Source organism: Cataglyphis hispanica, chromosome 10, assembly GCF_021464435.1.
Source record: "Cataglyphis hispanica isolate Lineage 1 chromosome 10, ULB_Chis1_1.0, whole genome shotgun sequence".
Classification (NCBI taxonomy): domain Eukaryota; kingdom Metazoa; phylum Arthropoda; class Insecta; order Hymenoptera; family Formicidae; genus Cataglyphis; species Cataglyphis hispanica.
In genome coordinates, this window is record NC_065963.1 from 1,120 (window position 1) to 73,208 (window position 72,089).

Below are 72,089 nucleotides of genomic sequence, written 5' to 3' on the forward strand. Positions count from 1 at the left end.
TAACGATGCATCCCCCCATCGTTCCACGTCGCCCGTCGGAAGTCTGCCGCCCGGCGAACACCAGCCGGGCAAGGGCAGAGGCGCTTAGCGCCCTATTTTTAAAGCTAGTGTTTATGACAAACACTGTTTGTCATAAACAACCGAGCGCCGAATGGCACCGAACGTTTCCGGCGAACGCCGAACGCTCAACGCCGGAGGTCCCGCGTCGTTTCCCCCACCCGAGGGGGATGTGAACGGCGCGGGTGTCGCGACCGCTCCAGAAGGGTATAAGAAGCCCGACCGACCACCAGACCGTACCAGACCGGCACCTGAATCTGCTCGAGCAGTACGCTCCGAGATAATACCAGAAACCGATCCAAGCCGTCGAAAGAGTGATCCGTAAGTTGACGAGTTCGCAGCCTCCGTCGAGTAATCTCGACTATCTGTTCTCGAGACGAATCCCGTCTTAAAACACATCCGTAAAGGACAGAGAGTGGACGAGTTCGCCGCTTTCCTCGAGGATTCTCGAGCATTTATGATCCGTACATCTGACCGTCCGAACTCCGCGCACAGACGCATCCCACGATCTCCATCTGGGAACACGCGCCGCGTCACCGACACCGACGCATAAGAACGACTGCAGGCCTGACACCCTGCAGTCCGCGCCGAACACCCGGCCGCATACAATACGCGCCTCACCTCGCGTATCTCGCACGATATCGCTCAACGAGATATCGAAGCATTGACACGCGGTGTCAACACGCGCCCGCCTTACCGCGCGCACCTCGCGCCAGCGGGCACACACCGACAACACGCGCCCGTCTCACCGCACGCGCCCCGCGCCACGAGCCGGGCCCTTTAACCAGACGCGCAAAAACACTGTCTAGACCGGCGTCATAACAGTGCGCTATTATTGTATCGACTAGTATAAAAATTGTAACAGCTGACCATTGCCTTCGAGTAGCAAATAAACGACGTACATACCAACTCACATACAACTGTGTTTCAACCCCTTCACGAATCCTGTGTCACGTCCTGTCAAAAATTCTAATTTTATTTTCTTTTTTTTTTCTCTTATAAATAATCAAAGTCCAGCAAGCGCAATTTGAATAGCGCGCCAAAGATACGCCATGACACCTGATTTCCTCGAGCGCCGAAGCGTGGCGCTTCGTTAGCTCTTCCCACTACTGTGCGTCCCACCACTACACATCCCTATTCTCGACAGCGGCCGAGCCGCCGAAACGAAGGAGCTCAGTGCGCGCTCCAACTTAGTCAGTCTCTCCCGCGCCTCCGATCGAACAACAAGTCTCTCCCGCGCCTCCGATCGAGCAACAAGTCTCTCCCGCGCCTCCGATCGAGCAACAAGTCTCTCCCGCGTTTCCGATCGAGCAACAAGTCTCTCCCGCGCCTCCGATCGAGCAACAAGTCTCTCCCGCGTCTCCGATCGAGCAACCGAGCTCTCTCGCGAACTCAATCGACATCCGACTCTAAGTTCAAATTCAAATTCAACTCTATTTCTAAATCCAACTTCTAATTCTAGCTTTAATATTCTAGTTTAATCTTATATAATCTTAAATCATATCTAATTATAATACATATTCTAAATCGATTTAATACTACAGTATAAAATATAATTGTGTTATAAGTGAATCATTTTTCATTTTTTATTATTTATCCTATCTCTGGATCCAACGTATTCTCATGTTAATTCCCGTGCTTCTGTCAGTAAGTGATACACATTCTAAATTCATTTCTCTACTCTCAATCGTCTGGTTAATCGTTTTTATTAATATACATCTCTATCTGGCTCTATTCAATCACACACACACGCACACACTTACGCTGATATACGATACCAGCAGTGCGGACCGCCGCACGCTGCTATTGCAAATCAGAATAAAAACACAAGATACTGCTGTGCGGACCGCCGCACGCCGTGTCCTCTGGTATTACACACCATTTTGATTAAAGCCAGTAATTATTTTAACAACTTAACAATTGCCTAAAACCAGACGAGGTGGAGTAAAGAATCGCGCGCGCAAACTTCTCCGCGAATTAACGCTACAACCCGCGGATTTTAATAATTCATAGTATTTCGGAGTAGAATCTTATTGTGATCCAGAATACGAAAAGTTGTTTGTAAATCACCATACCGCGACTCTCGCGATCGCGCAACGCGTCACCAAGTGCATAACTATTATCGAGTGGCCAGCCAAGTTAATCCCGATAACTATAGAGCGTCCAGCAGTCCCACTCCGCGAAATTAACGACAAGGACCCAAGGAAGGCCAGACATCCGTAAGCCAGGGCAGAAATCCCCTTTCTTCCATGCAACGTCATTAAAACATCGAGAAAAAGCCGAGCATCACAAGGTAGGAAATTATACTTATGCGCCCGCTATTATCGCCGAATTTATGCTCCGCTTTATATTCGGTCTAGGGAAGGAACATAGCATTCGACCCAGAAATACTTCCACAGTTACTGTATTTATTCCGTTGATTCGACGTATGAAGTTCCTCTAGGTAGCCTCCTTAATATATATATATATATATATATATATATATATATGTATCGGATTCATATTTTTGCTTAGATATGATATAGATAAAATACGTAGATATAACATACTAAATATGAAACATTTTTGAATATAAAATCGAATTCAAAATACTCCGAGATATCTCAGAAATCCTGGTTTCCTCGAAGAGTTTCACTTTTACGACTTACCTTTTTTTTGTGAGGCCCGATTTCACTTCGTGACCCATCCTTTGTTCCTCGAAGAGTTTTACTTTTACGACTTACCCCTTTTTTTTGTGAGGCCCGATTTCACTTCGTGACCCATCCTTTGTTCCTCGAAGAGTTTCACTTTTATGACTCACCCTTTTTTTGCCTGCATCTCGATTTCCCTTTTGACTCATCCTATCTACCGCAAGTAGCTTAGCTTTTTCTGACGCTTCCTCTGTTCGTGTTTAATATTTATTTAAATGCACCGTCTTCGTTGAGACACCGTCTCCCCCCTTTAACTGCGTATCCGTCGCGAATAACCTTGATCGCAGGTATCCCCGGGAAGAACCACGCGGTTCATTTGACCCGAAATTCGCGATCGTACCCCGCGAAAATTTTCGAGCCCTGCATTCCCTTTCTCGCAGCCGAAATTCGCCGGGACGTAACAAGATGTATAAAAAGCAAAAATAAGATAATCAGAGTAATGCTGTGTGTAATTTTTTTAAAAATATGTTTAAAATTATAAATTAAATTATTAAATTATATAAATTTTAAATTTTAAAGTTATGATCAAGATGATATCAAAATGCTTCATAATTAAAAAATTAAAATTCTTTGGTAAGCATTAATAAAATGTTCTATATGAAATTGCAAAATCTTACACTTTTGTTGCAGATTTTTTAATTAAGTATATACTCACTATTAAATAGAAGCACAGAAATATTTCTCTGGCAATCAATGTTTGAAGAGTCAAAATCAATCTCATCGTTTCTATTTTTATCGTGACTTTATCGATTCTTCAGTATTTACTGAAAATATGAATAGAGATTAACATATAATGTCAATACTAATCTGTATTTACATAATTACTTCCAACAAAACTTACCGCAAGATGAAGATGCATCAACATTTCTCATACAATTATGATTTTTATTTAAGATATCAGTCTCATCAATGTTTGTATTCATATTATCACAATCCATTGTTACATTAATATTTCCTACATAAATAGATTTATATATAACATTTGTAGAAATTTAAGAAATGCTTGTAGCCAAACATATACTCACTATTAAATACAGGCACAAGAATGTTATTCTGACAATCAATATCTGGAGAGTAAAATCAGTCTCATCGTTTCTATTTTCATCGTGACAATTTATCGTTTCTTTAGTATTTACTAAAAATGTAAACAGATATTAGCATATAAGGTTTATAATAATTTATAGAATATTTCAAAGTATAGTCTTACCTTGAGATGAAGACATATTAATATTTTTCTTATAACTAGGGACTTGATTGGCGATACTAGATTTATTATTTATACTTATATAATCTAAAGTTATCGGTTAGGTAATATCTGCAAATATAATATAATCCAATACAGTATAATATAAATAACATGATATCATATTTTTAGCAAAATTACAAAGAGAAATAAAAATATATGCATGAGAAGAGAACATACCACAAAATGCAGGCATAGCAATTTTTTGAGCATTATGGTTTGTAATTTGTCCATTAATATTATAACATTCATTTTGCTTAGAAACTCTGTTACACAATACATGTGGTATATTTCTATTAATATTTGTAACTATTATCTGCAACAGCTTCTTATCATCTGTTATAATGAAAAAGTTTTTTTTGTATAGTGTTTAGGTTATTTTTTTTTTTTTTGAACAGAAGATAAAGATTATATGATTTTTGAGTGAGATTTAAAAATATAATTTTTAATCAGAGAAGCACATTTTATATATAGTATACATATAATTTTAATAGCATAAATGAGGCCCGTCTAAATATAAAATTCTAGTGGAAAGAGGGCTAAGCCAGACGCAAAAATTACGCATAATAATTTTATTATTAAAACCTTCTTTATATTTAATTTATTCAAATTCATCATTTAGGAATTCATCATTTAGCAATGAAAAACTATCGAAAAAACACACTTTTATTAAAATATGCGACGTGCTCGTTGTTTTGAACATTATCCGGTTTTATACATAAAGCAACTTTTTAAAGTAACGTTTTAACTTACTTTTTTTTGCCACAGTGGTTGCGGGATATCTATATCCATCACTATACTTTGCTTTTGTTATATTTTTAGTAGTATAAATACAACTACTTAGGCATACATAATACACATCATCATAAAATTTAATTATTGCATTACATATTAAATCAATCAGGATTAAAGTAATGAAAATGATTAATGAAACTTTAAAGAACCACTTAATAGAACAAAGTTTAAAGAGAATTTCAAAATTATATAAAACATGCACAGAAGACCGAAGCGAACTATTCAGATTAATCCCTCTCACTGAGCATCCACACATGTACTGTCCACTATATATGAGTGCGTTTAGAAAACAACTGCTGAGCACTGTCTTGTTAACACTCGACATTGATTTGTTGGTTGTAGAAGTAAGAACCAATCACATTCGATTGATATCCAACGGTTGTGTTTTCTGAACGTATCCTATGTCGATGAATATAACGATCACTTGAGATATTTTTCTGCGCATGTTTAATAATACTACGTACTTTGTTAGCTGGTACTATATGTACAATTACCTCGTAAATCTTTAAAGCAGCAAAAATACGTAGTACTTGCATAAAAAAATGCTTGCATATAAAAATTGCTCATATATAAAAAATCAGTTCTTTATTAATTTTAAATGAATTTTTCTTTTAATATAATTTATATACTACGTCAATATCGTCAATATAAGAAAGCGTTATGTATTTATTGAATAGGTTTATTGACAAATAGATTTTTGAAAAATTGTATTAGTATAAAATTAGAATTAATTAAATGTTAATTTTATTATATATTCTTCCTTTGTCTCTAATATTCATTTTATATATTTTAGAATAAGTTATAATTAACATATTGTAAAATATATTAGAGACAAAGGAAAAATATATAATAAAATTAGCATTTAATCAATCTTAATTTTATACTAATACAATTTTTCAAAAATCTATTTGTCAATAAACCTATTCAATAAATACATAACGCTTTTTTATATTGGCGATATTGACGTAGTATATAAATTATATTAAAAAAAAATTCATTTAAAATTATCAATAGGATATGAAGTAAAAATATTAAAAAACTAAGAAAAATTAATAATATATTAAATTCTTTCTTGTGTTTTATTGGTATTTTTTTCTATTATAATAATATACTTTAAAAAAACAAATTTGTATTTTATTTTTATCCTTAATTAAGAATAATTCTGGTTATTTTACTATACTATATATTTAGAGATTGAAAGATATTTAGAGATCTGTTGAATTATTCAAATTTTGCAAATGTTTTAATAAATATAAAAATAGAGACATTTTTATATATTTGATCATTTTAATTCATTTAAAAAAATCTTTAATATCTATTTAACTTCTATATCTATTTAAAAGATGGTAAGATACGAGGAAACATTTTTAACTTGTGTTCTATTGATAATTTTAAATCAATATAATGACATTTTCGGATGGACGGATTAATCCAACTCGGATCATGAATTCATCATGTTATCAATTCTTTTATTGACATAGACAATGCAATGATGTCATTATACTTGCATTGCCTCTGCTAGTAAAAGACCATGAATTCATGATCCAATCCAGACAGCACATAATACTAAAAGATAACAAAAAGATGTCTTTTTTAAGTTATCTTTTCGATAAAGCAAAAAGATGTTTTTAAGACATCTTTTCGTCTTGCCAATAAGAAAAACATAAAAAAAATGACGAAAAGATATCTTTTTTATGTTGTCTTTTTTAGCAAGACGAATGTATATCTATAAGACATCTTTTTCGGTAAAGCGAAAAAACGTAGATATATCTTTCAGGCTAATCAAAAATATTATTTTATATTTATATATTTAATGTATTAAAATGCAATTATCAAAAGAGTAAAGATTGTTTTATCGATCGTTCTTGCAAGATAATACACATACCATCATTCTCTAGCTGAGCTGCGCTGCGAGAGATCAGTCTCTTTGTGTTCAGCGATCTAAGGAAAGCGCGTGAAAATTATAAGCATTTGGCATAATCCAAGATAATCCTCTTTTTCTTAGTATTTAATTAAGTAAATCTTAAACAATAAATTAGGAAAAGTTTATAGTATAATTTATAATATATATTTTTTGCTTATATTAATTTATTTTTCATAAAAATAATATATTTTAAAATTTGAGGTTATGTTGGAGCACAATATCTTTTATTAATTTTTAGATAAATGAATTAATATTAACTTCACAAAATATTAACTTTATTAAGTTATTTTGCTATAACAAAAAAGAAAATATTTTTGAATTGTATTTCTGTTCGTAAAATGCAAAAACATGCGTTGTAGGATTAATCTTGTATGTTTATTTAATATCAATTACATAAAGATAATTTTCTTAGTAAATTAGTTTAATAAAATACTTTTGTTTTTAATAAAATTTATCAAATATTTTAATTTGTAAATTAGGAGTACATTAAAACATGTTTGCTTCACTACGAGCTTGTATTATACATATATACAAATATATATATTAAATTATTATATATATTATCTTTCTGTTACAGATTACTTTGTGTACATAGTGTACAATATCGTTGTGTATATATTATAGTGTATATAATATTGTTTTGTGGAATAATTATTAATATGGATAAGACTTAAAAGTGACTTAATTCGGGACATGAGTCAACTTTAAGTCATCTTTTTGTCGACTAAACGCTTTCATTAAAAGATATCTTTGACGAAAATATGTCAAGTTTTAGTAATCCTTTTAGACGACTTTGTGCTGTATGGGAAGTTAGATAATCCGTCCATCCAAAAACACCATAAGAGTTAAAATTTATCTTCTAGTATATATTTAGTATATAGTATTACGTTAATATATTTCTAACATATTTCTAACGTATATTTCTAACATATATAAAAAGGAAATTGCATTACATTTGTTGAATTCAATTATTGACAAATATTGATTTTTGATTAGGTCAGTATATAGGTATAAAAAAATGTAATATTGATTAAATGACAGCTCTGTTATACACTTTTTCTTTATTTTTAATATATTTTATGTTTTACAATAAGTTATAATAAGTTATAAGAACACTGATTTTGTATATATTTCTCATAAATCTTTTAAATAACAAAGTACGTAGTAACACATGCGCAGAAAAATATTTCAAGTGACCGTTACATTTGCCGACACAGGCTGCGGTCGAGAAAATCCTAAAAATGCTTCAAATCATTTGATTGACCAATCAGGACAAAAAGATCAAAGATTTCTTTATTCTGATTAGTTAATGTAATGCTTCGAAGCATTTCTAGCGTCTCCTCGACCGCAGCAATAAGGATATGTTCAGAAAACACAACCATTGGGCAGCAATCGAACGTGATTGGTTTTTACTTTTAGAACCAACAAATCAATGTCGAGTGTTGACATGATGCTCAGCGGTTGTAATTTTTGAACCCAAACATAATGGATAACACATGTGTATGTAGATGCTCAGTGAAAGGGATTAATAATCTAGTTCAGTCTTCTATGCATGTTTTACATAATTTTCAAATTTTATCTAAACTTTCGTTCTATTATGTGTTTCTTTAAAGTTTTATTTAAGTTTCATTATCATTATTTCAATCCTAATTAATTTAATGTCTATGCGTATGTGTATAATAAAATTTTATGTGTATTGTGTATGCCTAACCAGTTGTATTTATACTGAAAATAATATAATAAAAGCAATGTACAATGATGGACGTAAATATAACGCAACCATTGTGGCAAAAAACAGTAAGTTAAAATACTTTATGTATAAAACCGGGTAAATGTTTAAAACACCAGGCATGTCGCATATTTTAATAAAAGTATGTTTATTCAATAGTTTTTATTTCTAAATGATGCATCTGAAAAAGTCATAAAGGAATAACCCGAAAGAATTATATATAAATCTGAAAAAGGATAATAAGAGCCACGGAAATTAGACACAACAATCTTGTTAGAATCTTCTATTTAATTTGAACACCTTTTATTTAATTTCAACAAATTAAATATAAAGAAGATTTAATAACAAAATTATTGTGTGTAATTTCTGCATCTGGCTCTTATTAGCTCTTTTTCCATTAGAATTTTATATTTATAGAAGGACCTTGTTTATTAAAATTAAAATTATATGCATACTATATAAAAAATGTGCTTCTCTAATTAAAAATTATATTTTTAAATTTCACTTGAAAGTCATATACTCTCTTTCTTCAGTAAAAAAAAAAACCTACACACTATACAAAAAAATTTTTCATTATTACAGATGATAGTGCAGATAAGAGACAAATATTAATAGAAATATATCACATGTATTATGTAACAGAGTTTCTAAGTAAAATAAATGTTATAATATTAATGGGCAAATTACGAACCATAATGCTCAAAAAATTTCTATCATGCCTGCATTTTGTGGTATGTTTTTTTCTCATCCATATATTTCTATTTCTAAATTGTAATTTTGCTATAAATATTATATCGTGTTATTTATATTGTACTGTATTGGATTATATTATATTTGCTACAGATATTTCCAAACCGATAACTTTAGATTATATAAATGTAAATAATAAAACTAGTGTCGCTAATCAAGATACTATAAGAAAAATGTTAAAATGCCTTTATCGCCTTATAGTAAGACTATAATCTGAAGTATTCTATAAATATAGGTTATTATAGACATATTAATATCTGTTTACATTTTTAGTAGATATTAAAGAAATGATAAAAGATTGTTACGATGAAAATATTACAAATGATGAGACTGATTTGGCCTCTCTAGCAAACATTGAATGTCAGAGGAATAAATTTGTGTCTACATTTAATAGTGAGTATATATTATAAGCACTTCTTAAATACGAATTTCTATACATATTATATGGAAATATATATGGAAATGTATTCTATTTGTTTAGAAAATATTAATGTAAAGATAGACTGTAATAATATAAGTGTAAATAATGATGATACTGATATTTTTAATAGAGACTATAGTTGTACAGAAAATATTGCCACGTCCTTATCTTGTGATAAGTTTTGTTAAAAGTAATCCTATAAATAAAAGTAATCCTACAAATACATATTATTATAGACATTATATCTTAATCTCTGTTTATATTTTCAGTAAATATTAAAAAATGATAAATTGTCACAATGAAAATAGAAATGATAAGACTGATTTTGACTCAAAGATTAATTGTCAGAATAAGTTTTTATGCCTGCATTTAATAGTGAGTACATACTTAATTAAAAAATCTGCAACAATAGTGTAAGATTTTGCAATTTCATATAGAACATTTTATTAATGCTTACCAAAGAATTTTAATTTTTTAATTATGAAGCATTTTGATATCATCTTGATCATAATTTTAAAATTTTAAATTTATATAATTTAATATTTTAATTTATAATTTTAAACATATTTTTAAAAAATTACACACAGCATTACTCTGAGTCATTATCTTATTTTTGCTTTTTATACATCTGCGGTAATATTATATTGAGATACATGCATATATATATATATATATATATATATATATATATATATATATATATTGTATGTGTTATTTCTTCAACATCATAGAAATTTTGTTTCTAGGTCACATAAATTTATTCTATTTTTTATTTCAGTTTCATAGTTCCGTGCTAGGAGAATTTTGTGAAGACATTCAACTTGAGATTAATATTGGACACGTCTGCTGGTTATCGGATTCACTTGATGTATCCAGTAGCCAGAAAACATTGAATATTGCTATGCACAGCGATGAGAAATGGATAAAATACTTGATAGAGAAGATTCAATTCAAGGTAGAATTGATAAAGACATATGTTTCAGATGATGTTAAACTGCATCTTATTAGACATCCCTGATGCTTGAATAGTGCTCAAATTAAAGCACCATGGTATCGACAAAAGAATAAGATGTTATTTCTATTGTTTCCCACAATAGAACATATGGTAGTAATAATAGCGGTGTTCACAGCAATATTTTTATCGTTTCTGCAAATGTTAATGATAAAACTCTTTAATGTTTTGTTTGTCTAGACAGATTTGCTTTTCAAGCAAATGTTTAAACTTTTAGCGCTATTATAAATGATGAAGAACAATTATTAAACTAATTAATACAACGTGATATAAGAGGTATTGTTATGTAATGAATTCAAGCACATTTGTCAAGACAATGCTGAATTTAAAAATCTTAAGCAGATAAATTAATTTTGATAGAAAATGAATGTGAAATGTTAGCGAACTTTCAAATGGGGATTGAGGGATAGTATTTCCCTCATCATTGCTGTTATATAATGATTGATAGTCTCCATATCTCTGCGATGTCCTCCGTGTTAGTTATGATTCTTCCCTGATGATCTGTGTTCGTGGTTTGAATTCTCTAACTAAATACTTCACTTTGGTATACAGTTCTCGAGATTCCTATTGGTTCGCATGTTGTTGTAGTTCTGAACATATCTCACTTATGTGCTTGTTCTTGTTTCGTTTTCTACAAAGTCTGATCTACTTGTTCAGGCAGGCAATCTGTGCTTGCTTTATACTCAGACCGTTTGTTATCTTCCTAACTTCTCTCCTCTGTTCGACAAATTGTAACGTTTCCTCCGTCATCTAATGCTTCTGTCTTTTTGCTCCTATTTTTGCTTGCTTTGCGGTGTCTATTGCGCTTACAATCCAGTTCTTCGCATTATTCCATGTCTGTTCAAGATCGCCCGTTGGTCGTGGCATTTCATTGTTCGAGAGTGCTAGTCTATATTTCTCTGGGTCACTTAGTGGTTTTTGTGATGTTTTTGTTGTTGATGTGGAAGTATGCAGTTTTAATCTGAATTCTGCCCTTAGCAGTTTATGGTCGAATCCACAGTCATTGGATTTTACCTTTACATCTGTGATAAAAGTTTCTCATCTTTCCCTTATTAGTATAAAACTATCTGGTTCTATCTTCCGTTTGGGAAGATCCATGTTGATAATCTTTAGCATGGTTTTTGAATATAGTGTTCATGATAGCAAAATCATTACTTATACTACATCAGGCCCTCTCCTTTATCATTTTATGGACCCATTCCGTAAGTTCCGATGATTCCCTTTAGGTATTCTTCTTTTGCTCTTTTTCCCATTTTCGCATTCCAGTCTCCTATTATGATCGTAAGTTCTTTCTTTGGTATATTTGATAGGAGGTTTTCTATCTATCTTCTACTTTCTCATCGGTGCCTTCAGTAGTTGGCATATTTGTATAATATGAAATTTAAATGGTTTGGCATCGAAGGTTATTGTTATTACGCGGTCCCTTACTAGCATGTACTCGTGTACGTATTGTGTTAGTTTTTTGTATACTGCTACTGTTTACCCTTCTTTGTCCGGTGTTGTCGCCTCCATGAACGCTCGTATTCCGTGGCGTCAAAATGTCCCTTATCTTTCCAGTGGATCTCCGCCACTCCACAAATGTCCACCCCCTATCTAAGCAATTCACGCTCTAGTATATATAGTTTTCCCGTCTGCAATAAACTTTTAACATTCCACGTTGCTACACTTTTTTCTCAGCAGTATGTTTTTGAGTCTTCCAGACGTCCATTTCGCAGATGATGCCTGACTCACAACCATCTGCCCGGTCGCCTACTTCTCACCATCCGATCCGGACTCAGAATGGCGCCGATTGCTAACCGGATCGCATGGCATATTCAATCTCTCTGTTCGTGTTGTCATAATTGTTGGAAATTGAGTCAGGCGCGTTATGCCAAACCAAGTATGTGTGGAACGCATGCGCCGTATTGTGGAGCATGCGCAGTGAGTGATAAAGTTGAATAAAGTTCAGTTCGTTGCAAAGCATACACCAGAGAATATGTTAAATTTCTTTCTTATGTGCAAGATTAAAATAAAATTATATTTGTTAAACTTTAAAAGATTCTTTTACTCTCCTCTCACTCTCCACATAATTACAATTAACTTAAAGCATAACTCTAACAGGTTATGGGTCCAGTCACCCAACGGTGAGAAAGAGTCAAAAGTATCTGAAAAGTGAAGTTCGCATATAAAAGTACCGGCTACCACGTGCAAAGTGATCCGGTGAAAAGTATCCTGTTAGTGTACGAAGAAGAGACCAATAAAAGTGAAAAAATCAAAGACTCGAATACCGGTTAAAAATGTGCGATGAAGTGTACGTAAAGAATCTAACTAACAAGGAGAGATAGCTGATTCTTCACCGATTTTGAACTTCTTTTTCGTGATGAATCTACATTAAATATATTTAAGCCCTGTAAGAGCTTTTCGTCCAATGCGCTCTGTAATATTTTTTTATACTTAAAATTTGAAGAAATTTTAATGTAGGTCATAAAGCATAAAGAAAGACATATTATCAAGCAGTACCGTATGGCGCAGAGCATAAACGCAAGAGCCAGTAATAACGAGAACCGGGTTCAAAACCTGAGTTCTCAACATCTTTTTTTTCATTAAAAAAAATTTTTTTTAATTATTTTATATGTAAATGTAATATTATTTATTACATAGTATTCTTTATTAAAAAAAATTAATATTTGATATATATTGGATATGCATATCTTTTTATATATTTAGAACCTTAAAACCCCTATTCTTCCCCTTTAGGCCTTCGTAACCATTCTTCGCTTTCTCTTTTTATTTTATGGGCAGGTAAAAAACTCGAATTCGGATGTTTATGAAACGTGTTCTAATATTACTATATTACTATATTATTACATTATATTATTATTATGTTATATTACTATATTATTTAAGAAAATTTAATTTATTAGAAAATATATACATATTTAAAAATAAAAGTATAAATTGTGACGTTGCCGTCTCGCGCGCGTCCACCGGATCTCTCTCCGATCGCTGAGCGCGGAAAACGCACCCGCGCCAGTCTCAAAACATTAGAGCCGTACCGAAATCTCCAGAGGGGCGTTATTTGTCGGACTTATTTCGTCTTTTTAATTTTATTATTATTTTATTATTTCGATACAACACGGGAGCCTTACCGGAGGAGCGTGAAAACGGCCACACCAAAAACAACGATAACAACAACTCGGGAGACGACCTTCGAGAGGACGAAAGGAAAAAGGAAAGGAATTATCAACTACCGAATTTAGAAGCGAGGTGAGAAGCGCGAGAGAACAAGGAGAATCCTTGCGCCTTGACGCAGGACTGCGGAGACGTGCTCCGAAGGACCCCGAAGGAGCTCCATCGCCGCGAGGCTCGGCGGGAAAAAAGGAGGACAGCGGGGAACACCGTTACATTCCTCGCTTCCGAGATCCCAGCGAAATCCGCCAAGACCCTTTCAGAAGGGCCCCGTGGAAAAATATTGATCGCGATCTCGGGGGTGCGCCCCCGATACGATCATGAACGTGCCGCCAGACAGCTGCCTCGCGTGTTATCGCGTGATTGGCCATGATAACACACACTCCGGTTGCGCACCCCTGGCTGGCCCGGCGTTACCGATTCTAGATCGCGGTGTTCTCGGATCAGACTGGCGCGAGCGTGAGCGAGAGCAATATGTGCATGGAGAATAGGGCGAGAAATCTTGGGCGAGCGAAACGAGTGTGCAAGAGAGGAGAGACTCAGGCCGAGAAAGGAGAGAGCTTGCGGATTCCCGTGGACCAGGCCGAGAGAGGAGAACTCGTCAGACCCCGAAACTTCCAGGGAGAGAGAGCTTCGATTTCCGGTGAGGTTATCCCGTTACGTATTAGCCACGCATGTTCGCGATATCGGGATCGCATCGTTTTGTCGTCGTGGCCGTAATTTAGTGATGTGTTTGCGTACGAGCTCCGCTCGGAAGTTTAGCGATTATCGCGTCGTTGTGGCGTAATTGTATTAGCGACACGGCCCCGTCGGCAAGCGATCCGAGCCCCGAAACGTTTCGAGGGTTGGATTCAATAATTATTGCGCGTTTTATATCGTTCATATCGTCTCTCTGGAGATCGCGGACCGGGACTACTGCGTAATATATTAGTCGCGTAATTTCTCGCCCGTCTAGCGTCTAAGTCGTGTATGTGTGAGGTCGCCGAGTGTGAGTGTGTCTCGCGATTATGTATCCCGTTGTTAACCGTCGAGTGTGAGTGCGTTTTGTGCGAATATTTCTGTCGATTATTTTCTTTGTCGAGTCATATGCGTTAGAATGAATGAGTGATAGAGTGCTTTCGCGGAGGGTACGAAATATCATACTGAGCGCTGCGAGCTAGATTTGCGCGGTGCATGATAGGGGCATGCACTGGATGCATGTGATAATCGTACAGCATGTTAGAATAGCGAGCGAAATATTATCGATCCACGAGGAGTCCGATAATCGACCCGGTATAATTGCGCTCGGGCACAGGCCCGATCGACCCTGATTTAACGGCGTCTTACTTTCGGTGGCGCTACGCCGTTTCTAACACCCCGTCTCGCTTCCGCGAATTTATTGACACCGGGCATACCACCGTTAATCTTTGTTTATTTTACGGACGCATCTTTTCTAAATTAATAAAACTATTAATTCCTTGTTACGCTTGACGAATTTAATTTCTTTTACGCGTATTTGTCGATTTGTCTGTGTCGCCTTTTGCCTTCATATATCGTTCGTCCAACCTCCGCCCTGCCCCTCTACCGTTAGATGAGCTAGTCCGCCCGCGAGGAAATCGACTTCTTTCTTCGCGTCTTTTTCGCGCCTATCTCGCGTATTTGACGAATTGATACATGCAAGACCGTATCTGATGCCCAATCTAAATTCTCGCGAGTTTTAAGGTTTCGTCACGGCACGCGCGGAACACCTTTCACCCCGTTCCCTTTCGGCGTGTAACCATTTCTCGATTCACTGTGTTTTTGTCGACGATCCCTTTTCCCGTATCTCCCGACCGGCGAATCGTGTTGCCGTTCGCCGACGCAACGGAACATCCGCGCGACGGAGAGATCGCGACGGCGAACGCGCGCAAAGTTCGCGGAGGGAAAAGTCGTCGCAAAATATTTCTCTGTAAAAGTATTGCATTTGTTTCACAATTATGTCACATTTCATAATTTTATGCAGGCAAATATATAAAAAGATATGCATATCCAATATATATCAAATATTAATTTTTTTAATAAAGAATACTACGTAATAAATAATATTACATTTACATATAAAATAATTTTAAAAATAAAAAAAAGATGAGAAAGCAGGTTTTGAACCCGTTTCTCGTTATTACTGGCTCTTGTGCTTATGCTCTGTTCCATACGGTACTGCTCGATAATGTCGATCTTTATGCTTTATGATCTACATTAAAATTTCTTCAAATTTTAAGTATAAAAAATTATTACTTACAGGGCGCATTGGACGAAAAGTTCTTACAGGACTTAAGTATATTTAATGTAGATTCATCACAAAGAAGGAGATCGCAATCGGTGAAGAATCAGTTGCGACCTCTCCTTGTAAGTGTGATGGAACAAACTTCCAGCTATGGAAGTTCCAAATAAATGCTGTTCTAATGGCACACGTCATCCATGATATCGTATATTTTCGGGTACCCGTGTGCGTCCAGAGGCGGCTGATGAGGCAGCGATGAAATCATGGGTGAAGGATAATGCAAAAGCAATGTTCACGTTATCTTCAACCATAGAAAACTCTCACCTTGAATATCTAATAATATGTGCTACGGAGAAGGAAATGTTGAGATAAATGTGAGGGATAAACTTGTCATCATACACGAGAGGAAATCGAAATCGAACAAGCTAATAGTGCTGCAAAAATTCCATAAAAACAAGATGGATCCCAACGATCAAGTAATTCAGTATATCGCCGAAGTACAGAACATGGCGCGACAGTTCGCGGATGTCGGAGAAAATATGTCAAATATCGCCATTATAGCGAAGATATTGGGTGGTCTTCCCAGCAAGTTTAGAGCCCTCACAACGGCATGAGACAGTGTCAGTCCTGAGTATCAAACAATACAGAACCTACAAGAAAGGCTCATAAAAGAGGAAAAACGTCTATCAAGAGACGATGGAAGAGCAACAGCACTTGCCGTTACAACACTAAACGACAACGAGGCCTTCACTTGGACACAATTGGACACGGTGCAAATGAACATGTCTCAAATGGACACGAAATTTTGTACACGGTTCAATTAGACACAGTAATTTTTGATACAGTAGCTTTTGGACACGTAAGAAAATACGCAACGTTTACTTGGACATCGCTCACTTGGACACCGTTCATTTGGACACCGTTCATTTGGACACCGTTCATTTGGACATCGTTCGTTTGAACACCATTGTGTTAGTGATCACGTGTTCAGGAAACGCGACCAAGAACAACGTCGATAAAGGAGAGATGAGCAGTCAAGCTACATCTAGCGGTGAAATTCAAAGTGTACTCAACATGGAGCAGAAAGCACTTGGCTTATCAACAGCGGAGCTTCGCGTCATATTACCTTTAGAAAAGGTGGCTTACCGACTACCACCCGAGCAGTGGCGAGATGGTAACACTCAGGGACAATAATGTGTATGAAGTTTGTGGCTACGGGAGCGTGAAAATAAAAAGATTCGTGAACAATCAGTGGAAATTGGGTACATAAGAAAATGTATTGTTTGTACCGAAGTTAAATACAAATTTATTTTCCAGAGAATGTATGAAGAAAGGACTTGAAGCGAAATTTAGTAAAGACGGTATCATTATAATGTCTGACGGGAAACAAATTGCCCAAGGTATCAGATGAGAAAACAATATATACCGTATGATCTTTAAGGTCGAAATAAACAATGAAGTGAATGTGATATACAAGTGATATAAAAGTTTGGCATGAAAGATTCGGACATTTAAATCAACAAGCGGTAAACAAAATTATAAACAAGGGACTCATCCCTGGAATGAAATGCTCGGGAAAATATATCCAGACAGCACATAATACTAAAAGATAACAAAAAGATGTCTTTTTTAAGTTATCTTTTCGATAAAGCAAAAAGATGTTTTTAAGACATCTTTTCGTCTTGCCAATAAGAAAAACATAAAAAAGATGACGAAAAGATATCTTTTTTATGTTGTTTTTTTCAGCAAGACGAATGTATATCTATAAGACATCTTTTTCGGTAAAGCGAAAAAACGTAAAGATATATCTTTCAGGCTAATCAAAAATATTATTTTATATTTATATATTTAATGTATTAAAATGCAATTATCAAAAGAGTAAATATTGTTTTATCGATCGTTCTTGCAAAATAATACACATACCATCGTTCTCTAGCTGAGCTGCGCTGCGAGAAATCAGTCTCTTTGTGTTCAGCGATCTAAGGAAAGCGCGTGAAAATTATAAGCATTTGGCATAATCCAAGATCCTCTTTTTCTTAGTATTTAATTAAGTAAATCTTAAACAATAAATTAGCAAAAGTTTATAATATAATTTATAATATATATTTTTTGCCTATATTAATTTATTTTTCATAAAATTAATATATTCTAAAATTTGAGGTTATGTTGGAGCACAATATCTTTTATTAATTTTTAGATAAATGAATTAATATTAACTTCACAAAATATTAACTTTATTAAGTTATTTTGCTATAACAAAAAAGAAAATATTTTTGAATTGTATTTCTGTTCGTAAAATGTAAAAACATGCGTTATAGGATTAATCTTGTATCTTTATCTAATATCAATTACATAAAGATAATTTTCTTAGTGAATTAGTTTAATAAAATATTTTTGTTTTTAATAAAATTTATCAAATATTTTAATTTGTAAATTAGGAGTACATTAAAACATGTTTGCTTCACTACGAGCTTGTATTATACATAAATATATATATTAAATTTTTATATATATTATCTTTCTGTTACAGATTACTTTGTGTACATAGTGTACAATATCGTTGTGTATATATTATAGTGTATATAATATTGTTTTGTGGAATAATTGGAAAAATATATTCCTGTCATTCACACTTGGCGGTGCACATCAATCTCATAAAAGAACAACGCAGTTGCGCATATCATTGCAAGGTAATTTTTTGACTGCTTTGATAACAATTGATTTGATGATAATAGAATATAATAGATAATTATAATAATAGAATATAATATTAAGTTAGAATATAAGTATATCAGTATTATAAATATTTCATGCGTTGTTTTTTTAATGGATATGTTTACAATTGACTCGCGTTTGTGATCTCGATATTAATATATAAGATTAATATAGATAGTTATGATAATAGAATATAATAGATAGTTATAAGAATCTCATGCGTTGTTTTTTTAATAGATATTTTTGCAATTGAGAGGGTTATGATACTCCAATGATCTCGCTTTTGTGATCTCAATATTAATATGTAAGATTAATATAGAAAATTAATATATAATATTAATTTATAGAAAAATATAAGATATTTAAAAAAAATTTATATATTTTGATTATAAAATTTGTTGCATTAAATAAATTATATTGAATACATTTTATAAATATATTTGCTTTTATATTTTAACCTAACCTATAATTAAGAAAATAAGTATAGATGTTTAAAAAGAAATCTTAATAACGACTAAAAGATATCTAAAAAAAATCTTTAAAATGACTAAAAGATATCCAAGAATAGTTTTAGGATTACTAAAAGATATCTAAAAAAATCTTTAAAGTGACTAAAAAGATGTCTGAGAGAAGTCTTATAGATTACTAAAAGATGTCTACTATTAGTCATCTTTTTGGTCATCATATGGATAAGACTTAAAAGTGACTTAATTCGGGACATGAGTCAACTTTAAGTCATCTTTTCGTCGACTAAACGCTTTCATTAAAAGATATCTTTGACGAAAATATGTCAAGTTTTAGTAATCCTTTTAGACGACTTTGTGCTGTATGGGCAGTTACATAAAGATAATTTTCTTAGTGAATTAGTTTAATAAAATACTTTTGTTTTAATAAAATTTATCAAATATTTTAATTTGTAAATTAGGAGCACATTAAAACATGTTTGTTTCACTACGAGCTTGTATTATACATAAATATATATATTAAATTGTTATATATATTATTTTTCTGTTACAGATTTCTTTGTGTACATAGTGTATAATATCGTTGTGTATATATTATGGTGTATATAATATTGTTTTGTGGAATTATATATTCCTGTCATTCACACTTGACGGTGCACATCAATCTCATAAAAGAACAACGCAGTTGCGCATATCATTGCAAGATAATTTTTTTATATTTTTTTTATATTTTAAAACAACAATAATGCACGAAAACAATAAAATATTGAAACAATTTAAAATTTATAAAATAGTATACATGAGTAAATCTAAGTAAAATAAAAATTAAGATATATAATATTTGGAAAGTATTACCTTTAAATTAACCAAATATATTAATTTAAATCAAATCTTATTTTAAAGTTTTTGTTTGCGCACTATTAATTTATTTACAGAAACTTTTTGATTGTGCACACGATTATAATGTACTTTGCTTTTACTAATTCTTTTCTTGATTCTTTTTTAGAATTATATAATTTCTTTTTTTTTCTCTATATTATATTATATTAGTTTATGAAAAAAATATTGTAAGTAAATTGTACATATCCATGAATATTATATAAAGTTTGAATTGACTATGTTTTGCAAGTGTTGCAATTTCAATTTTGCGTGCATTGTAATATTTTTGCATATTTGGTTGTTTATCGCGAAACTACTTTTTTAAATTTCACATTGAATAAAACTGAAACATTAATATGAAAATTATACAAAATTCAGCATTGCAAATGCAAGTGCATGCATTGTATAATGACGAACTTTTTATATAATTTCTTAAAATCCCGATATTTTTATATTTTGTAATCTTTTAACAAATTTTAATTTTGTATGTTGCATTGAATATTTTTATTTTTATGTAAATATTCAATAATATTTCACGTTAATTAAATATTTTAATTTGTTGATAATACTTTATATACTTATTGTTGATAATACTTGCACTTTAAACTATTGCACTTTAAATTTTAGTCTGCTTTGCTCATATCGTTGGTTTCTTGTCATGTATTTATTTATATGTTTGAAATATTAACTATTATGTTTATTATAAGATACATACAAATTATTGTTCCTAAGAAATTTATTTGTTATATAATAGGATCAGCAGCACCAGAAAATGCGAGAAATAAAAAGATTTCATGAATTATCACGTAAACAAAAAAATCGCAGATTAAAACAGATACACATTTCTGAAAATTTCGTTTCACTAATTGTTGATAGCTTGAATAAGAAAGCAAGCATCTTTAGTTGATCGAAAAATCTATAATGACGTATCTCAATTTGTTCTTGACAATAACATTTCTAATAATTTATCTGAAAATATCGTTATCAATGCAGCAATTAATCAGACAAATGTAGCTCATATTTCTACATTTTCTATTTCTTCTGAAAGAGAACATTTGTTGTTTAATAATAAGCAAATTTCATTCCGGAAAAAATTAATTCTCTAGGTTGATGAACATAAAATTGAACAAAAAAGTTTAACTCATTTACTTAGAATATTAAAAAGTGAAGGTCACAATGATCTTCCTAATGATGGTAGATCATTAATGAATATTTCACGTTACTATACTATACTTTATAAGAAATCAGGTGGACTTTATTACCATTATGGTTTGCAAAACGAAATAATTGATCAATTAAAACTATTAAATATGTTAATTTCGAATAATGTTGATTATATTAATGTTAATATCGATGGTCATCCTATTTCTAAAAGTTCCAAGAGTCAATTATGGCCTATTTTAGCTCAAATTGTTTCTGAAGATTCTGTATCTTTTATTGTGGGTGCATACCATGGATATAATAAGCCAATTCATCTAATTTTTTACAATATTTTGTCGATGAGTTTAAGCAATTAAGTACTATCGGTTTTACATATGAAAATAATATGTATTATGTTAAAATTAGAGCCATCATATGTGACAGTCCTGCACGATCATTTGTAACTTGTACAAAAGATCATAATGGCTATTTTGGATGCAGTAAATGTATTACAGAAGGAGATTATGAAAATCGTCGAATGCTTTTTCTTGATCAAAATTATCCTTTGCGAACAGATGAATCATTCAAGCTCCGAAAAAATCCAGAACATCATACTGGAATATCTATTTTTGAAAAAATTCTGTTACCAATGGTTACTACTTTTCCACTTGATTATATGCATTTGGTATGCCTTGGTCAAATGAAAAAATTGCTGAGTTTATGGTTAAGAGGATCTATTCGAATTAAGTGTCGCTTATCCGGTGAACAAATAAAAAATTTAAATCTAGATATGCTTGTTTTAAAGAAGTACGTTTGTTCTGAATTTGTTAGGGTACCAACAACTGTTGAAGAATTGGATAGGTAGAAAGCCACTGAATTTCGAGTTTTTCTATTATATCTTGGTCCTGTTTTGCTGTATAAATATTTCCCATATAATTATTTACAGCATTTTACTGCATTTCATTATGCAATACGTATATTATGTAATCCCAAAGATTATTTACAAAATAATCAATATGCAAAAGAACTTTTACTTTATTTTGTTGAATATTACGAAATTTTATATGGTAAAGATAATATGATCTATACAATACATAATTTAATACATTTAAGTGATGATGCAAAACAATTTGGACCGTTGGATAGTTTCAGTACTTTTCCTTTCGAGAATCATTTGCATAGTTTAAAAAAATTATTAAGAAAGTATGAAAAATCTTTGTCGCAAATACATCGTAGAATAATTGAAAAGAATACAACAAATAAATATAAGCAAAATAAAAATATAGTGAAATATCCAATATTAATTAAGCAAAACAGAACAGGAACACACATATTCCATTTGAATGTTCTCAATTTTATGAGTCATTGAAATCCGTGATTTTAAATTATTCTGTTCTTCACAAGCAAATTGTTTTTGCTATTTAAAAAATAAAAAAGTTTTGATGATAAATCATATAGGATTACAAAATAGGAATCCTATCATAATTGGCAAAGAATTTAAAAATTATTCTTCTCTTGAATTTTATTCATGCAATTCGCAAGATATGAATGTTTTTGTAGTCGATAACAATTTAACTGAATTAATATGTTTTTCTGTGAACGAAATTGTAAGAAAAGCTGTACTACTTTCATATAAAAAAGACCAATTTTGTGTCTTTCCTCTTCTGCATTCAAATTTAATGCCAGGTATATAAATTGATAAGGGAACAAAATTAATTTTTCATCTTTTAAACTTCTAAACAAAATTTTATATTGCTTTTTTATATAGATGTTTTACGTTGCGATTGGTGATAATTGGTGTTCAGTTGTACCACAATCATGGATTAATACTGAAAAGAAATTATGTGCATGGCCATCGCATGGCACTAATGTGTCGAAAGCAATCAAAAAAGCGTCAGATCCACAACTCTCATGGGAAAACGTTTTATACAAATATCTCTTAGGACCATGTATGAATAACAATATATAGATAAAATAATTTTTTAATAATTATTTTTTTATTTAAATTTTTAATTATTTTTGTAGATTCATTTGAAGAGGCTAAAAATAAAGAAAAAGATGCGGAATTTTTGTCATCAGATGATGCAAAAATTAATGATGCTCTCCAAAATAAAAAAAACATTCTTTCTTTAAAAAGAGAAAAAAAACCGAAATTATATCATAGTTTTAATTAAACAAGTGACTCAGATTTGATTTCTGGTATGTTTTTCATATTAAAACTATTATATGTTTTTAATATTTTTTTAAATTTTAACTATTTTTAATTATTCTGACCATATTTTTTATAGAAAAAGAGTTTAAGAGTGTCCCGATAACTTCGGAAAAAAATAAAACATTAAAACAAAGTAAACAATTTTTAAATACACAATTAAAGCTATTCTATATATATTTTGTACATTATTTTAAATTTAATATTTTACATATTTGTTATATTTGCAGATAAAATTGTTAAAAAGATTCCAAATCCTCCCTCTCATTATAAAATCTATAAAATTTGGATACAAATATTATGAAAAAAGGTTTCTATCATTTTTTAATATGATATACAGGGTGTCCTGCAAAGATTGTGTCAACGCTCGTGAGTGAGTAGACACAGTAAACTGAACAGAAAAGTCCTTTACCATTTTTTGATCTAAGTTTTCTTTTTGTTGTTATACGATGTTAAAGTTAGCTAATCAGCGCCTGTCTACAACGAAAAACAAAGGAGGGAGTTGGAGTAACGAGACGGCTTTCTGTTGTATAGACAGGAGCTGATTAACTAACTTTAACATCGTATAACAACGAAAAGAAAGCTCAGATCAAAAAATGGTAAAGGACTTTTCTGTTCAGTTTACTGTGCTCTATCCGCTCACGAGCTTTGGCACAATCTTTGCAGGACACCCTGTATAAATAAAACTACTATATGTACATACACAATATATTATATGTACAGAGTGTCTGATAATGATTGGTTTTATCTGTATTGTGCAGATAGAGCGGGTTAAAGTTTTCAAATAGAAAAGTGTTCTACAGTTTTGCGATCTTTGCAATAATTAACACGTTCCCTGCCAAGCCGTTTTTGCCCAACTTGTCGTACAGGCCATTTGAAGTTTTGTCTAAAGATTGGTATATTATCCCATAATATTTCATTATATCATAAGTCGATAAGTATTTAGCTTGTTTTGTGTGGTTGCCACATCGTGTACTATTTATGGTACACGTGGCGCTGGAGTCAGTTCGACTCTAAAGATCGAAACTTTTTGAAGAGTAAAAAGAACTTGCTGCATTCGAATTTGTTTAAAACAAAGTAAAAAACGAGAGAAATAAAGTATTTAACAAAAGAGGGAGTAAGTAAATATACGGAGACAGCATTTTGTGATTTTGTTTGTTTCTGTTCGAAAATAAGTTTTTATTCGTAACTTTCGTTAGTTTATTCTTGCATCTTATAGCTAATTTTTGTATTGATAAAGTGATCCAACTTTTAATTTTTATCCCCAATGATAGGCAATATGGAAGCACAAGACGTATATAGTTCCAGCTCTAGTTCTAGTGATACAGAACTCCCATTTACTATAAAGAGCTCGCGTAGATTTATATTATCATCCTCCGATGAGTCAAGCGACACCTCAATTGAGGTTACCGCGCGTCGTAGACCAAAATGCCGACGAATTGTGTATAGCTCGGACAGTGAGTGTGTAGCACAAAATATTCCGAATAATTTAGAAGACCAGTGGATAGATCCAACTGGAAACCAACCTTCACTGATCCCATTCATGGGTACACCGAGAACACGATTATTGGATAATTTGTGGAAAGAAGAGGAGTTTTATTTATTATTCATCACTGAAGAAATGTTCGAAGATATAGCAGAGCAAACAAATATCTACGCAACACAAACATTATCTCAGAAGCATTCATCTCGTCTGAACCAATGGATTCCCACGAACAGATTTGAAATAAAAAAAACTATTCGGCCTTCTTATTTGGATGGGGTTAGTAAAATTACCCGAAATAAGTTTATATTGGTCAAAGGATCCAGTATTCGTCCAAAGCGTTCCTAAATTGGTGATGTCAAGAAACCGTTTTGAACTTCTATTACGAATGCTCCATTTCGTGAACAACGAAAATGCAAATATTGAAGACCGCTTGTATAAAATTAAACCAATTATTCAGAAACTGAAAGAAAATTATGCGAAATATTATAATCCGCCAGAAATGGTATGTATTGATGAGTCAATAATACCATTTCGTGGTCGTGTCGTTTTTAAGCAATATATAAAACAAAAACGGCACAGATATGGCGTAAAGGTGTTCAAGCTTTGCTTCAAACCGGGATATACCTATAATTTTGAAATTTATTGCGGTCACCAACATGGGAAGGAGAAAACTACACCGAAGACATTTGCTGTGTCACTTTGTGAAAACATTTTTGATAAGGGGCATACCTTATGTGTTGATAATTGGTATACCAGCATTGACTTGGCCCAAGAGTTTCTTGCTAGAAATACCCACGTAATAGGGACAATTAGATCAAATCGACGTAGAATATCCAAAGAAGTGGTTCAAAAGAAATTGCGACGAGGAGAAATATTTGCCAAAGAAAATAGAGATGGAATCACGTTAATGAAATGGAAGGACAAACGGGATGTCTTGATGTTATCTACGAAACACTCTATAGAGACGGTTACTGTTAGGAAAAACGGATCTGATAGGGTTAAACCGAAACTCGTATTTGATTATAATGATGCTAAGAGTTCCGTCGATATTTCGGACCAAATGACTGCGTACTGTAATCCATTACGTAAGACCTTAAAATGGTATAAAAAAGTAGCGCTTGAGTTTTTCCTAAATACATCTGTTGTAAACGCTTGGATTTTATATAATACTCGGCATCACGAATCTGTATCAATACTAGAGTTTAGAAAAAAATTAGTAAATTATTTGTGTTATTGTGAAGATGATAACAACAATTTGACTCCTAAACTTACAACAAGGTATAGAAAAAGACACGAAATACAAAAGAAAGCGGGCAGAGCGAAGACTGTTAGAAAGCGCTGAACTTCCTGTTACAAAGAAAATGTTAAAAAATTCGGCACTGAAATTGCGCGACAGAAAACCAAAAGAGTAGTGACGTTTTGCAGTGATTGCCCGAACGAACCGTTTTTATGCAGCCCTTGCTTTAAAAAATTCAAACATTCTATGTAATTAATAGTTATTGTATATAACATGTATATAACGATTAAACAAATTTATCTGCTCTGTTCTATGCTGCATTTTTTACAGTGCTTCATCCTTTTGGTGGAAATATATTTTATAGAACCAAATTTGTCATAAAATGTACGTTTTTAGCGCTTTAAATAAATATGTCTGCGTGTACCATTTATGGTACACGTGGCCTGATGGTCAAGTTTAGCGTGTACCATAAATGGTACACGTGGCATGGAACGTGTTAATGAGAAAATAATTAAAAAAGATCAGTCAATTCGTACGAGTAATACCGTGCGATGAGAAAAGACGGCCTGATATGGGCGGCATTGATATATTAAAGAAAATTCATTTTTATGCACCTCTTGTATGTAATTGTTATCATTTGTAAAGCGCTCTTCCCAAAACCGTCACACGCCTAGCGATTCTTTTGGGCTTCTTTTCTCGCTGCGTGGGAACTTACAGGTTGATAGATTTTTTAACTTACTCGCAAGTTGATAGATTTTTTAAATTAATTTCTCAAAAATTATTACAAAAATTGCAAAATGAAAAAAACTTTTCTGTTCGATTTAATTTGTTCTACCTATATATTACGGATAGGACGATTATTATCAGATACCCTGTATATATTTACATAAGATTATACGTATTGGATTTTCATTGTTATTTATACCTCGAGAAATATAATTTAACAATGATAAAAGGTTTTTTTTAATTTTATTTAATTTTTTTTTAGATATACAATTTAAACAGGATTCTTCAGCCTCGGATTTTAATGAATCACAACCATTCGATTATGATTTTTTTTCACAGAGCAAAGAATGTTTTCAAGGTAAAAGTTTTTTTGCTGTTCATAATATTTATATCACTTGAATTTATATCACTAGAAATACAATTTATTATTAAATTTATATATTATTTTAATAGATGACGTTCAGATAGATGATAGTCAGAAAGATATTCCAAAACCTGAATATTTAAAGAAATATCCCAAAAAGATGAATGCAACTTTAATAGAAGAAACACGATCTGTTCCTAAGATAAAATGCAGTATGTAACAAAGTTATTATAATTTTATATTTTATATATTTGTTCTTAAAATTTTTACTTTTCAGTTGACTATAATCCCGTATATCATTTTAAGATAAGAAAAGATTTTGATAAAGATAATTAGAAAAAATATTTTTTATAGATTATTTTTATATTCCTTTATCATAAGTTTATATCTCTAATTTGTAACAATTATTGTTCTCTTTATAGGAAAGAGTGATTCAGCGCTAGACATACAATTTATGGAAACAGACAATAAAAAGAATTCAAATAATGGTCAGTATTTTGTAGCTTTTTTAAATTTCATTGTTTAACCCTTATCGGTCGCTAGCTTTTCATACGTGATTCTCACTAGGTTGTAGCTGGTTTCGGTAAATATGCGAAATCTCTTTTAATCAAAAAAAATTTTTATTAGATATTACTTATTTTTTGAAGGTGTATTACAAATATATGAGTTTAAAATAATTATTTATAAGTTTTTAACGTATGATATTTTTTGAAACAATCTCCAACATGAAGGAATGGTTTTCTCTTGCACGTTTCACAGAAGTATACTGTTGTTCTTCTTCCTCCAGGCAACTTACGATTCGAACATACTAAACAATCGTTATAATTTCCGTTATGAGTTCGTTAGTAATAAATTTTTCATTATTAAAATTATCGAAATTTTCACTGCTATCATCACTATCGAAATTTCTACAATTTTCTTTATTCATTTTTGGGCTCAATATATTGAAAATTGAGTACAAAAGGCAGTGATATGTCAGTTAAGATGTCAATTGCTCCGTTACTGATGCTTAACTCACAAGTCAATCGTGCCCGCATTTCATAAAACGCGAATTTTGACTGGTTCGCTCGTTGTCACCTCCCACGTGACGTGCGACCGCAGCGACAAAGTACTGTTGTCACGTGAGAGGTGACTTACGACCGTTAAGGGTTAATATTATATTTTATTATCGATTTTTAGAAGAAAATACTCAAGAAGGATATTTAAAGTTACTAACTCAAGTCTTAAATACAGTCTTGATAATTAATAAAAAATTGGATTCAATGTTAGCCATGAATCGAAAATTGGATGCAATTCTGGCTTTTCGTGATGAGCAAAATCCATTAATAACAAACAACTTTTTAGATTTGTTACCGAATTTTCCATTGAATTCTGTGGAAGATTTCAAAAAATTATGTACAGATTTAAATGAGACTGAAGAATTACGAAAACAATTTATAAGTTTAAAATTATTATTTTATTTATTATTTTTGTTAACATTTAAAGTATTATTTTATATTTAATATTATAGCAAAAAGTATTCAAAGCATTGGTGGAAAAACACCAGAACATCATCTTATTAACTGTTTGATTATATGACTCACCAATGAACTTGCTATGCACTTAACATGGGAAGGTCAACGTAAGACAGAAGGAATTAAAAATACGGCTTTTGTGACTATTATCACTGGTACATTAATAAAATTTGTTTAATATAAAAAATAATTTTTTAAATATATTTGTTTTATAATAAAAATTCTTTTTAGGCACCATTTCAAATATGTACACTTTATCAAATTTTTATAATTTAAATAATAAATTTTCGGAATGGTTCGGAATGGAACGAAGAGCGGGAGATAGATATCGATATCAGTTGAAGAAACTAGAACGTCATACGTAGATTTAGACATTATGGATTTTAAAAATGGAGACAGTTGAAGGTAAGGGACAAGATCTTATAAAGATAAAAGAAATGTTACTTATAAACACATCTTTTACGTTATTAACACATCTTCGAAATTCATAAACTCATCTAAATTGTGATTTTGATAAATTTTAATTTCTGTTTATACAGGTTGCAAGTTATAGCGGAGAAAATAAGTTTCTTAACCCTTTCGCTACGAACGTCGCCTATAGACGACATCCGCGCGACGACCTGTGTGTACGAGCGCCGCCTATAGACGACATCCGCGCGACGACCTGTGTGTACGAGCGCCGCCTATAGACGACATCCGCGCGACGACCTGTGTGTACGAGCGTCGCCTATAGACGACATCCGCGCGACGACCTGTGTGTACGAGCGCCGCCTATAGACGACATCCGCGTGATACCACTTGACCATGAGACCCGCGATGTTTTTATTTTAAAGTGTAATTTTTAATTTTTAAATATATTTTTATTGATAATAATTGCAAAATCTCCAAATATGTTGTTGTATAACACTTAAAGAATCGTACGATCCGGAGAATGACGAGGCTGCACCGAAAGATGTAAGTCCGAACACCAGTTTACCTAAGCGCAACATGCACACTTTTCGGCTCAGTGTTCCGTTCAGTGCCGCTACTCCGGCGGCATGGTGGCCCGTTCAACGGTGTCACTCCGACGGAGCACACTGCCGTAGTGAAAGGGTTTCTCGAAAGCGAATTTTTCTGACATGTGCAATTTTTCAAATAGAGATCCAAGTGGTCAGTCTGGCGCTAAAAGTTATTCGCAGAAGGCGTGCTTGTTACGTTGCTTCAGACATTTTAGCGGAAGGATTCTAATAAATATCCTACTGAGATATAATGGAAGGAGAGAAGATCGCAATCTAAGTTTATATTCTGCGATGCAGGACACTCTACGACAAAGGATAGTCATCAATAATGTTCATCGCGGGCACTGAGATTTTTTATATTTGTTTAGTTCGCATTTGACGTGATCGCCGAAATTGAATCTTAGAATGCTATATTCCTTCCATATTGTGCTTTTTACATTTGTGCCTTTTGTTTAACTACTGTTTAATCACACATTGTTCAATTATGTGACGAATATATGTTTAATCTAACATAAGAAGGAAGGAATATAATATTCTAAATAACAAATGTTACTTTTGACTGCTTTGATAATAACTGATTTGATGATAATAGAATATAATAGATAATTATAATAATAGAATATAATAGATAGTTAGAATATAAGTATATCAGTATTATAAATATTTCATGCGTTGTTTTTAATAGATATGTTTGCGATTGACTCACTTTTGTGATCTCAATATTAATATATAAGATTAATATAGATAGTTATGATAATAGAATATAATAGATAGTTATAAGAATCTCATGCGTTGTTTTTTTAATAGATATTTTTGCAATTGAGAGGGTTATGATACTCCAACGATCTCGCTTTTGTAATCTCAATATTAATATGTAAGATTAATATAGAAAATTAATATATAATATTAATTTATAGAAAGATATAAGATATTTAAAAAAAATTATATTTTGATTATAAAATTTGTTGCATTAAATAAATTATATTGAATACATTTTATAAATATATTTGCTTTTATATTTTAACCTAATCTATAATTAAGAAAATAAGTATAGATGTTTAAAAAGAAATCTTAATAACGACTAACAGATATCTAAAAAAAATTTTTTAAATGACTATAAAAGATATCCAAGAAAAATTTTAAGGATTACTAAAAGTATCTAAAAAAATCTTTAAAGTGATTAAAAAGATGTCTGAGAAAAGTCTTAAAGATTACTAAAAGATGTCTACTATCATCTTTTTGATCATCATATGGATAACACTTAAAAGTGACTTAATTCGGGACATGAGTCAACTTTAAGTCATCTTTTCGTCGACTAAACGCTTTCACTAAAAGATACCTTTGACGAAAATAGTCAAGTTTTAGTAATCCTTTTAGACAACTTTGTGCTGTATGGGTAGTTTCTTTTGTGAAGCATGTCAACTTGGAAAGCAATAGCATGAAACATTTAAAAGTGTAACGTCATGTGAACAAACATCACCTGGAGAATATTTTCACAGTGATGTGTGCGGGCCGATAGAAGTCAAATCTCTTGGTGGTGCTAAATACTTTGTCACATTCATAGATGACGCATCCGGATTTCGAAATGTGTTTTTCATAAAACACAAATCCGATGTCTTTGAACGTTTCAAAGAATTTGAAAGCTACGTGGCGAACAAATTCGTGAACCATGAAAAGGCTACGAGCCGACAATGGGAGGGAGTATGTCAATCATCATATAAAACAATATCTCTCAAGCAGAGGGATACGAATAGAAAACACAGCACCATACATCCCCCAGCAGTACGGGAAGGCGGAACGAGAAAATCATACAATAATAGAAAGCATAAGATCAATGCTAGAAGCAGCAAAACTATCCAAGTTTATGTGAGCAGAAACTACATAGCAGTATACGTGTTGAATAGGGCAATGTCAACGCAGGATGTAACCCCATTCGAAAAATGGATGAAAAAGAAGCTAAGCAGAACATATAAAAATTTTTGGTTCTGAGGCCTATAAACTAATACCAAGTCAGATGAAAACAAAACTGGATTCTAAAGTCAAAAAACTAGTGTTCGTATGATACCAGAATGAATCCAGAAACTATAGATTGTACGATTCTGAGACGAGACGAGTCTCGGAAGCTTGTAACGTAGTCTTCAATGAGAGAGTAAAAACTCACGAATTCCTGTCACAAAATCAAGTCGACATTCGACTGGGTGCCACAGAAGAATAAGAGAATAACAGTCCAGAAGAAAACTAGATGGAAAAATTCGAAGACGCACAAGAAGAAGATGACGATGTACAAATCGTTGAACAAGATGAAGAAATGAATGACGCACAGGCCAGAGCAGTAAATAGCCATTTAATCGATCAGAACATACTGAGAGATCGAACTGAGAGATCGAACTCAAATAAGACTACTATTCAGATAGCAAATAAACCTTGTGGAATACAATGAATCTACCACATATGAGGAAGCCATGTCGAGCCCAGACGCTTAACAATGGATTAAGGTCATCAAGGAGGAACTCGAGGCACTCAAAAAGAACGAGACATGGAGTCTTGTACCAGCACACGAAATATACAAACCTATTGACTCAAAATAGGTTTTTCGAGCTGTGCAAAAATCTACAGGTGAAGTATATAGATATAAAACACGCCTGTGTGCTAGGCGGTTTAGACAAAAAGAAGATATAAACTATTTTGTAACATTTTCACATTTTGTAATAAGGTATGTCTCTATACGAGTATTTTTAGCTAGCTACGGTTACGCAAAGGGACTATGAATTAGTACAATTTGATATAAAAACCGCGTTTTTATATGGAAAACTAGATAGCGAAGTATACATGGAAATACCCAAGGGGTTAAATGTAGGAAAATTACATTCAACTAAAGTTTGTAAATTAGATAAAGCCCTTTACGGCCTTAAACATGCTCCCAGATGCTAGAATAGGGAATTTAAAAAGTTTCTAAATCAATTCAAGTTTAAAGAAGGGGATGCTGAACAATATATATTTAGAGGAAAAATTGAAAACGAGGAAGTATATATAGCATTATTTGTCGATGATGGGTTAATTGTTGCGAGAAATAATAAAATAATCGAAAATGTTGTAACAGCTCTGTAAAACTCTTCCGAAATTACCTTAGGAGAAGCTCAAATATTTGTAGGTGTTCAAATAGAAAGAGATAGACAAAACAAAAAGATGCTTTTGCATCAAAGTATATTTACCGAACAAGTAATCAGAAAATTTCAGTTGAACGAAGCTGTAACGATATCTGCTGATTCAAGTAGTATTCTGCAACCTGTACGCGACAAGGGAGGGTCACGCACATGTGTGCCATTCAATGAGAAGCAGTAGGATCACTCTTGTTCCTGGCTACGGTCACACGACCAGATATAGCGTTCGCAGTAAACGCTGTAAGCAGATTCCTTGACAAACATGACGGGAGTCATTGGAATGCAGTAAAACGTATCTTTAAATATTTAACAGGCACCATAGAATTAGGAATAGTCTATGAACAACAATTAGCATCTAAGTTCAAATTAACAGGGTATTCTGATTCAGATTTTGCAAATGATCTTACTACGAGAAGATCTACAACAGAGTATGTGATTACTCTAGTTGGAGGGCCAATAACTTGGTCATCTCATAGACAAAAGATAGTGACACAAAATACAACCGAGGCTGAGTATGTTGCTGCCGCTGCAGCCATTGTTTGGCTAAGATACTTATTAAATGATATGGAATATCACTGTGTTGGACCAATAAAACAATAATGTAGATAATCAAGGTGCAATGAAGTTAATTAAAAATGCATAAGCGCACAAAACATATTGATATCCGATATCATTTTATACGAGAAAAAGTAGAGAATAAAGAAATAAATGTAATATACATATCTTCGAAAGAGCAATTGGCTGATATATTTACCAAACCTTTACCAAAAGAAAGATTCAGAGAAAATTGTAATGATATGGATATGAAAACAAAATTGGCTTAACGGGAAAATTGGTTTTGACGGAGGAAGTGTTGGAAATTGAGTCAGACGCGTTATGCCAAACCAAATATGTGTGAGACGCATGCGCCGTATTGTGGAGCATGCGCAGTGAATGATAAAGTTGAATAAAGTTCAGTTCGTTGTAAAGCATACACCAGAGAGTTAAATTTCTTTCTTATGTGCGAGATTAAAATAAAATTATATTTGTTAAATTTTAAAAGATTTTTTTACTCTCCTCTCACTCTCCACATAATTACAACAATTAAGTTAAAGCATAACTCTAACAATAATGTTCTCTGGAAAATAATAATCAGATAGTTTTCCGTTTGCCTGCCTGATCCCACGCCATTGGCCACTTAGTAGCTCTTTCGCTTTAAGGGCAAGAGAGTGCCCTATACTTTAGCCGTTCCTGACCTAGATGCAGACATTGTTCTGATTTTGATCTGCCCCGGATATTTCATTTCCCCGGTATCATCCATATCTGGAAGGCGTTTCTCTATCCGTTACCTGGAGAGGCATCCGACGGAGGACCAGTAGTCCCAACACGGATATATAATGCAATGTTTCTAATATTGCCGACGCCTCTACTGAAAAAATAGGTAGAAATTTTGCCGTTCTAAACAGTTTATAAAATGAACCATTCATTGTTGTGAAGGTGAATCCTGTAAATTTAAATTCTGGAGATTTTGAACCATCCGTAAATATACAATATGTTTTATTTATTTCTTTATTAAATCTGTCCAAAAAGCAAACGTTAGTTGAAGGAGGATCAGCTAAGTTTGTTCCAGAAAGCATACATACTTTTGGGATAAAAAGCAAAGAATTAAAATGATAAGAGTATCCTAAAAATGTGAAATGTTTGTATATTATAATATGTGAATATTTTTGTACTCTCTAAAATTTTCAATGAGTGGAATATTTATAAATCGTTTTATAATAATAGGATTATCTTCCAATTCTATTATTTCTTCAAGTTTTTGTATTAGTGGATGATTTTCATTTGAAATAACTTTTGTAAGAAAATTTTTACAAATATAGTCTCTTCGTTAATTAATAGGAGGTTCTTTTGCTTCTGCTATTATATTTGTAGGAGTTGAATTTCTAAGTCCCAGAGCTAGTCTAAGAGCTTTATATTGTAATCTCATTAATTTCAGTGATAAACTATTAAATAAATTGTGAAGAAGGAATCCTTTATATTCTATTCTAGATCTGATTAAAGCTATATATAAATTAATCAGTACTCTGGGATCTGCGCCCCACCAAGTATATTTTAGACATTTAATTATCTTGAGAGGATTTTGACACGCATTCCATACATTCTGAATATGTAGTGACCAATTTAATTTTGTTGAGCTAAATTTTATACCCAAAAATCTTATAGTTGAGATGTTACGAATGAAAGTCCTTGAACGTTATTTCAATATTTTCCGTTTTTCTTAAAACATAAGAAAATATACATAGCTTTGTTTTAGACGATGAAAGTTCCAGACCAATATGATTTAAAAATTCATTAATTTTATCCAGAGTTAATTTAAGATCATCCAATCTTTCTGAACTAAATCGGATAGTAAAAAAAGTGCAACATCATCTGCGTATTGAAGTATTTCAAGTTATTAATTTTTAACTTATCTAAATTTTTAACATATATGGCAATAATGGATTTAGTACACTTCCTTGGGGAAGAAATCCCTTTGGGCTTTAAAAGCCCAAAGAACTTCATCCACATCTCCATATCTAGAATAGAGTTGATGAGAAGCAATTATATGATAGATAAATTTCAAAGATGGGAGGTATTCCTAGTTTCATAAGATTATTAATTAATATGTCTGAAAGCACATTATCATACGCTGTTTGAATATCTAAAAATAATGCTGAGAGTGATTTTTGCGTCTTAAATGTTTTTATAATATTAGAATATAATATAGCAATGTTATCTATACATGCTCTATTTCTACGAAAATCAAATTGAGAGTTAGGAATGATTTTATAATATTCCACCTACTAATTTAATCTGTTACATATAAGTCTTTCCAATATTTTGCATGTACAAGATGCCAAGGAAATTGGTCTCAATTTATCTGTATCACTTTTAGGGATAAAGCAAACTAAAAATCTTTTCCATTCATAGAGTATTCGCATGAGATAAATATTCCATTTAGGATTTCAAGTAAAATTTGTTGGCCACTTCCTAGAAGATATGAAAATAATTTATAGTAGATTCAACATCGCGTTCAACGTCTCGGATTATTCCGAACACTTTGAGATTTGGAGGTTATGTTAATCTGTAACGACTATGTCCTTATCTCCTTTTTGCGAGGAATTAGGTATTGTATCTAGGGTTTCATACTTTTCTTAGCTTTCTTTTTCTTTGTCATATACGAGTTATTATTTAATGTTGATTTTTTAAGATCTCGATTACCTGATGAGTCCTCACATGCAGAAATTTCTTCTCGTATTCGTTTTCTTGTAAATTTCTCGTTTTCATATTCCATATAAGAATCTTCTATTTGGGAAATTCCTTTAGCTTCTGGATCTACTGGTTGATCCAATACTTGAATGTGCTTTGCAACAAAATTTTCAAAGTCTTGAGGGGAACATGTCCCCTCCTTCGCTCCTTCTTGCGGGATTAAAATGATACTCTAACTTACAAAATACTAATATGCAAGATTCACGTCGGATATATAAACACAAAGTATAAATAGTAGAGCGCAACTACTTTTATTATAGACTGTTAACCCTTTCGCTACGGCAGTGTGCTCCGTCGGAGTGACCGTTGAACGGGCCACCATGCCGCCGGAGTAGCGGCACTGAACGGAGCACTGAGCCGAAAAGTGTGCATGTTGCGCTTAGGTAAACTGGTGTTCGGACTTACATCTTTCGGTGCAGCCTCGTCATTCTCCGGATCGTACGATTCTTTAAGTGTTATACAACAACATATTTGGAGATTTTGCAATTATTATCAATAAAAATATATTTAAAAATTAAAAATTACACTTTAAAATAAAAACATCGCGGGTCTCATGGTCAAGTGGTATCACGCGGATGTCGTCTATAGGCGGCGCTCGTACACACAGGTCGTCGCGCGGATGTCGTCTATAGGCGACGCTCGTACACACAGGTCGTCGCGCGGATCTCGTCTATAGGCGACGCTCGTAGCGAAAGGGTTAATAATAGTAATTATTTTTCTCAAATTTTTACAAAATAGACCGACACAGAGATCACACGCACGGTCCGAAAAGGCCTAGTCCTTTGTTCTAAATTAATCATTTTCCAAGCGACACGGTCGTCACTTATCGGTGGCCTATTTGAATTACATATGCCTCAGCAGTCAACGGCGAGAATATTCAAATATCTTAAAGATTTTAATCAATATTTCTTATTAATTTTTTAGTAGAATAATTGTTCTTCGCTTGATCTATTATAATATTCGCAATCGCTCCACTTGTATAATTAATTATTTTATAATATATAAGCAAAAAACCAGTTATTTTCTTGGAAAAACATATTTTCCGTAGTCTACAAGTATATCCAGCATAAAACGATTTAATTTTTTGAGTGAAAATAATAAATTTTATGTTTTTCGTAAATATTTAAAAAAAAAATTAATTTTAAAAGAGGAGCAATTATAGATTCTAATGGAGCAATTAAAGAGCAATTGTTTAAGCTGTTATTTATTAAAAAAAATATAAACTTCCAACGCCAATTTATTTCTGATAGCGAGTTCGCCGAAAATTTTCTTTTTTGGCGGCGGCAGCGGCATCGGCGATTGATAATTTATCGGCGGCGGCAGCGAACGGCGGCATTAGTACATTATTTTTAATAAAAAAATCAAATTTTAACATAATTCAATAAATAGATTTAGAACTATTTCAATAAAGTTTGGCTTAACTTAATTGTTGAATAACTATAATACAACATAAAAAATTTCTAACAATATAATTTTATTATGTTAATATAATATAAATTTTAAAATTAATAATTTTAAATTCTCTCTGGGTCACTCTGCTGAAAATTGTGCTAATGGTTGTTCTTTTCGCATGACTGAGTTGCACAATTAACAATATGGCGGCCACACAGTGCCCATAGACATAATAAATATAGGCTGCGCGTTTCCTATAGCGGGGAGCACACTTTTGCATAAACGCATAACAATAAACATAAGGAAATTGATTGGTTCATTTTCTTATGCATACATTTGTGGACCAATCAATTTCTTTATGTTTATGGTTATGCGCTTATGCAAAAGTGTGTGCTCCCCGCTTATCTTTTCTCTATTTAGGCAGCGTGAAACTTAGAAAGAGAAAGCTTCTGTTCGCATCTTTCTCTTTGTCTAATGACGCGTGGTGAGGGAAAGAAACCTTCACTGATTCGTAGTATGTCGCAGTCATATTTGAATTTCTGTCCCACTCTAAATATTGATAAACAGAGACACATAGCCTGAAGGCATGCTGTCTCCTTCTAAAGTTTATATATCGATATAGTCAAACGCGCAGTCTATACTTACTATGTCTATGGTAGCGCCACAGTAACGAAGAAGGCTACATGTGATATGTGATATTTTAGTGTATACTTTAATTACATATAAAGTTTTATTTTATTTATATTTTATAAAGTATTATTCAATATAAAATATTTTATTGTGTAATTCTTTTTTCGCTTATTGTCGCTTTATATTTTTGTTGTGTATAATCATATTATATTTACTGTTTTTATTAATCGTATAGATTCATTAATATATAAAATAGTATTATGAATTAAAAGCAATATTAAATGTTAAAATAATTTTTCACATGACATATTTTGTAAGTCTCACAATACATAGATTTCTATTTTAACTAGTATCTATTATTCAAATTAAAGCCCGCGTACAATTAACAATATGGCAATCATTTAGCATCGAGAACAAAGAGGCCGACACAGAGTGACCCTACTGTATTTACCTAGAGTCCTAAATAATCAGAGAAGCGACATCGTTATCCCCTCCATGCTTCCCATGATCGCCATGTTGGGCCCGCAGCTATCCATTTGTAAATATACATTTGCAGCAGTGAATTGGTAATCGTGAATATACGTTTTGAAATGTCTTAATAATCTCAGGAATATTAAAAATGTTTTTTTTTACAAAATAACATTACAAATATACCTTTTTTCACTTACAGTATACTGATTGCGGTTAATAGCGTATTCGATTTGTTGACTCTACTCGACTCTGAGTCGAGTCAGATCTCAAGTTCGATTTGAAACTCATTGACTATCATGGCGGAAAGCGGTTTATGATTGGTTTCGTGATTCGTAACCTCCATCAAAGAGTTTTTAACATTATACTTGATCATCATCATCATAAAAATATAAGTTTATATTATATAAAATAAAAAGAAGAATAAGTAGTAATAATGAAAATATGATAAATAATATTTTATTTATCTTTTTTGTGCGTAAAAAAACAACTAAAAAATATATTTTTGATTTTATAAAATATAAACCAATTATATAATTCAGAAATCTGTAATTTTAATTTATAACTTAAGAATTTTCTTTGTTTAATTTTCTTTGTCAAATTGATTATATATATATTATATGGATTTTGTAAAATTTTTTGATATCAAAAAAATCTTTTATCTTAGTATAAAAATTTTGCTGATTATTAAAGTTTAATAATTAAAGTAAAATTTTTAATAAATTTTAATTGTCTATAAATTAATATATATATAATATTATTAAATTTTATTAAATATTTTCTCAAAACATTAACTGAGAATTCTAAATAACGCTTAAATAAAAATTAAATTTTATTTTGTTAGAAATATATGTGTATAAATCTATCATACATCCATAACAAATGTCTAATGGACATCTATGATGGATTTATAGACGACATCTATCGTGGAGATAATATGAATTTTTATTAGAAATCTATACAATATCCACTATGAAAATAGATGTCGCATGGAGCTATGGAGGCTATATGGACGTCCAATGGATGCCATGTTTCGTGTAAGAATTAGGCCAGTATCATGATGTAAGAATACAAGGTGTACCCACAGTATAGGTAAATATATAGTCCTAAATAATCAGAGAAGCGACAATAGCATCTCGCTTACCTGATTGGCTAATCGTCATATTAGGCCCGTAACGTACAAATTATGGCGTATTCGATTTGTTGATATCCAATTGCCTAAATAATTATATTAAAAACAACTAATATATTTTTGATTTTATGAAATAGATTTCTTGATACAATTGGTACGCACACAAAAAAAGAAAATAGTATTAGTTTAATGAATTTATAAATGATAATTTAGTTTTTAATTTTTGTAGAAAAAACATCTATAATAAATCTATGTAATTAGTTATAAGATTGATGCAGTCACTTTAAATTGTACATAAAATTATAACATTCTACGGAGATTAACAAACCTATCATTAATCTCCCAACGACATGAAAATATTCATCCAAACTTATTTCATTAATATATTCTTAACCCTTTCGCTTCGAGCGCCGGATATATCCGGCATCCGCGCGGCGACTTGTGCGTATGAGCGCCGGATATATCCGGCATCCACACGGCGACCTGTACGTACGAGCGCCGGATATATCCGGCATCCACATGGCGACCTGTGCGTACGAGCGCCGGATATATCCGGCATCCACATGATGTGTATACAAGTACCATCTGTGGTCAATGACAAATTCTTCGTTATCGGCAGAACGTTTTGAACTGATTTTATTGATATATTGGATTAATCTTGGATTAATCCAATATATCAATAAAGTACACCTACTCTTTGGTGTTACATCAAAACCGCATCCAAAATATCTACCGGATCTTGCGGATTATATTCATTTTTCTACGAATACATATCGTGTTCTATAAGAATTAAGAATAGGTCGGCTCAAGGTATAATTTTTTTTTAAGAATGAAAAATTTTAGGTTAAGCATTGTTTAAAATTTTATTTAGGAACAGTTTAAGCCCCTTCAGAATGTGTACAAGAAATAAAAAAAGTATTATGTTTCAAAACGGAATGACCGATTCGAAAAATGATTCAATTGAGGAAAATTAAAATAATTTTCATCTGTGCAAAAGAAGACGGAGAAACATACTCAGCACGTCGCAGTCAGAAACGGAGTTAATTGACGATGAACCTCAGGACACCTATTGCAACATATCATGGACATTCAATAATTTTACACCAAAAATCCATCAATTTTCCTCACAGATGTCGGGAATTACAAAAAAATACGCAGATCCCACAAAATTATAGATTACTTTGAGCTATTCATTTCGCAAGAACTCGTGGAATATACTGTATCGGAAACAAACTACCACTGGGCTCAGAAGACTAATAACAACGTAGATACCCAACAAAAAACAACAGTAGACGAAATGTACTGCTTCTTTGCTGTATCATTATTAATGTCACGAAACAAAAAATTAACAATTCAAGAGTACTGGAGTAGGGATAAATATTTACAAAGTAATATTTTCGGTGAGGTAATGGTTAGAGACCGTTATCTTTCGTTGCTACGGATGATACATTTTTCACATGAACTTGGGTGCACTGAGGATCGCCTAAGTAAAATAAGAGATGTAATTAATATGCTGCGAAAATCGTTCAAGGACGCATTTTACCCTTTTCAAAACCTTTGCATTGATGAAAGTTTATTATTATATAAAGGTCGCTTGTCTTTCAAGCAATATATTCCGACAAAAAGAAACCGCTTTGGCATCAAATCGTATATGCTTTGCGATTGTAAAACGGGATATGTACAAGACATAATAGTTTATTCCGGAATGTCAACGATTACAGAAAGTGAAAACACGGGAATTGGAAAATCGGGGGAAATAGTTTTGTCGCTCTTGAAACCGTACATAGGGAAAGGACATACACTCTACGTTGATAACTTTTATGCAAGTCCCGTTATTTACCGTTTTACATAATAGTTATTCTAATGTATGCGGGACCGTGAAAAAACGAAGGAAAGGAATGCCAAAGATTGAAGAAAAATTAAAAAAAGGAGAGGCATGTTTTCGATTTTCAAAAAGTTTATTGGTGATGAAATGGGTAGATAAAAGAGAAGTTTATATGATTTCGAGTATGCACACTGCAGACTTTGCAACAACATCGAAATATGGAGGAAAACAGAGTGTGCAGAAGCCCGTGTGCGTTATAGATTATAATAAGTCAATGGGCATAGTAGACAAGGTGGATAGTGTGATAAGCACAGTCAATTCAACGCGAAAATCATTAAAATGGTATCGCAAATTTTTCTTCCACCTTATCGACGTCTGTGTATGGAACGCATATTGCCTATATAAATACAAACGCGGAGAACACATATCTATGGCAAAATTTCACTTAACCTTAATAAAGCAAATAATCGCAAAATACCATCCTAACGTAATTCGTTGTCAAAGCAGAGACGCTGATAATCCAGCGAGATTAACAGAGAGGCATTTCCCCTCACTGTATATATCAAAAGGTAAAAACAAAAGTCGAAGGTGTGTAGTGTGTAGTAAGAATGATAAAAGGTCAGATTCGCGTTATGAATGTAAAAATTGTAATGTTGGGTTATGTATAGATCCATGTTTTAGGAAATATCATACAGAATTACACTACTAATTTTTAAATATTAGTATACTAACTAATTTGTGTTACATTATTAATAATATTAAACGTTCAATTTTAAAGTCTTGTAAATATGTAAATAGCTAAGAATTTGTCAACTGTAATTAGTCTAATGTCTTTAGAGTAACTAATATAATTTTGTTTAAGTGTTTTCATATTAAAATGTGAGGAATACATGCTATAATAGAGCAACAATTGTTTTATTAAGCATAGTAATTATTTAAGACTTAAAAAATGTATATACAAAAACCACGCGCACTGTGCACATTTCTGGCGCGTGCTTCCGTACTGTGACGACACTTCGGCGGACCGGACTGCCGAAGCGAAAAGGTTAATAGCAATATTGCACATAATGTTATAATAATATTCATATAACATGCCACAAACCTTCTAATATTATTTTTATTAACAAACTCTTACAAAAAATATTATTTAAATTTTAATATAAATTTAAATATAAATATTATTTATATTAAAATACATTGGGAAAAATCGATTAATAACTATTTTCAATTGTTCTTTCACCAATTGAATAGTTCAAACTTTTGTTTTAATGTATATGGAATCGCACAAAAATCCATAAATCAAGTAAAACGATCTTTTTATTAGCGTATTTTTGAAAATATAAGATCTATATATATCTGTATATATTGTATATATTTTTTTTTTTAAATAGACTACGGATGATTTTAACTTTTTTGAACATTTATATCTGAGGAATGTGTCCCTCACAGCATTGAACATTGCAATAAAATTATAGGGAGGTTACAAACTTACACATTTTAATAATCACATTACTGATATTTACCACTTACTTTACAATAAAATCTTTATAATATTGTTGGAAGATTAATGGAATCTTATTTTAATATTTTAGCGAACTTACGAGCAATCATTTCATTTTTCGCGTATGCTGAAAATATTATAAAACTATGAAAAATTGTTTAATATTAATAATTGATGTGCATGTTTTTATAGATTCAAAAATATTATTTATTTAATATTTCATGAGAAATGTTACTGCGCGTAACATTTCAAAAATTTTACAAAAAAAATATGTAGTATTCAATTGCTAGTTCATTTATTTACCGCTATGTGACGTGCGATGCATCTATCTCGCATTTGAGATTCAGTCATGAGAATTATATAAAGTTTGCAAAGAGCAATTGTTAGAAGATTAAAAATGAAACTATTTCTATCAATCTAATTTCTGATACATTCTTACCATAGGAAATTCATATATTGAACTGATCATTTCTTAAAAATTACGCAGATAAACGTCCGATAAAATTATAAAATTATTCTTTATTCTCTATTTAAGATGTAAAATTATATATATATATATATATATATATATATATATATATATAATATAAAATTATATATATATAAAATTATATATATAAAATTATAAAATATATATAAAATTATATATATATATATATATATATATATATATATATATATTTTCCAAAAATACATTATTAAAGAGATTTTAAAGAGTTTTATTTAATTTTATGTATTTTTGTGAAATGCTATATACTGAAGAAAAGAAAATTCGAACAATTCAATTATTGATGAAAAAACTTGATTGGTTGAAAATCAATAGTGTTTAATCGATTTTTGTCAATATCTTTTTGTAAGGGTTCTTTAATAAAAATAATATAAAAAGATTTGTGACATATTATATGAATATTAATACAACGTTACGCACTAGATCTCTGGGATAATAATAAAATAAGTTTGGATGATGAACATTTTCATATTGCTAGAAGGTTAATGGCAGGTTTCTCCATGGAATGTTACCATCTTACAATTTAAAGTGACTCTAACTTCTTATTGAAATGTTGATCTGTTGTAAGGGATTTATTCAGCAAAGTTTCATGAAATATGTATGATTATACCATGTGACGTCCATGTGACATCTATAAATACGTCTAATAGATATCGAATGGAAGGAAGAAATGCGGAACTGTGGATGTCTAGTAGATGTCTATAAGAGATTACATAGACGTCTAATAGAGGTTTTGTTTCCAGTAGAGATCCATCTCTATGATGGATCTCTACTGGACATCTATTAGAAGTTGTTGTTCCGTGTGAGTTTACATCGTGAAATTGTTGGCACGCGTATTAATTTATTTGATACGCACTAAAGGTGCCTTTTCACACTGATGCTCGACGCTCATTTTTAGCGTCAAAGTAATCATATCATTAAAATTGACGCTATATTGCAATAAAACGCATGAAAAGAGTCAACTTATAACATCAATATTGTTCAACAGTACAGTTTGACGTTTGACTGAAGTTGAAAAAATCCAACTTCTTTTTTCTTGACACTAGCGCGGTGTTACGTCTCAGCGACGCTCTTTCTCTCTCTATACCTCAGTTAGTGAGAAAAAGATTGCTCTCTACTTTTATAGGGCAACCTGCTTTCACCGGCTATACCCCAGGGACGCCGAGAGCTAGGCCTAATCCACTAGGTGGATCTAGGGGAATGATGTAGGCGCGGAACTAGTTGGTTACTAGGAAGTTTCACTAGGTATTTTATAGGGATATGGACGCAACTAAGTAGATGTAATTCGAAGGTAAATCAGGTTTAAAGAATAGAATTTTAATATTATAATAAAAGAAAGATATCGATTATGGTTGCGTTTTATGGCAAGTCCGCTTGTATTGCGAGTTCACTGTATGGAAGGGGCTTGTTACTTAAGATATATATATATATATATATATATATATATATATATATATATATATATATTAATTAGAAACCGTAAGAGTTAGAGAATTAAGATTTGAAAAGGAACATTATAATAGAAATTATGGGTAGTTAACAAATTGTGGACACTAAATAATAGAGAGTTAGTTAGATCGAATTAATTTATTATGAGAATTGTCTAAGGAATAAGGTCTTTTATTTAATATCAATACTTGATTATATTATGACTCTAAATTTCTGATAGAAAGAGAAGGTTCAGAAAAGTGTCGAATATCGCCAGGGGCATCGTAATAAGCGCTCGGCAACGATGGAATCTTAGGGAGAATAGATAATGTCGCCTGGGCACCGTAATTAGCGCTCGGCAACTAGGTTCAAAGATTGGGTTGCGTTCAGAAAATTAGATAATAAATTTGATTTTAATTTAATCTCCTGTTGTCATTTCTTGTGGGAGATTTTTAAATTGATAGGAAACGCCGCCAGGGCACCTCGATCAGCGCTCGGCAACTAGGTTTAAGGGTTATATAAAGAATTCAAGAAGAAAGGAGGAAGTCGCCAGGGGCACCATAAGCGCTCGGCAACGAGGTCAAAATTTAGGAAAAGGGAGTCGCCAGGGGCACCATAAGCGCTTGGCAACGAGGTCAAAATTTAGGAAAAGGGAGTCGCCAGGGGCACCATAAGCGCTCGGCAACGAGGTTTAAGGATTATATTCAGAATTTAGGAAGAAAGGAGGAAGTCGCCAGGGGCACCATAAGCGCTCGGCAACGAGGTCAAAATTTAGGAAAAAGGGAGTCGCCAGGGGCACCATAAGCGCTCGGAAACGAGGTTTAAGGATTATATTCAGAATTTAGGAAGAAAGGAGGGAGTCGCCAGGGACACCATAAGCGCTCGGCAACGATGGATTTTCGGGAAAAAGAGCAAGGTGTTGCAAGATTAAGTCAGGTTCAAATGACAACAGTAGTATATATTTTGCATGGAATTTATAAATCTTACTTAGTATTGATATTAGGGTGTGTTTTAAATAATAGTAGGATAATAGATTAAAGTTGACTGACTGGAAACTGTCAGCCACATGCTAATGCTTGACAAAGGATTTCTTATTATTTAGAGGATGAAAAGATAATTAATTGCTATTAGGGGTTGTCAGTTAATTCAAATAAAGTTTCTAATATTTATGGAAAGATGGGATTTATAGTAATTGTAAGTACTTACCGTGATGTGGCAGAAAAATCTTTCCTTCTGTTCAAGTTCTGGTCGTACCTTGTTAAGCCCTTCTCTCGTCCTTTAAGACCTCGGTCGTGGATGAAGTAGGCCGGATAAAAGTACACAGATGTATGCACAAAGTTCTTTATTATTTCTTTAATTTTACACAACTTAACACTGAATCGACAATTATATTAATCGAAATGGAATAGTGAATAGTACGCGAACAATGAAAGAATAATACGGAGCAAATACTTGTACGAAATAGTAAGGAAATAGTAATGAATAATGTTAGCTAAGAATAAATGATTCGAATGCTTGAAGATCTCTTAATTGACTGACCGAACTGACTGTAATGCTATGACTGAATGATCTGAATGTAATGCCCCGAACTGAATGCTCGAACTGACTGCTCCGATTTTACTGCTCCGATTTGACTGCTCCGATTTGACTGCTCCGATTTGACTACCCCGAAGGTTCGAAATCGCCGGCTTATATACTGTCGAAACAAAGGGTCTTCGGGCCGTGCGCAGCACACGCGTCGCGCTCTGGAAGATTCTTAGAATGATTCAGTGAAGGACTTCTGAGAAGAAAGATTTTTAACAATAATTCTTCTGAGAATTGTCGATCGATATGTTTATCTGACTATTGAGTTTCGGCGCTCGTGGTCGTAGCCGTCGCATGTCCGTTCGACTTATCGCTCGCAATATCAGGTTTCACTAACATGAGGCCTCTTATGCGCATTCTCTTCTTAAGCTTAGTTAATATTTTATAATATAAAATCCTTAATAATATGGTTAATATTTATGCTTATTAATTTATGGAATCATTTGTTCTATTTATTTCAGTTCTGATAATAAGTTGGCAATTTAATTAAAGTTATGGCATTCTATAGTTTAAAAATATAGATATTTTAGATAACTTATTTGTATTATATGCAATGTATATAATTTATGATTCCATAGAATATAAGCCTCTTAAATTTATATTTATGGTCGCTTGATCGATACTACAATAAAGCATATTAATTTTATTAAAATCATTTCTTTATGGAAGCATTCGCGCATTATATAATAACCTGTTTTAATTAATATGATTTTAATTATTTATAAAGTATAATTGTATTGGATATAGTATTGAAAGTTTTATATGTGATGTTTTGGATAAAATAATTATAAATATTCAACAAATTATAGTCAACAAATTATTATTATATACGTTTTATGATTCCATAAAGTACGGCGCATTTACTCCTCAATTTAAGAGTGAGTAATTATTATATATATATTTGTCTGTATGATTAAATATTAAAATCTTAAAAGTTAGATATTAGTATCGATATTATCGAGTATGAAACTCGCTCGCAAGTTCGTTCTTAAAGTAATCAGCAGGTTAGTTCTAGAAAGTCACTGCTGTACAACTAGCTAGTTCTAAATAATGCTTCCTGATTCGTCAATCCAAGGAATTCTCAATTCCTTGCGCCATCGATTATTATTACTAAAAGGATTAAAATATATTCAGGTTTTAGGCTAAATAACCATATGGAACTAAAATAATAAGCGATTAATGAAATTAGTTAACAATTAAAGTAAAAGCAAATGGATTACATAATTATTCTACAGGTATTTTGTAGGGATAAAAGCGGTACTTAATTACTAGCTAAAATATAGTTTCTAAAATTGGCAGGACGTTACAAGAGCAATCTTTTTCTCACTAACTGAGGTATAGAGAGAGAAAGAGCGTCGCTGAGACGTAACACCACCCTGCTGATTTTAACCGTCGGTTAACTTAACCAAAGGTGATGAAATTGGCCCTAAAGTAGAAAAATAACATTAACATAATTCATGTCGATTGCCTCCTAGTTACGTTTAGCATATAATATCGATTATTGTAAAAGTTATGTTCCATGCTACATTTCCTTCAAAACTCCAAGCTGTTTCATGTGTTTACATCGTCATTTGCATCATTTGATACACATATCAGTTTAGTACGATACTCTTGCTTGGTATGTTTGTACCAAGTTGATCCGGCTGCGTTTATATCGTGTGTATTAAATATTTAAGCGGGGAACACACACTTGCATAAGCGCATAACCATAAGTATAAGGAAATTGATTGGTCCACAAACATATGCCTAACGAAATGAATCAATTAATTTCCTTATACTTATGGTTATGCGCTTATGAAAAAGTGTGTGCTCCTCGCTTTAATACGAATTTTATACGAATATAGTATCTGATATGCGTACCAAATGCACGATATAAATTAGGTTACTCTATGTGTAATATACTGTAGCATTATAGAAAGAATTGGCAGACAATTTAATTTTTCTTTTCGCAATCTGGAGATTCTTTATTGAATTTTCTGTTGAAATTTCACAAATATAATAATATAATATTAATGTTTCTATATATATAAGTATCTTTTAATCCACTTTAGTTTTATTTTTCTATATCTTTCATGTGGAATTTATATTGAACGACTTCATAAATGAAGGTTATATAAATAAAATAATCATATATAAAAATAAAACAATAAAATTAAAAATCACAAGTTCAAATCACAGTTCAAATGATAAATATCAATTAGTGAAGAAAGAAACCCAATTGGAACCTAGATGCGGTATTTAGAACGGAATAATTGTATACTATTTTAAACATATATATATATAATTATTTTGTTATATTTCATTATCTATAACATTATAATTTTTTTAAATTTTTTATGTAAATATTTATATTTTTTCTTTTGTTGCAGATTTAATAACATTTATGTGCATACATGTAATTTACTTTAAATTCTTAAAGTGTCAGAAAATGATGCGCATAAGTCTATTAGCTAGAAGCCCAATACTAATGAGCATATTTCCATTTGGTAATGATACTAATTTTGATAAACCTGTGAATAGCGTGATGGAGACTGTGATAGAGCCACTAGATGATAAATTGGGTTGGGATAGAATAAAAAATATATTTCGTTTAAAGTATATATCTATTCTACATTATCAAATTTTTTACTTGTATCGTAAAGATCAAATTCGTCATACAAATAATTGATATTGTAAATAATTTTATTTTACAGCAAAGACGGTAATTTCACAAAAGAATTGACATCTATCATAAATATAACAATATCAGGTACCGTAATTGGTACAGTCTTAGGTGGTATGAATGCAACTAAGAATACTGTAGATAATTTCATCTCAAATAATGAAGCAACAAAATTTACGAGTCATTTTGATGCAAAATGGCATCTTCAACAAGCAGTTACAGTAAATTTTATAAGAAGAGGTGCAAGAATGGGAGCAAAACTTGGACTTTTTTGTTGTATATTTAGGTAAGAGTACACTCCCCCTATGACCTTTAAAATTTATATAAAAGTTGAATATATTCTTTTACAGTACTGTAACAACATGTACAACGACATATCGAGGAAAATTGGCAATAGAAAATTATATGTTAGGTGGTTCTGTAACAGGATTATTATTTAAAATGAATTTAGGACTTCGAGGAGCACTTGTTGGCGTTGGGCTTGGTAGTATATTAGGTGGTATATGTGGTGGTACATCGCTTCTTATTCTTAAATTATCAGGAGTAACAATAGATGAAGTACTAGAAGCACAACAAAAATGGATAAATTCAAGAGATGAGTAAGTACAAGAATATTATCCATTTTGTAACTTAAATATTAAATCTAATATTTTTTTTTATAGAAATTTTATATTATATATAATTTAATATTTTGTTATATATTATATAGAAATTGTAAAACATCTATTTGTATTATCATTTATTTCATCTCTTAGTACTGATATTTCATATATTCAATAATAGGATTCTACATAACAAGATAAAGAAGTGTATGAGTACTGAATTACCAGAAGTAAAACAGGTATATGAAGAAAATAAAAAAGTACGCTTAATTCAAGGAAAAGAGAATATTGAAGATCATAAAACATAAATTTATTATGTAAATAAATCTTGTATATAGATATATGTTTCTTTATTATTCATCTATAAATCTTGTATATAAATGTGTGCTATTATGTGTATGTATGTATGCATATATATATATATATATATATATATATATATATATATATATATATATCTTCATTATTTGTCTGTATCAATAATAATTAATCAAAATTTTGCAAGATAACAAAATGATTCAAAAACATTCTTTAAAAAACAATTTCATCACATATATATACAATAAGTGCAAAGTATGATGAATTTTTTATATTATGCATGTAAAAATTTAAGACTAATTTAATAAATTTTTAGAATAATTATATATATTTTTAATAAATATATTTAAAATAGACAAAAAAAATCTAAAGTGTATTTTAACTAATTAAAAGGTAATATTTTTCATGGAAAATAAATAAAAAAAGATTTTGTGCATATTTCAAAAATGATAAATGCAGGAAAGTACATTAGAAAATACTATTCAATTAATCTGCTTTTATTTTGATATAATAAATTTCATTATTTATTTTATTTAATTTTTTTTTTTTAATCAGAAGATGCTAATTCTTGAACCTTGGTTATACGCTTAGCACCTCTGTTTGGTGGACCTTTGGGTTTAGCGAATTTTGGCTGATGCAAACTGATTTTTGGATGCAATTCCTCTTGAAAAAATTGCTCGGTAAGTTCTCCTCCATCACTTATTTCAAGCTATATAATCAACAAATTTTAATAGCAAAAACAATAACTCTATATATGTAATAGAAGATTATGTGTACACACGATGTATGAACACATATGCATTTTTGCAGATATGTCCTGACATTGTGTGTACATACATATAGCACAAAAAAATATCTTGTAAATTATTAACGTGGCTATAGGTCATATATGACAGGCCTATTCTGTAAGTTCTGTAACAGACATACTTTTAAATCTTAAAAGTAACCACCATTACCATTTAAGGTATCATCAAAAGAGTTTAGAGTTTTTAATTACATAATTGCAACATACGTACCTATAAATGGTCCTTAGTAATTACATACATCATATGCGTACCTGGTATAAATATACATAATACTGAATATATAATATAAAGAGAAACACAAATTGTAAGTTTAAATTGCATGATGCTTTATTATTTCCAATATATTTGATATTGACAAGATATACAATTTCCTTGACTTTAATGAATTTATATAACTGAAAAGAGAAATCAGAGCTAAGATAAAATTAAAGAATTACAGAATAGGCCTGATATAATGCTTAATAAAGATATACAAGACAATATTGTGCGTCATGATCTTGTAAAATAGAGCACTTTAATTACTTTTTTTTTTAGCATAAAAATTAACTTAATTATATCTATAGCAAATGCGTGTGAGCTAAATATCCTCTTTTATTTTCTCTTCTGGCTTTAGATAAACTGTTATAGATAGAATTCTCCATAACTTTTTTTATAATTCATATGTAATAAAGATATTATAAATTTTTCTAAAACTTGTTTAAAATTCTCTACATATAAAAAGAGAAACATTATTTTTGACTATTAATACAATATAAGAAACATAACTGTATATGGAAGAGAAAAAATTACAAGAATTTAACTCACAAATTATCTTCACAGCACAAGTAAACCTAACTATTTTTATTTCTTTCTATTTTAGACTAAAATATTTAAAGTTTATAAAAAGCTACAGTTATTAAAAAAATACAGATCACAAAAAATAGAATGCCTCTTGTATATTTTTTTACTGGTTATCAAATTTTAGTCCTATCTGCTGTAAATTGCATATATATTTAAATGTTTAAGAAAATACTTTGGAGACGTAAGTATTAAAGAATAATAAATACATTAAAAATGTAAAAAATTTTTTGTTATAATGTAACTTTTTACGGATTCAATAAAAGGATAATTTTAAATTGATCTTGCAAGATCTTACAATTATAAATAAATGTTAATGTTTAACACATGTTAACAGCTGATAGGATTCTTCTCAAATCAGTCTTATTTTATACGCACATACTTGTATAGTATCTAATATTTTATAGCATTTACAATAGTATAGAACATGATATAAAATTTTATATGTAGAATAACTAGTGTGTTATTACTATTTTATAACTGAAATAAATGTGCAAAAAAAATATATATTTACGTTAATGTGGCGCTCGCATATTTATCACTGTCCACTACATTATCATCATATTTGAAAATATGTATGTAGAAAAGTTAGGCGAATGACTTTAGCTCTATCTCTTTCCTTTTCGTTATCTCTATATAGAGCGAATACGGAATTTTTCCCAACTCTCTAATCATCACATATTGTACGCAAATTACTACGGATCAATTATTAAAATATTGCATTACTAAATCCTACATGACTATTTGAATAAATTTAAAAGCCAAGCCTTCAAATTCCATTTATAAAAAATACTTAAAATGACACATATCACTTTAATAAGACTAGGAACTAATTCGAAACTCAATATAACATATATATATATATATATATATATATATATATATATATATATATATATATATATATGTAGTGTGCGCTATGCGTGGTGGTGTGTGCGCGCCGCGCGTGTGCGTGTGTTAATTGTAAGTAAATATATTGTGATTATTTCGTAATCAATTAAAGATACCAAAAAATTATAAATCATGTTATCACATTATAGATAAATAAATATATTATGTCATTAAAAAAAATAAAGTTAACTATGAAATTTCTTCCATTTAGTTCTATCAAAAAAAAAAAATTAATCACATCACATATCGCGTTATTTTCAAAACAAAATAATTTTTGTATAATAACTTTTTTTTTCGTATCTTTAATCGCGCATGAAATAATCCCGCATATTTACTTAAATCAGATTGTGTAAGTGTGTGTGTGTTGCGTGTGTGTGTATAGTATATTAGATATAGGAATCACACAAGCGTACAAAAGTATATATAAAATAAAAAATGAAAAAGAACTATATGTGAATAGAATGTTAAATTCTTTATATATAATTAAATTACATTCGCATTTCATTTACTCGTCATATCACACATAGTGTTTATATGTCAAATATAAAATCTGGAAAATAAGGCTTAGCTTTTAATATCAAACAAAATGATTTTACTCCATCGCACTGTTTTTTATATAAATGAATAATATCATATAGTATTTTTAAAATAATACGTACTATATGGAGTTCTATTATATAGGCATCTCACATTGAGTTATTAGTAGATAATGGAGTTTTGTAACTGAGAATCTTTCACATGCCTGACATTTTTGCTTTTACAATTTAGAAAAATACATTATTTAAAATCTATTTTGTTTCATTAAATAGATTTATATATTTATTTTGACACATAAATTAATTCTAAATGTTGGCTAACAACACTGAGATTAATATTCTTTTATATAATGCGCGCTTTCTACTGTTTCTAAATTAGTTCACAATATATATTGCAATTTGTTCTAATATTGGAAACATTAGAAACCCATTATTTTATTTTAAATGCTCCATTAATGATGTTACAATATTATATATTCTGGAATTTATGAAGGAAGATATTTGATGCGCAAAACATCACAAACACTTCAATTAGCAGAAGCAATAATAATGGCAGAGATAAATGCTTTAGGCCAGTTTTAGCTTAAAACACAAGATCGTTTCTGTTTTGATTTTTTCTCTGGTATGAATTGAGTAGGGGCACAAGGTGTTGATGGAGTTGCGAGAGTTATTGCAGCTGTGTATTTTATGCTTGGAGGATCCTCTAACATATCTGTTAACTCTTCCCCACTATTTACTTCCAACTGGGCATTTATATAATACAGAGATGGCAATTATATATACATATGTATACATGTGTAAAATATTTAAATATCAAAAAATAAATAAATAAATAATAATATGCAATATTATTACATGATTTAAAAGCAAGTGTTACATAGACCAAAGATATATTATAATTGTTAAAGATTATTATAAGCCTGGCACAGTACAAGATTTCCATTTGAAGCATATGTAATTTTAAGAGAACAGATAATGTGTGTCGGCTCTCAAGGTTGAGAAATAACATGTTACTTGTAATGGAAAAAGTAATTTTGTTAAATTCTTCAGTAACAAGAGTAACAAAATTAACAACTACTTTTATCGTTATTTTTTCGTATTTATTCGGTATAAATTTCATATAAAGAAATATATTGATCACAAAAGATATTGAAATGCAAAATTACATAAAAATGTTTTTTTAATATCTCGATTCACAATCTACTTTATAACAAACATTTAAATAGATAGATTCAATGAGTGGCCAAGAGTTCAAGATTATAAAGATTAACATATTGCATTTAGTCCATCAGATTAAAAATAAGAGATTAATGATTAAGAGATTACAAAAAGCGATTTTGACTATATTAAGGTGTCTATTCAAATCTTTTAAAAAAATTCCCTGAAAGTCCTTGATTTTCTAGATATTTTTGTTCAAAATCACAAGTGAAAAAATATTTTAAAGATTTTGGATCAATTTTTTAAAAATAAGTTTTTTTATTGTGCATTTTCTAATGTTCTTCATTCATATAAAGAAAAAATACAAAGCTACTTAAGTTCGAAATGCTAGATTTGCAAATGTACAGAAAAAAAAACTGAATAGCTTTCGTAAAATAATTTTTTCGCTTATATAACATTTTCATTTTTTTATCACCAAAAATTAAAATAAAGAATATTTACTGGAAATTCAATATTTTGTTAAATCATTAAATATTTAAACAGAGAAAGAGAAAGAGAGGGGGAGGGAGGGAGGGAGGGAGGAGAGAGAGAGAGATTTATAATATATTTTAAACATATAATTCATTTGGCTTGCCGACTGTTTACAATAAGAACAAAATTATCAAAGATAGAATTTTTTTTTAATTCCTTGAGTTCCTATAAAATTCCATAAGAATTCTATGAGTTTTCCAGCAACAAAAAATCCTTAAGAATTCCAGATTTTTCCAGGAAGTAGATACTCTATTATATTTACGCAAATATATTGAAAGAAAACTAATAATAAAAAAACTTTCTCATATACAGCATTTAAAAATCTTAAAAAAGCTTTTTTGCAACTTTTTGAAGTTTTTTTTTATTCAAAATTAATTATTATTAAAATTATCACACACTATCAATTGCAATATCATTATCAAAATTATATGGTTCTTTTGTCATATTTTAATAAAGTAATGTTTAAAAATATAAATTTTGAGTATGTTTACTTAATCTTGTATTATTATATATTGTATTATCTTGTATTATCACGTATTATCTTGTATTATCATTAAAAAAAAAAAGTAACGCGGAAATTGTAACGCGGCTTGTTACTGTTTGAGAGTATTGGTAATGGTATTGGTAACGAGTTTTTTCCAACCCTGTTAGCTCTAAAGATTTTCTATTCAAATTCAGAAAGACAGAAAAAGAAGAAAAGAGAGAGAGAGAAGAGAGAAAAAATTATATACATATACATGTACATATACTTCCCCAACTTAAATACAAAAATTGGCTGGGACGCATACATGTGTAAGTGTATGTGTATGTATATGTACATATATTTATATATATGTCAATCATATACAACACATTTTAGGTGACAATTTGACAATTGATGCACATCATACTTTAATATCAATAGTTGCTTTCTATTTACATCAAAATTCAGATAATTCTCACTTATGACATCATAACTCAGTTGAATGCACATTCTTTTTGATGCTGAGAAAGTGAGATTCAACTGAGTTTCTGTACACGATCGACTCTGTGTGCTTTAGTAAATCTAATAGACTCACATACAAAAGTAAGGTTGTAAAGCTGCATTATCACATTATCGCGCGTTCCTTGTACTCATTGAACAATTGACATTTTATCTGATTATAAAATACTCACAATACTCACTACTGAGTGACTCAGTATCATTTGAGTGCAAACGGAAAGCAACTAATATCTGTAATATTTTTATGCAGTTATTACTCTCCCAATAAATTGGTTATAAATAAGACATTTAAAAATCAATTCAATATAATATTATATATAAAATTATATCAATATTGAGAATAGAATTGATTGACATTTCTCTAAATATTTCAATTAAATACTTCTCCTATTTAAAAACAATTATAATTTTTAGTATAAGAATTTTCGTCTTTAAATAATTTTCAGACTTTTAATTTTAATTGATCATAAGAAGTCTAGGACATTCTTTCTCTCTCTTTTTGTCTCTCTTTCGATATATGTGCTCTTGAAATAATAAAACTTAAAAATTTGATTAATATTACAAAACTCAGAAAAAATCATATATATGTATTTTCTGACACACAGACACATATATGTACACACATAGTTTCACATTAGAAAATGCATATATATGACTTTTAGCGACTTTTGCAATAACACAATTAAAGTTTTAAGCTTTTTATTGTTTTAAAAGCATGCCATTTAATTGCAATATTATCTTCAAACTTAAATAAATAAATATCGATAAAGAAAGATTTTTATATAAAATGTGAAAATATAAAAATAAAATAATAAATTATTAAGAGATTGAATATATACTAACCTTTTTTGCTATAGTTACTCCCAGAGATTGGATAAGATCAAGAAGAGGTGCTTTGCATGATGAATATAACATTCTTTCCTTAATACTGCAACTATATCCCGGCATGCTATATATAAAAACTAAAAAAAAAAAAGTAAAAATTATTTATATTATGTTGGAATGTAAAATATATAAGGTGTCTCATTTTAATAGACCAAAGCAAATATCTCGAAAATAAAGCATTTTTGAAAAAAATGTTTCAAATAAAAGTTGTAGAGTTTTAAATGACGCATTAAGTAGCAATATTAATGTGACTTTACATAGCATTGTTAAGGTCACATAAAAATCATTTTAAAATCTTTAAATGAATATTTCCGTTTTTGATTGCATATTTCTTGTAATTTACTTTAAAAGATTTTCAAAACACTACAATAAGTTCCTTTCCATTAAGTATTTTCGGAATTATGAGGCTTGAAAGATACAGTACTGCCAGTATTAGTATTACCCAAAAGTGATTTTTACTGCTTAACAATACTATTTAAAATCACACTAACATTGCTACTTAATTCACCATTTAAAACTTTACAGATTTTATTTAAAACATTTTTCTCAAAAATGCTTTGCTTTCTAGATATTTGCCTAAGGCAAATTAAAATGGGATACCCTGTATATTTATCATTTATCATTACCTACCTATGCTTTCTGTATAATCTCCTTCATGAGTATGTTTAAAATTATAAAGATGATATCTAGCAGCATCGGATGGAATTTTAGTAGATAATTTGTCTAAAGAAATATCACAAGCTGTTACTAGATGTATCTTTTCTTCATCCAATTCAATTTTTAATTGGACATATTCATGAATTCCTTTAGCGAGTTCTATAATGGCCTGCTTAGCTTCATCCGTAACTGGAAACGCTACACCACTTAATGTCTGATGTCTTGTTTCCACACTATAGTCTGTAGTTGCAGTAGTCTTTTTCAATTCAGCCAATTCCTCCTCTGCTGTTGTCAATGGTACAGGTACAGTATCATTTCTCTTATGCTTATGATAACCATCCAGTGTAACATCTTCTGGAACAGTGCCATGCAGTTCTTCTTTTATCGAAGATGTACCAAACTCTTGCTTCAATGTAGCTTTAGTAGAAGCATAAAGCATTTTTTGTCTCACTGGTGCGGTATCAGGAGACCAAGATATAAATAACCAATCATAACCAGAATCTGCTGATTTCGTATCCAATCTATAAAGGATATAAGCTGGCTGATTCTCCACAATTAATGGCTTGATCATTTTATCGTAATCATCTTGCCACTTGTTTATTGGCTTAGAACTAGACACTGGAGTCAATTGTTCTGGAAAAGAAAATAAACTAAATATAAAAAAATGTATTATTTATATTTGTGTGTACATTTCAATCTCCAAATTTCTAAATTGCAAACTTCTAAATTATATAGCAATATAAAAACGCATCCTCTCATAATTCAAGGAAACAAACTTACCATTTTCTATCGAAATCTTCAGTACTCGTATTTTTCCGTCACGACATTTCGCAAACAATTTCTTCAATGCATCATTGGCTAAAAAACAAATCTATCTTATTACAATATTGTTAATATGATGTCACTTAAGATTAAAGATCTTTTGTATAAACGATTCGTTGCAATCAATCTTTGGCCAGAGATGTTGGCATCATGTATAATAAAAAGCATATAATCACCTTTAATTCCTGTCTGATGTGACATTTTGCAAAAGAACTGCTTCGCTGCTGCTGTTGCTGTGTTGAAATATGTCGATTATATTTCTGAGAATTATTGTTTTTTCTATTCTATTAGCAAAAGATTTCTTTTGGGTGTGTTCTTTTACTGGTAGTGCGACCATTATGACGTCACAATAGTCCACTGCTGGAACCGTTTCGAAATTACTTTGGTCAGAGAGAAGCCTGAGAAAGGCAATGCCGGCGATTTTCATGGAACGCTTTTTCTAGGCTAGAGACCCTTTGGCCTAGTTTATACCGATAAACTTTAATACAGATTAAGTATACACTGACTAATCATAAACATTCCTCTAAAGAATAGAATGGTTGTGATTGGTCGGTATAGTATTTAATACGTATAAAGTATATCAGTGTAAACTAGGCCTTTAATCAGAGACTGGCCATAATGGGGCCAGTTTTGATTGATTTATAGCGTATTCGATTTGTTGACTCTACTTGACTCTGAGTCGAGTCGAGTCAGACCTCAAGTTCGATTTGAAACTCAATGACTTTAAACTATCATGGCGGAAAGCGGTTTATGATTGGTTTCGTGATTCATAACTTCCATCAAAGAGTTTTTAACATTATTGTTTATCATATTTTCATTATTACTACTTATTCTTCTTTTTATTTTATATAACATAAACTTATATTTCTATGATAATGATGATCAAGAATAATGTTAAAGACTCTTTGATGAAGGTTATGAATCACGAAACCAATCATAAACCGCTTTCCGCCACGATAGTTTAAAGTGATAAGCGGGAAACACACACTTTTGCATAAGTGCATAGCCATAAGTATAAGGAAATTGATTGGTTCATTTCGTTAGGCATATGTTTGTGGACTAATCAATTTCTTTATGCTTATGGCTATGCGCTTATGCAAAAGTGTGTGTTCCCCGCTTTACGTCTTAGCAACGCTCTTTTTCTCTCTATACCTCAGTTAGTGAGAAAAAGATTGCTCTCTACTTTTATAGGGCAACCTGCTTTCACCGGCTACCCTAGGGACGCCGAGAGCTAGGTGTTACGTCTCAGCGACGCTCTTTCTCTCTCTATACATCAGTTAGTGAAAAAAAGATTGCTCTCTACTTTTATAGGGCAACCTGCTTCCACCGGCTATACCCCAGGGACGCCGAGAGCTAGGACTAATCTAGTGGATCTAGGGGAATGATGTAGCGCGGAACTATTTGGTTACTAGGAAGTTTCACTAGGTATTTTAGGAATATGGACGCAACTAAGCATATGTAATTCGAAGGTTAATTAGGTTTAAAGAATAGAATTTTAATATTATAATAAAAGAAAGATATCGATTATGGTTGCGTTTTAGCGGCAAGTCCGCTTGTATTGCGGGTTCACCATATGCAAGGGGCTTATTACTTAAGATATATATATATTAATTAGAAACCGTAAGAGTTAGAGAATTAAGATTTGAAAAAGAACATTATAATAGAAATTAAGGGTAGTTAACAAATTGTGGACACTAAATAATAGAGAGTTAGTTAGATCGAATTAATTTATTATGAGAATTGTCTAAGGAATAAGGTCTTTTATTTAATATCAATACTTGATTATATTATGACTCTAAATTTCTGATAGAAAGGGAAGGTTTAGAAAAGAGGTCGAATGTCGCCAGGGGCATCGTAATAAGCGTTCGGCAACAATGGAATTTTAGAGAGAATGTGTAATGTCGCCAGGGCACCGTAATTAGCGCTCGGCAACTAGGTTCAAGGATTGGGTTGTGTTCAGAAAATTAGATAATAAATTTGATTTCAATTTAATCTCCTGTTGTCATTTCTTGTGGGAGATTTTTAAATTGATAGGAAACGCCGCCAGGGCACCTCGATCAGCGCTCGGCAACTAGGTTTAAGGGTTATATAAAGAATTCAAGAAGAAAGGAGGGAGTCGCCAAGGGCACCATAAGCGCTCGGCAACGAGGTTTAAGGATTATATTCAGAATTTAAGAAGAAAAGAGGGAGTCGCCAGGAGCACCATAAGCGCTCGGCAACGATGGATTTTCGGGAAATAGAGCAAAGTGTTGCAAGATTAAGTCAGGTTCAAATGACAACAGTAGTATATATTTTGCATGGAATTTATAAATCTTACTTAGTATTGATATTATGGGTGTGTTTTAAATAATAGTAGGATAATAGATTAAAGTTGACTGACTGGAAACTGTCAGCCACATGCTAATGCTTGACAGGGGATTTCTTATTATTTAGAGGATAAAAAGGTAATTAAATGATATTAGGGGTTGTCAGTCAATTCAAATAAAGTTTCTAATATTTATGGAAAGATGGGGATTTATAGTAATTAATATAATTGTAAGTACTTACCGTGATGTGGCAGGAAAATCCTTCCTTCTGTTCAAGTTCTGGTCGTACTTTGTTAGGCCCTTCTCTCTTCCTTTCTTCCTTCTCTTCCTTTAAGACCTCGGTCGTGGATGAAGTAGGCCGGATAAAAGTACACAGATGTATGCACAAAGTTTTTTATTATTTCCTTAGTTTTACACAACTTAACACTGAATCGACAGTAATAATAAGATATTAATCGAAATGGTATAGTGAATAGTACGCGAACAATGAACGAATAATACGGAGCGAATACTTGTACAAAATAGTAATGAATTAGTAATGAATAATGTTAGCTAAATGATTCGAATGCTTAAAGATCACTTAATTGAATGCAAAAGTGAATGATCTGAATGGTAGAAGACTTCTTAATTGAATGCCCCGAATTGACTACTCCGAATTGACTGCCGAACTGACTGCTGCTTAATTGACTGCTCCGAATTGACTGCCCCGAAGGTTCGAAATCGCCGGCTTATATACTGTCGAAACAAAGGGTCTTCGAGCCGTGTGCAGCACACGCGTCGCGCTTTGGAAGGTTCTTAGAATGATTCAGTGGAGGACTTCTGAGAAGAAAGATTTTTAACAACAATTCTTCTGAGAATTGTCGATCGATATGTTTATCTGACTATTGAGTTTCGGCGCTCGTGGTCGTAGCCGTCGCGTGTCCGTTCGACTTATCGCTCGCAATATCAGGTTTCACTGATATGAGGCCTCTTATGCGCATTCTCTTCTTAAGCTTAATTAATATTTTATAATATAAAATCTTTAATAATATGGTTAATATTTATGCTTATTAATTTATGGAATCATTTGTTCTATTTATTTCAGTTCTGATAATAAGTTAGCAATTTATATAAAGTTATGGCATTCTATAGTTTAAAATATAGATATTTTAGATAATTTATATGTTTATATGTAATGTATATAATTTATGATTCCATAGAATATAAGCCTTTTAAATTTATATTTATGGTCGCTTGACCGATACTACAATAAAGTATATTAATTTTATTAAAATCATTTCTTTATGGAAGCATTCGCGCATTATATAATAACCTGTTTTAATTAATATGATTTTAATTATTCATAAAGTATAATTGTATTGGATATAGTATTGAAAGTTTTATATGTGATGTTTTGGATAAAATAATTATAAATATTCAACAAATCATAGTCAACAAATTATTATTATATACGTTTTATGATTCCAGGGCGGCGCATTTACTCCTCAATTTAAGAATGAGTAATTATTAAATATATATTTGTCTGTATGATTAAATATTAAAATCTTAAAAGTTAGATATTAGTATCGATATTATAGAATGTGAAACTCGCTCGCAAGTCCGTTCTTAAAGTAATCAGCAGGTTAGTTCTAGAAAGTCACTGCTGTACAACTAGCTAGTTCTAAATAATGCTTCCTGATTCGTCGATCCAAGGAATTCTCAATTTCTTGCGCCATCGATTATTATTACTAATAGAATTAAAATATATTCGGTTTTTAGGCTAAATAACCATATGGAACTAGAGTGATAAGCGATTAATGAAATTAGTTAACAATAAAAATAAAAGCAAATGGATTACATAATTATTCCATAGGTATTTTGCAGGGATAAAAGCGGTACTTAATTACTAGTTAAAATATAGTTTTTTAAAATTGGCAGGACGTTACATAGGACTAATCTAGTGAATCTAGGGGAATGATGTAGGCGCGAAACTTGTTGGTTACTAGGAAGTTTTATTAGGTATTTTAGGGATATGGACGCAACTAAGTATATGTAATTCGAAGGTTAATCAGGTTTAAAGAATAGAATTTTAATACTATAGTAAAAGAAATATATGGATTATGTATCTAAATATCTAATATATTCATCTATATTCAAATGATTTTCAATTTGATATTTTAATTGGGAGCTTAGATCACGAGAAGGAATTGTTAAATTATGTTGATAACTTTCCTTAACATGTGTTATATTTTGATAATTGGTTTAGTAATATAAATTCTGGCGTATACGTAAATAGGCCAGTAGGGTCACTTATTAGATAGAGACCGTTATTAGTTAAGTCGATTTTATTACGAAATTTTATTTGTGAAGGTTTTTGAATGTCTTTATGGAATCTATGAGAGAATTTCAGGCGATTTATAAGGGCTAGAGAGAAAAAAACTCTTTTACAAGATATTATACAAAGGTTTGATTTATTAGTAAAATGTTTAAACTGAAATAGATTAGAAATGCATTTGACGCGTTTCTTTATGCCGGATCTATGGTTCCGTTTTTTACGGCAAGCCCGCTTGTATTGCGGGTTCACCATATGCAAGGGGCTTATTACTTAAGATATATATATATATATATATATATATATATATATATATATATATATATGTATATATATATATATACATATATTAATTAGAAACAGTACGAGAGTTAGAGAATTAAGATTCGGAAAGGAATATTATAATAGAAATTAAGAGTAATTAATAAATTGTGGACACTAAATAATAGAGAGTTAGTTAGAGCGAATTAATTTATTATGAGAATTGTCTAAAGAATAAAGTCGTTTATTTAATATCAATACTTGATTATATTATGACTCTAAATTTCTGATAGAAAGAAAAGGTTTAGAAAAGTATCGAATGTCGCCAGGGGCACCGTAATAAGTGCTCGGCAACGATGGAATCTTAGGGAGAATAGGTAATGTTGCCAGGGCACCGTAATCAGCGCTCGGCAAGGTTCAAAGATTGGGTTGTGTTCAAAAAATTAGATAATAAATCTGATTTCAATTTAATCTCCTGTTGTCATTTCTTGTGAGAGGTTTCTAAATCGATAGGAAACGCCGCCAGGGCACCTTGATCAGCACTCGGCAACTAAGTTTAAGAATTATATCAAGAATTGGAAAAGAAAGGAAGAAGTCGCCAGGGGCACCATAAGCGCTCGGCAACGATGGATTTTCGGGAAAAAGAGCAAAATGTTGCAAGATTAAGTCAGGTTTAAATGACAACAGTAGTGTATATTTTGCATGGAATTTATAAATCTTACTTAGTATTGATATTATGGGTGTGTTTTAAAATAATAGTAGGATAATAGATTAAAGTTGACTGACTGGAAACTGTCAGCCACTTGCTAATGCTTGACAGGAGATTTCTTATTATTTAGAGGATGAAGAGGTAATTGAATGATGTTAGGGGTAGTCAGTCAATTCAAATAAAGTTTCTAATATTTATGGAAAGACGGGGTTTTATAGTAATTAATAAGTATTTACCGTGATGTGGCAGGAAAATCCTTCCTTCTGCTCAAGTTCTGGTACTCTGTTAGGCCCTTCTCTCGTTCTTTAAGACCTCGGGGTGAGGTAAGCCGGATAAAAGTACACAGACGTATGCACAAAATTTTTATTATTTCCTTAGTTTTACACAACTTAAAACTGAATCGACAGTAATAACAATTAATATATTAATCGAGATGGTATAGTGAATAGTACGCAAACAATGAGCAGGTGCAGAGCGGATGAATGATTCGAAAATGAATTCTTGAGCGAATGAATGAACGAATAATACGGAGCGAATACAAAATAGTAATGAAATAGTAATGAATAATGTAAGAATGAATGATTCGAATGCTTGAAGACCTCTTAATTGAATGCCTCAAATGTAAGAATGAATGATTCGAATGCTTGAAGACCTCTTAATTGAATGCTTGAATGTAAGAATTGAATGATTCGAATTCTTGAAGACCTTTTAATTGAATGCTTGAATGTAAGAATGAATGATTCGAATGCTTGAAGACCTTTTAATTGAATGCTTGAATGTAAGAATGGATGATTCGAATGCTTGAAGACCTTTTAATTGAATGCTCCAAAGGTTCGAAATCGCCGGCTTATATACTGTCGAAACAAAGGGTTTTCGGACCGTGTGCAGATCACGCGTTGCGCTCTGGAATGTTCTTAGGATGATTCAGTGGAGGACTTCCGAGAAGAAAGATTTTTAACAACAATTCGTCTGAGAATTGTCGATCGATATGTTTATCTGCCTATTAAGATTCGGCGCTCGTGGTCGTAGCCGTCGCGAGTCCGTTCGACTTATCGCTCGCAATATTGGGTTTCACTGATATGAGGCCTCTTATGCGCATTCTTTTCAGCTTAAGCGGGGAGCACACACTTTTGCATAAGCGCATAACCATAAACATAAAGAAATTTATTGGTCCACAAATGTATGCATAAGAAAATGAACCAATCAATTTCCTTATGATTATAGTTATGCGCTTATGCAAAAGTGTGTGTTCCCCGCTTTAATTAATATTTTATAATTAAAATCCTTAATAATATGGTTAATATTTATGCTTATTAATTTATGAAATCATTTGTTCTATTTATTTCAGTTCTGATAATAAGTTGGCAATTTATATAAAGTTATGGCATTCTATAGTTTAAAAAATAGATATTTTAGATAACTTATATGTATTATATGTAATGTATATAATCTATGATTCCATAGAATATAAGCCTCTTAAATTTATATTTATGGTCGCTTGATCGATACTACAATAAAGCATATTAATTTTATTAAAATCATTTTTTTATGGAAGCATTCGCGCATTATATAATAACCTATTTTAATTAATATAATTTTAATTATTTATAAAGTTAAATTGTATTGAAAGTTTTTTATGTGATGTTTTGGATAAAATAATTATAAATATTGTCAACAAATTATTATTATTAATATATACTTTTTATGATTCCATAAAATACGGCGCATTTACTCCTCAATTTAAGAGTGAGTTATTTTTATATATATTTGTCTGTGTGATTAAATATTAAAATCTTAAAAGCTAAGTATTAGTATTGATATTATCAAGTGTGAAATTCGCTCGCAAGTCCGTTCTTAAAGTCTTAAATCTTAAATCAGCAGATTAGTTCTAGAAAGTCACTGCCGTACAGCTAGCTAGTTCTAAATAATGCTTTCTGATTCGTCGATCTAAGGAATTCTTAATTCCTTGCGCCATCGATTATTATTATTAAAAATTCGGTTTTTAGGCTAAATAACCATATGGAACTAGAATAATAAGCGATTAATAAAATTAGTTAACAATTAAAATAAAAGCAAATGGATTACATAATTATTCCATAGGTATTTTGCAGGGATAAAAGCGGTACTTAATTTACTAGCTAAAATATAGTTTTTAAAATTGGCAGGACGTTACAAGAGTCATTGAGTTTCAAATCGAACTTGAGATTCTGACTCGACTTGACTCGACCCAGAGTCGGGTAAAGTCAACAAATCGAATACGCTATTATATAGATAAAGACCCTTTAATCAGAGATGGTCATAAGGAGGCCAGTTTTGATTGGTTAAAGGCCCTTGCACAATGCGAGGTAATAGGAACAAGGAAATAACGATAGTGACAAGTAATATCCAATGAGAACACTGCATTTTCAAAAAAGCAGATTTCTCATTGGATATCGTCTATTGCTATCGCTATTCTCTTGTTCCTATCGCTATCGCCTCGCATTGTGCAAGGGCCTTTAGAATTTTTATCAATTTCCATATTTGGAACACACTAACCTTACCATTAACATTATTCAGAAATACAAATAAAAATAAACATTTAACGGAAACTAAATAGTATGTTTTTTTTATGTATAACATTTTAAAACAATATAAGGTAATTTTTGGATTATTTTAAAATACATAAACTTTAACTTATTAACTTTTTTTAAGTTAAAAAATTATTTATGTAGAAAAAAAAATTATAAAAAAAACACGTTTTTACATAAAAAACAATATTTCTTTGTTATATAAACTTAACTTACAAATAAAATATGACAATTTATTTAATGACATTATTACAACTGTTTTGAACAATCTAACTATAAAAAATGACAAATTTCTAATTTAATATAAGCAATACTTTTCAAAATTAAATTTCAATTAGTAAATATGCATAAAAGGTTACATCAATGACTTTAATCTTGACGTATGTTGTCAAGGCCTTGACCCTAAGTAACTTTTCCTTATAACTTAATCTCTTAAGGAGTTTCTTATAGTTTTAAAGATATTTAATGTTAAAGTTTCACAGTTTTAATGTATTTTCTGTTATAAAATAAGGAATAATAAAGCTTGTTTACATTGTATTTGCGTAGATCAGATGTGGAAAAAGTGTTTGTTTACATTTCCAGAGACAAAATTTCTTGGGTTTTTCCACTTTCCACGCAAAGCGAGGTTCAACGCAAATCTATGTGTCTAATTTTTTGATAGTGGAGCCCCTCCGGAGGAGGGACGGAACATACTGCTTCAATGCTTGTACTTTTTAATGCGAAATGAGGTTTCACATGGGTTTACAACTTTCCACGTAAAGCGAGGTTCAATGCAAACCTATATATTTAATTTTTTGATAGTGGAGCCTCCCCGAAGGGGAGGGAGCGGAACGTACTGCCTCCACATATATACTTTTTAATGCGAAGTAAGGTTCCACATGAGTTTATAACTTTTCACTTTATATATACGCATTAAAAATAGTATTAAAATTAGACACATAGGTTTGCGTTGAACATCTCTTCGAGTGGAAAGTGAAAAAAATCCAAGGAGCTTCGTCCCCGGAAATGTAAACAAACACTTTTTCCACGACTGCTCTATACAAATACAACGTAAACAAACTTTATTTTTCCGTATTTTATAACAGAAAATACATTAAAACTGTGAAACTTTAAAATTGCATATCTCGGAAACTATAAGAGACCGATTAAGTTATAAGAAAAAGTTACTCAGTCATGTCCTTAACAACATATGTCAAGATTAAATCGGTGAAATGTAATCTTTTATGCATATTTACCTTTCAATTTAACTTAAATTAATTTAATCTTATATTAATAACATATTTTAATGTAACTGAATTAATTTTATAAACTGAATTATTTTTATAAAATTAACTTTAACTTAATTTAGTTAATACCTACACGAAACAACAATCTCTAATAGATGTCCAGTAGAGATCCATCATAGAGATTCAAAACCTCTATTAGACGTCTATGTAATCTCTTATAGACATCTACTAGACATCCACAGTTCCGCATTTCTTCCTTCTATTCGATATCTATTAGACGTATTTATAGATGTCACATGGACGTCACATGGTATAATCATACATATTTCATGAAACTTTGCTGAATAAATCCCTCACAACAAATCAACATTTCAATAAGAAGTTAGAGTCATTTTAAATTGTAAGATGGTAACATTTCACGGAGAAACCTGCCATTAACTTCTCAGCAATATGAAAATGTTCATCATCCAAACTTATTTCATTATTATCCCAGAGATCTAGTGCGTAACGTTGTATTAATATTCATATAATATGTCACAAATCTTTTAATATTATTTTTATTAAAGAACTCTTACAAAAAAATATTGACAAAAATCGATTAAACAATATTGATTTTCAATCAATTAAGTTTTTTCACTAATAATTGAATAATTCGAATTTTTTTTTCTTCAGTATATGCCATTTCACAAAAATACATAAAATTAAATAAAACTATTCAAATATCTTTAATAATGTATTTTTGGAAAACATATATATATATATATATATATAATTGCACATCTTAAATAAAGAATAAAGAATAATTTTAATTTTATCGGACGTTTATCTGCCCAATTTTTAAGAAACGGTCAGACCAATATCTGAATTTCCTATGGTAGGAATGTATCAGAAATTAGACTGATAGAAATAGTTTCATTTTTAATCTTCTGCCAATTTCTCTTTGCAAGCTTTATATAATTCTCATGACTGAATCTCAAATGCAAAATAGATGCATCGCATGTCACATAGAGGTAAACAAATGAACTAACAATTGAATACTACATATTTTTTTGTAAAATTTTTGAAATGTTACGCGCAGTAACATTTCTCATGAAATATTAAATAAATAATATTTTTGAATCTATAAAAACATGCACATCAATTATTAATATTAAACAATTTTTCATAGTTTTATAATATTTTCAGCATACGCGAAAAATGAAATAATTGTTCATAAGTTCGCTGAAATATTAAAATAAGATTTCATTAATTTTCCAACAATATTATAAAGATTTTATTGTAAAGTAAGTGGTAAATATTAGTAATATGATCATTAAAATGTGTAAGTTTGAAACCTCCCTATAATTTTATTGCAATGTTCAATGCTGCGAGGAACACATTCCTCAGATATAAATGTTCAAAAAAGTTAAAATCATCCGTGGTCTACTTAAAAAAAAAATATACACAATATATACAATATATAGATCTTATCAAAAAGATCTTTTCAAAAATACGCTAATAAAGAGCTCGTTTTATTTGATTTTATGGATTTTTTGTGAGATTCCATATATATTAAAAAAAAAGTTTAAACTATTCAATTATTGGTGAAAGAACGGTTGAAAATGATGATTAATCGATTTTTGTCAATGTAATATTTTTTTGTTAGAGTTTCTTAATAAAAATAATATTAAGAGTTTGTATAGGCATGTTATATGAATATTAATACAACATTACGTGTAAGATTTCTATTAAGAATATATTAATGAAATGAGTTTGGACGAATATTTTCATGTCGTTGGGAGATTAATGATAGATTTGTTAATCTCCGTGGAATGTTATATCATTTTATGTGACAATTTAAAGTGACTGCATCAATCTTATAACAAATTACATAGATTTATTATAGATATTTTTTCTACAAAAATTGAAAACTAACTATCATTTATAAATTCATTAAATTAATACTATTTTGTTTTCTTTGTGTGCGTACTAATTGTATCAAGAAATCTATTTTATAAAATCAAAAATATATTAGTTGTTTTTAATATAATTATTTAGGCAATTGGATATGTTTTATTTATCTTTTTTTGTGCGTAAAAAAACAACTAAAAAATATTTTTTTGATTTCATAAAATATAAATCAATTATATAATTCAGAAATCTGCAATTTTAATCTATAAATTAAGAATTTTTTAAATTTAATTTTCTTTGTTAAATTGATTATATATATTATATGGATTTTGTAAAATATTTTGATATCAAAGAAATCTTTTATCTTAGTATAAAAATTTTGTTGATTATTAAAGTTTAGTAAAATTTTTAATAAATTCGAATTATCTATAAATTAAAATATATATATATATATATATATATATATATATATATATATATATATCACTTTGAATGAAAGGAGGCCAATTGGAGCTCAAACGCAGTAATTGGTGAGTGGAGAGATTCAATTTAAGTTAAAATTGAGATTAGTTCATTGAAATTTAATGTGAAAAACGTTTCGACTCTCTTCGGGTCCTCTTTAGTGGACATAATAAATATATAATAATAATGAAAGTATACTCGCAATGGCAAATCAAGTCAGCCGTCGCAACGCAGACGAACATGGATGAAAACTCGACGCTACAAAACTATTACATTTTCAAAATACGCTAGGGTATATATGCGAGGATGACAAACCGCAACATCTGTGTCAAAGATAGGCGAATTCCACACGTGAGAGAAGAAAACATCGTTGATATTGGAAACAGGAGAGTCCGTATGTGTGCATATCGCATTTGGGGTGATGAATCTCCGGTATCGCCCTCAAGGAGTTTGATAACGAAAAGATCGAGCGCAAGGTCTGTCTATCAAATGAACCACAAGAAAATTATGTTAAGAGCAAAGTAATATGGATAAATACATGAGAGAAAAAGAAGTAAATGTGGAATACTTACATAAGGAAATGAAACACTGGCATAAAATAAATTGAAACAAACAAAATACACGTCAAATGAAATAAAAACTGTTAAGAATACTGTTGGATAATCAAGAGATAAAATCTGTTTCTTTTAAATTATTTTAAGTGTACGGAAGGTTGTTGTGTCGATAAGACGATCCGATGGCGAATGAGACAAAAACAAATGCGGAGAGAAGCAGGTAAAACAAAGAGACAAATATGGATGGGCTAAATAAACAAAAACAACAACATAAAGGGAACAGAAATTGGAAGGGAACAAGGAGAGCAGATATAAATAAACTCGAGATTGTAGACAAGGAAAGAAAAAGGTCTGACAAGGAGAGAGCATTAATGCAAGCATTTTTGTAAAATGGGAAAATGAGAGCCGTCAAGGAGAGTGATGTCCTTCTGTAAATTGATGCCGTTTTTTTGTTGTTTGATGTGTAGCATTTCAGAAATGCATCTTTTCGCATAGGAGGGTTCTTCATCCGAAATGCAAATGTTGTTCCAATCGAATTCATGTACGGAGAGCCGGTGGTCAGTAATGACTGCATGGGGAGTTGTTGTTCTGTTAATATTAAAATGATGCTCTTTTATTCGCATAGATAATTGTCTACCCGTTTGTCCTACATACGAAGCATCGCAATTTTGGCAGCAGATCTTGTAGACCACATTGCAATGATTCTCCGAAGGAAGAAGGTCTTTGTGTGTTTTAATATATCTGTTGAGCTTGTTGGGGCAAACATAGGCTATGGACTTGTTAATCCCTCTAATTAATGGGGACAATTTTTCCGTGACGCCTCTTATGAAAGGAATAGTGAAATATGGGAGAGAGGTAGAAGGGGAGTCAGGAAAGTAAATGTTATTAGAGATAGTGTTTTTTGAGGTTAGGAACTTTATTCTGTTATGTATGATATCAAAAATAAACCTCAGCGGGTAATCATTATTTAAAACAATGTTGATAATTAGATTCAAGTTTTTTTCATGGTAGGTGGGGTGCGATAATCTAAAGACCCGGTCAACGAGTCCAATAATAATTCTCCTCTTGTGACAAATGGGGTGTTGGGAGTGATAATTGAGGAACCTCCCTGAAAAAATCGGTTTCCGATACCAGTCGCAAATAAATTTCTCTTTAGTTAAACTGAAAGGAAGGTCTAAGTAGTTGATGTTGTTATTATTGTTCACTTCTAATGTGAATTGTAATCTCTTGTGGAAAGAATTGAATGTGGATAGGATGGTAGAAAAAAAGGAGGTAGGAGCGGCGAAAAGGATGTCATCCACGTATCTGAAATATAGAGATATTTTTATGGGGAGCATAGAGATGGCCTTCTATTCTAAATCCTGGAGGACAATGTCCGCCAGGACCGGGAACAGGGGAGAGCCTATAAGAGAGCCAAACGTTTGCCTGTAAATTTTCCC

The 72,089-nt window shown here is 31.1% G+C and overlaps 3 protein-coding genes across 8 annotated transcripts; 2 read left to right on the plus strand and 1 right to left on the minus strand.

Moving 5' to 3' along the window:
• The first annotated feature begins 33,088 nt into the window (after positions 1 to 33,088).
• Positions 33,089 to 33,521, plus strand: LOC126852453 (uncharacterized). The gene is made up of 2 exons (XM_050597293.1): positions 33,089 to 33,161; positions 33,235 to 33,521. Exons 1-2 carry the CDS (start codon positions 33,089 to 33,091, stop codon positions 33,519 to 33,521), a joined length of 360 nt encoding a protein of 119 aa, XP_050453250.1.
• Positions 33,522 to 47,985: 14,464 nt separating this feature from the next.
• LOC126852282 (RPII140-upstream gene protein) lies at positions 47,986 to 50,468 on the plus strand. Of its 5 annotated transcripts, none has more exons than XM_050596937.1 (6): positions 48,104 to 48,295; positions 48,786 to 48,931; positions 49,047 to 49,272; positions 49,371 to 49,625; positions 49,690 to 49,938; positions 50,123 to 50,468. In XM_050596937.1, the coding sequence occupies exons 2-6, from the start codon at positions 48,907 to 48,909 to the stop codon at positions 50,247 to 50,249; spliced, it is 882 nt and encodes a 293-aa protein (XP_050452894.1). In that variant the 5' UTR covers positions 48,104 to 48,295; positions 48,786 to 48,906; the 3' UTR covers positions 50,250 to 50,468. The 5 variants fall into 5 exon arrangements, with proteins under 5 accessions (XP_050452895.1, XP_050452894.1, XP_050452896.1 ...); XM_050596935.1 differs by lacking the exon at positions 48,104 to 48,295 and adding an exon at positions 48,309 to 48,570 and having other exon boundaries at positions 48,786 to 48,911; XM_050596938.1 differs by lacking the exons at positions 48,104 to 48,295; positions 48,786 to 48,931 and adding an exon at positions 47,986 to 48,088.
• A 272-nt stretch (positions 50,469 to 50,740) lies between these two features.
• On the minus strand, positions 50,741 to 58,755 carry LOC126852277 (twinfilin). 2 transcript variants are annotated; one of them, XM_050596922.1, is made up of 5 exons: positions 58,541 to 58,753; positions 58,323 to 58,400; positions 57,516 to 58,175; positions 56,844 to 56,962; positions 50,741 to 50,968 (listed from the first exon to the last, which is right to left on the minus strand). In XM_050596922.1, exons 1-5 carry the CDS (start codon positions 58,563 to 58,565, stop codon positions 50,807 to 50,809), a joined length of 1,044 nt encoding a protein of 347 aa, XP_050452879.1. In that variant the 5' UTR covers positions 58,566 to 58,753; the 3' UTR covers positions 50,741 to 50,806. The 2 variants fall into 2 exon arrangements, with proteins under 2 accessions (XP_050452879.1, XP_050452878.1); XM_050596921.1 differs by lacking the exon at positions 50,741 to 50,968 and adding an exon at positions 52,840 to 54,072 and having other exon boundaries at positions 58,541 to 58,755.
• Between the last annotated feature and the right edge of the window lie 13,334 nt (positions 58,756 to 72,089).

Coding starts and splice junctions, on each gene's coding strand:
- LOC126852453 (XM_050597293.1), top strand. CDS start 33,089: ATGAGAAGCAGTAGGATCACTCTTGTTCCTGGCTACGGTCACACGACC. Junction 33,162..33,234: donor TAGCGTTCGCAGTAAACGCT/GTAAGCAGATTC, acceptor AATATTTAACAG/GCACCATAGAATTAGGAATA.
- LOC126852282 (XM_050596935.1), top strand. Junction 49,626..49,689: donor CTTTTTTGTTGTATATTTAG/GTAAGAGTACAC, acceptor ATTCTTTTACAG/TACTGTAACAACATGTACAA. Junction 49,939..50,122: donor TGGATAAATTCAAGAGATGA/GTAAGTACAAGA, acceptor ATTCAATAATAG/GATTCTACATAACAAGATAA.
- LOC126852277 (XM_050596921.1), bottom strand. CDS start 58,565: ATGTCACATCAGACAGGAATTAAAG. Junction 58,401..58,540: donor ACATCAGACAGGAATTAAAG/GTGATTATATGC, acceptor TTTGTTTTTTAG/CCAATGATGCATTGAAGAAA. Junction 56,963..57,515: donor AGATTATACAGAAAGCATAG/GTAGGTAATGAT, acceptor TTTTTTTTTTAG/TTTTTATATATAGCATGCCG.